The 67,518-nt window shown below is 43.5% G+C and overlaps 11 protein-coding genes and 1 pseudogene across 12 annotated transcripts; 7 read left to right on the top strand and 5 right to left on the bottom strand.

The window, feature by feature from the left end:
* On the bottom strand, positions 2,931-5,207 carry LOC8058433. Its single transcript, XM_002437330.2, has one exon. The coding sequence runs from the start codon at positions 5,124-5,126 to the stop codon at positions 3,138-3,140; it is 1,989 nt and encodes a 662-aa protein (XP_002437375.1). The 5' UTR covers positions 5,127-5,207; the 3' UTR covers positions 2,931-3,137.
* Positions 6,809-17,208, bottom strand: LOC8058432 (DNA-directed RNA polymerase 3B, chloroplastic). The gene is made up of 19 exons (XM_021449561.1): positions 16,295-17,208; positions 14,514-14,711; positions 14,297-14,430; positions 14,077-14,143; positions 13,788-13,846; positions 13,534-13,651; positions 13,123-13,236; positions 12,864-12,995; positions 12,362-12,778; positions 12,053-12,103; positions 11,358-11,428; positions 10,778-10,862; positions 10,514-10,666; positions 10,331-10,405; positions 10,086-10,175; positions 8,786-8,833; positions 8,594-8,708; positions 7,817-7,920; positions 6,809-7,692 (listed from the first exon to the last, which is right to left on the bottom strand). The coding sequence occupies exons 1-19, from the start codon at positions 17,030-17,032 to the stop codon at positions 7,582-7,584; spliced, it is 2,880 nt and encodes a 959-aa protein (XP_021305236.1). The 5' UTR covers positions 17,033-17,208; the 3' UTR covers positions 6,809-7,581.
* On the bottom strand, positions 18,798-20,643 carry LOC8069352 (hydrophobic protein OSR8). The gene is made up of 2 exons (XM_002437328.2): positions 20,273-20,643; positions 18,798-20,142 (listed from the first exon to the last, which is right to left on the bottom strand). Exons 1-2 carry the CDS (start codon positions 20,363-20,365, stop codon positions 20,005-20,007), a joined length of 231 nt encoding a protein of 76 aa, XP_002437373.1. The 5' UTR covers positions 20,366-20,643; the 3' UTR covers positions 18,798-20,004.
* On the top strand, positions 26,326-30,351 carry LOC8069351 (probable protein phosphatase 2C 58). The gene is made up of 12 exons (XM_002438723.2): positions 26,326-26,523; positions 26,846-26,976; positions 27,683-27,746; positions 27,838-27,946; positions 28,048-28,201; positions 28,772-28,897; positions 29,064-29,187; positions 29,276-29,352; positions 29,454-29,506; positions 29,595-29,649; positions 29,757-29,941; positions 30,042-30,351. The coding sequence occupies exons 2-12, from the start codon at positions 26,860-26,862 to the stop codon at positions 30,076-30,078; spliced, it is 1,101 nt and encodes a 366-aa protein (XP_002438768.1). The 5' UTR covers positions 26,326-26,523; positions 26,846-26,859; the 3' UTR covers positions 30,079-30,351.
* Positions 32,250-35,147, top strand: LOC8058431. 2 transcript variants are annotated; one of them, XM_002438722.2, is made up of 3 exons: positions 32,441-32,522; positions 32,608-33,044; positions 33,564-35,147. In XM_002438722.2, the coding sequence occupies exons 1-3, from the start codon at positions 32,441-32,443 to the stop codon at positions 34,848-34,850; spliced, it is 1,806 nt and encodes a 601-aa protein (XP_002438767.1). In that variant the 3' UTR covers positions 34,851-35,147. The 2 variants fall into 2 exon arrangements, with proteins under 2 accessions (XP_021304686.1, XP_002438767.1); XM_021449011.1 differs by having other exon boundaries at positions 32,250-33,044.
* Positions 36,422-41,509, top strand: LOC8069349 (annotated as a pseudogene).
* On the top strand, positions 41,989-43,172 carry LOC8058430 (probable long-chain-alcohol O-fatty-acyltransferase 5). The gene has a single exon (XM_002438720.2). The coding sequence runs from the start codon at positions 42,026-42,028 to the stop codon at positions 43,079-43,081; it is 1,056 nt and encodes a 351-aa protein (XP_002438765.1). The 5' UTR covers positions 41,989-42,025; the 3' UTR covers positions 43,082-43,172.
* On the bottom strand, positions 45,381-47,607 carry LOC8069348 (7-deoxyloganetin glucosyltransferase). Its single transcript, XM_002437326.2, has 2 exons — positions 46,798-47,607; positions 45,381-46,697 (listed from the first exon to the last, which is right to left on the bottom strand). The coding sequence occupies exons 1-2, from the start codon at positions 47,315-47,317 to the stop codon at positions 45,712-45,714; spliced, it is 1,506 nt and encodes a 501-aa protein (XP_002437371.1). The 5' UTR covers positions 47,318-47,607; the 3' UTR covers positions 45,381-45,711.
* LOC8069347 (putative anthocyanidin reductase) lies at positions 49,362-51,241 on the top strand. The gene is made up of 5 exons (XM_021449012.1): positions 49,362-49,542; positions 49,639-49,817; positions 49,939-50,169; positions 50,306-50,685; positions 50,920-51,241. The coding sequence occupies exons 1-5, from the start codon at positions 49,419-49,421 to the stop codon at positions 51,071-51,073; spliced, it is 1,068 nt and encodes a 355-aa protein (XP_021304687.1). The 5' UTR covers positions 49,362-49,418; the 3' UTR covers positions 51,074-51,241.
* LOC8069346 (chaperone protein dnaJ 8, chloroplastic) lies at positions 52,848-54,375 on the top strand. The gene is made up of 3 exons (XM_002438718.2): positions 52,848-53,561; positions 53,721-53,807; positions 53,929-54,375. Exons 1-3 carry the CDS (start codon positions 53,277-53,279, stop codon positions 54,067-54,069), a joined length of 513 nt encoding a protein of 170 aa, XP_002438763.1. The 5' UTR covers positions 52,848-53,276; the 3' UTR covers positions 54,070-54,375.
* Positions 57,701-61,816, top strand: LOC8069345 (magnesium transporter MRS2-B). The gene is made up of 5 exons (XM_002438717.2): positions 57,701-58,419; positions 60,550-60,678; positions 60,767-61,108; positions 61,198-61,245; positions 61,359-61,816. The coding sequence occupies exons 1-5, from the start codon at positions 57,859-57,861 to the stop codon at positions 61,587-61,589; spliced, it is 1,311 nt and encodes a 436-aa protein (XP_002438762.1). The 5' UTR covers positions 57,701-57,858; the 3' UTR covers positions 61,590-61,816.
* Positions 62,764-65,833, bottom strand: LOC8058428 (transmembrane 9 superfamily member 8). Its single transcript, XM_002437325.2, has 7 exons — positions 65,582-65,833; positions 65,286-65,450; positions 65,045-65,154; positions 64,835-64,943; positions 64,635-64,747; positions 64,374-64,527; positions 62,764-64,226 (listed from the first exon to the last, which is right to left on the bottom strand). Exons 1-7 carry the CDS (start codon positions 65,696-65,698, stop codon positions 63,069-63,071), a joined length of 1,926 nt encoding a protein of 641 aa, XP_002437370.1. The 5' UTR covers positions 65,699-65,833; the 3' UTR covers positions 62,764-63,068.

The raw sequence follows: 67,518 nt of genomic DNA, 5'->3' as shown, positions 1-67,518 counted from the left end.
TCGGTTCGGGGTGCTTCTGAGAATGTGAACGCATGCTGTACGCCTGTGCAAGAGTACTCAAGTTCGGCAGCACGAAAAGCTAACTGTGTGTGTTTTGGGGGGTAGAGGAGGATATATAGATGACAAGAGGAACAAAAACAACATCTGAAGTGTCCGTAACGGTCAGAGAGGATGATAAGAATCCACGTATAAGACTGGAAAAATGGAAAGAAAAAAAAACAGACCACAGAAGAAGGCTCTCTGTCACCACAGCAAGCCCACTAAGGCCTTGTCTACATGAAACCACAAGTATTAGAGTGGATTGAAATGAAACTTAATTTAAATCCATTATAATCTACTTCAACACATTTGGATTCAGAGAAATATATGTAGGTTGAAACAACTCGTTTTGGCACAATGTGTATCATGGGCCTAATTTAGCACAACAAAGGAAACAAGGCCCGAACGTGCACGGTGTTCCTTTAATTTGCTGCAGTTCATGGACACAACAGAGATGGGCTATGTCGCTGGCCCATTAATGGTTGAACGAACAAGAAGCCCCAGGTTAAGCCAAATAATGGTTCGCCGGTTGCCACCAGCCCAATACGCAACATAGTAAGCCCAACACATCTTCTTCCTCGTTGCTCAGAGGAAGAAGTCCGTCCTTCAACTTTTGCAAAAGTATATTTTTCGTCCTTGAATTTTAAAACCGGGTAAAATAAATCCCTTAATTTTTGAAACCATACATATTACGTCCCTGATATGGTTATGAGCGGTTTTGAAGGTAGTTTTGTCTTTTTCATTTTTATTTATTTTGGCTGAATATTTGTAAAATTATAGTAAAACACATAAAATTCATAAAATAGTAAATCTGATTTTGTTGGACGGCAGATAAGTAGATCTACATAGTGAATATATAATATAGTATACTTTAGTATAAAATTTTTATTGTAGCTTTAGATTTATTTTTTCTATAATTAATTAAAATAATTCATAGCTATAGTTTGTATGGTCCAATTTGTGGTGAATTTTTTATGTTAGACTAATTATTATATGTTTAAACTATGGTAAAAAATTCATACTCATTAGATCATATATAACTTAGTTATAGATTTATTATAATTTAACAAGCATAAACCTACAAAATCTATAACTAAGTAATACGTGATTCAATGAGTATAAAATTTTTACTATAACTCAAACATAGAATAAGTAGCTCACCATATAAATTTCGTCACAATTGGACCATAGAAAATGTAGCTATAATTAGTCTAATTAATTATAGAAAAACATAGATCTAAAGATGCATCAAAAAAATTTATACTAGAACATACTATATTATATATTCAATGTGTATCTACTGATCTAAAGTCCAACAAAATTGAGTTTTCTATTTTATGATTTTTATGTGATTTACTGTGATTTTTCAAAAAATTCAGCCAAAATAAATAAAAAGAAAAAGGTAAACCGCTTTCAAAACCAGATCAAGGATGTAATGTGCACGGTTTTAAAAGTTGAGGGATGTATTTTGTCCGGTTTTAGAGTTCAAGGATGAAAATCAGACTTTTGCAAAAGTTGAGGTACCTAAAATAGACTTTTTCCTTGCTCCGACCGTTTGGGAGAGCTCCACCAAACCACATATCTTTTGTTTAGGGAATGCAAGCGCGTTTCTCCATTTCGCTAATTTCAAACATTTCACTACCTCAAGTGTTTGGCTTGAAATTAGTGAAAAATGGAGCTGCTAGATTTCTAAAAACCTACAGGATACAACACGTGTTTTTTTTTTTTTTTTTTTGCATCGTCTATGTCAGTCTGGAACTCTGAATAAGCATTGCAGCACTGAACATAGTAAACCTATACCAACTAGGCATCTACCAAGTTCTCCCACAAAAGTCATCAGCTTCTCTATAGTTCAGCCTCCAAAATGTTTCTTTCTTGGAGCATCTCCTGATCTGTATAACCCCAGAAACCTCTCCATGTCAATTTCTTCAGTTTTCTTGAAAAGCACTTTCTCTTTGCCTCTTGCATTCCCCTCTAGTATTGTTTCCTCACCCCTAAGGAATTTCCTCAAAGTATTCCCTCTCTTTGTAAACTGGCAACCCCAGTAACTCTTTCAATGTAAGTAGAGTTCAAACTTTGTAAAAAAAAGTTAAACATCTCTATTGATTTTCATTACAAGCAAGATTAAACCTTTGTGTCAATAGAAAAACAGAGAAAATACAAAAATTAGCAAACATGCCCCTGTCTTGCAACCGAACATACAAGTTGTTACGCTGTTACTTGGACGACTTAGGCCAGTCTCAATGCATAGTTTCATGACACAGTTACCAAGACTATAAACTAGGTAACCGAGCCACAAGAGTTTCATGGAGATGAAACTCCTCTCTCATCTGATGAAACTCCTTCATTTAATGACTCTGCCAAGTCAGCAATTTTGCTTATGTGGCACCCTATTTAATGTGCATGACACTCTCATAAAACATGCATTGAGACTAGCCTTACAACTTAGAGATTTATTATGCAACGGTCCCATTATCTATCCTAATATGTCTTGGAATCACCGTACTACTGTAAATCATATGGGGTATGGGAGGCTTAGAAAATTATCAATGATCACCCTGCTATAACTTATACCAACACATGAGAGAGTTGCAGACCATGAAAACACTTTGTATTTCATTTTTTTTTATATTTATACTTATACTCCTTCCCATGCTTTGAATTCGTCGGATCCCATAAGATGGTTGTGAGGGATAAAGGACCAAGAAACCTAGCTCATAGTGTTTATTACTCCCTTTGGATTATTAATTCATTGTCTATATAGTACTCCGTATATACAGAGTAGTATATATACACTGATACACATGAATGCATAAGCTCTGTTTCTAGCTTTGCAACAGAACAAGCAGGCAGATTAAAGGAATTAGCAAGTCATAGAGAACACAGTACGGTTTCAGCGCGAAATCAACTGCAGAAACATAAGAGTTCATTCAATTTCCACATAGTTCACATTCTGTATACTCAAGAGGAAGACATGACGAGATAGAATTGTTTTCTTTAGGGAGAATTGTTTTCTTTAGGGAGGCAAGTACTACTTACAACGAGAGCAAAAAAAACCAGAAAGCATACTAAAAGTAGCTACACTTGAGACGAGACGATCAATCGAAGACGACGAGCTTCTGGTACTCCGGCCCAGAGATGGCCTTGTCCATGATGCCCCTCGGCGTCACGATTCCGTCGCCATCAAGGAACACCTTCACCATGTTCTTGGAGAAGCCGCTCACCAGCGCCACCCCCTTCTGCAATGCTGTCACAGGCACAGAGTCCGAGTCCCTCAGGTTCCAGAAGACAACCTCCGGCACCACCGCACCGTACCCGGCCTCCGTGAACTTCCTCGTGATCGCCTCGTAGTCGGTCTCCCACGGCCTCGACGACGCGAGGTCGAACTCCATGTCGCTCAACACGAACACCCTCTTCACCATCTGCTCCGGGGTAAGCTTGCCGGCGACCGCAATGTGGAGGAGCTTGTCGAACACGGCCTGCAGGTCTGTGTTCATGTTCCACTCCATGCGACGGATGAAGTTGGTCTTCTCCATCAGGGTCCCGTCAGGGATCTGGTGCAGCTGAGGCCGCGAGCTGAAGGTGATGACGCGGTGGTGCCACGGCTCGCCGCTGAGCTCGGAGACGAGGAGGCCCAGCGAGACGCAGACGTCCATGGGGAGGCCGTCCATGCTGCCCGACACGTCGCACACGGCGATGCAATTGCTGAGCCTGCCCAGCGCCCGCAGGTCGGTGACCATGCGCTCCCACTGCAGGTCGGCGACGCCGTCGCTGTCGATGGACGCCAGGATCTCGTGGGGTAGCAGGGCGCCCGCCGCGATCTTCGCCTTGCCGGACTTGACGTCGGCGAGGTAGCTCTCGAACCGCTCCTTGTCGCGCTTGACGAAGAGGTCCTTGTAGTTCTTCATGGCCACGGACGCCACGCGCTTGTAGACCACGTCACCCCACGCCTTCGCCGAGATGAAGATCTCGGGGAGCTTGAGTGCACGGCGAAGCGGCACGAGCGCCTTGTGGAGGCGTTCGCGCACTCGGTAGGCGTAGTACGCGTCCTCCAAGTCGTCGGGGAGGTCAGGCGCCGAGCCCTTGGGGAAGAGGCGGCGCGCGATGGCCTCGCAGAGGAGCGTGGAGCGGTCGTAGCAGCTGTCGAGCGACGGGCACCACTTGGCGGCAAGCGAGATGTCGCTGAGCTTGCCGTCGGCGAGCTTCTGCAGGTCCTCGGCGAGGAGCTTGGCGAACAGATCCGCCGTGCAGTCGTGCAGGAGGCGGTACTTGGGGTCACGGGCGTACCGGTCGACGGCTCTTGCCGCGGCCTCCGCGCGCCTCTTCCTGCGCTCGACGGCCGCGTCGGCTGAAAGCTTGCGGTCGCGCTCGTTGGCGGCAGCGACGCGCGCCTCCCTCGTCTCGGCGCCGCGTGGCGCGTTCCCCTTGCGCCGAGGCCTGCTCTCTGGGCGGTTGTGGACGAAACGACGATGGCTGCCGTCGCGGGAACGGACGACGAAGCCTCCCAAGGCGGCGAGACGGGCCTTCTTCCCGGGGGTCCTCGTGGAGACACCGCCGTGGATGATGCGGTGCAGGATCTCGGGGAGGTCCTTGAGGTAGCCGAACTCCGCGACGGGGCCGGCGTTGAGGGCGAGCGTCGTGGGGTGGCAGCCGTGCATCCAGAGCGCGGCGGCGTAGAACCCCTCGCGGTCCGACTTGCCGGTGCCGCGCACGCCGCGGAGGTTGCACGCGAGGCGGAGCGCGGTGCTGGGCTCGGCCGCCCACGCGTCGGCGAGGAGGGAGGCGACGGACGCGGCCGGGGTGCCCGGGACGACGTGGAAGAAGAAGTCGAGGCAGGGGTCCCCCGAGGAGACGAACGTCGGCGACGAGTTCTCCGTGCGCGCCTTCTTCGGCGCGGGCGTCGGCTTCGGAGCCGGCTTGTTGAACTCGGCGTCCATCAGGTCCAGGAACGCGTCGCCGGTGGTGGGCATGGCCGCGGCCGCCTTCTCGGCCGCCGCCGCCGCGCGCGCGGACGCCGCGCGGAGGCTCTCTGCTGGTGGGCCGAGGAGGGTGTAGGACACGGCGTTCCGGCTCGCCGGAGTCGCCATTGGTTAGTAGCTACGGTTTGAGCTCTGGGTGTTGGGAGATTTTTTCTTTTGGTCGATGACGATGCTCGTGATGATCTAGTACATCGGAGGGGAAGGGGATGGATTTATTTAAAGGTGAGGGTGAGGGCGTGAGGCGGTGGATTGAGGGCCAAGTCGGTGCTTTGAACCGACTCTATTGTTCCGGCACCGGCTTCCATGTATGCTATTTTTCCTATTTCAATTCATCATCAACCGACTTGGTAGCTTGCAATATTTTTCCTATTTCAATTCATCATCAACCGACTTGGTACCGCCTCTAGTCTAGCTTAAAGTTGCAAATACTCGATTTACACCATATTTTATGACAGGGTGATCCTGCAAAATAGTGTGATATGCGATCAAACATAGTCCACCTCTACTGTACAACAAATACCAACTAATTTTAAAACATCAAATGTTTACATTTTTTGTTGGTACTTTGTGAAATTATAACTATTCCAACAAATATACTCCCTCCATCCCAAATTATAAGTCATTCCAACAATCTTGGAGAATCAAGCTATCCTAAGTTTGACTAAATTTATATAATAAAGTAATAATTATTATGATACCAACTAAGTATTATTAGATTCTTCTTTAATTATATTTTCATAGTATACTCGCTTTATGTTACAAATCTTAGTAATTCTCGTGAGCGTCTTCGCCGGCGGCGCCTTAGTCGGTTTGTTGAAGTTGGCGTCGAGCGGATCCAGGAACATGTCACCGGTCGCGGGCGCTGCCGCCTTCGCCGCGGCGCGGAGGCTCTCAGCTGGTGGGCCGAGGAGGGTGTAGGACACTGCTCGGCGGCAAGCCGCCGCCGCCGCCGCTGTCGCCGCCATGACTAGGTTTAGGCTTGGGTTTCGGGGGGGTTTTGCATTCGTTGATCTGGGGTTTGGGGTGCAAACGGCGTTGATGATGGCGTGAAAGCGGGAGGGCGATGGTAAGGCGCAGTTGCTTGCGTGGGAGCGAAGTCAGCGCACTGAACCGATCTTATGGTTATCGCTCCTGGAATGCTAGGATAATTAATATATTTTCCTTCCAAATTAAATCAACTTTTATAATTGTTCCAGCTATTTAAGTTTTCTAAAAAAATGATCCTTTTGATAGAGCTCGAGCAAAACTGCAAAACAGCTCTGTAGTTGTACCTTCTCTAATGAAACAATTTTTAGCATCTCCACCCTGTTGCTCCCGTCGGCGCGATTCAAGAAGCTCCGGGCAAGCTGTTTCCACACGTTGTGTTTGGCTAGAGAGGCACTAGAGCTGTGCTAAACATAGCCTTATAATACCAAATTATAAAATATTCTTTTATAATATACTTATTTGATTTTATTGGTTTTGTTACTCTATTCTATAAATTTTATCAAAATTGAAATAGTTTACTTACAGAAATTTTAAAAAAATATTTATTTTGTGATAGAGAGGGTACACAGAAAATTGCTGGACTAGTAGTCCTAGACTCCTAGCCTTCTTGGCGTCAGCAATGGCAACTTCTCTGTTTTTTTTTACGACGACGACGTCTGCCGTGGAATGTCTAACGCCTACCGACATCACCTGTGCGCCTTTGCCGACCTTTCAATGCAAATTCAATTTACAGATCCGAGGTATTTCAAACAGCATGCTATTCGCTAAAAACAAATGGCAATTAGAACGTCATCATAAATGGATAATCCAGAACGAATACTTTATAGGATTAGAAAATCTCAACAATTAGCAAGACCAAAATACAGGTACCACAATTATCAGGAAGAGATCAGAACATCAGTGAACCGTCTTGCCTGATTCCATGTGTCTCTCTTTTCAAAACTTGCTGTCAACAGCAACTACAGTTCTCGTATACATTTCTCTGTCTATTATATATTTTACACATTTATTACAGGGCGATGACGCAACATTACGCGATCATCGACTACAAAGTCCTAACTCCTAAAACAACAAAAGATGTCCGAAGACAACAAAAGATGATGGTACAACCTACACATATATACAGCGAACTTAGTGTGCCGCTGTCAGCCTATGATCAATGAGGTCAGCACAGTCACGACTACTAATAATCAGTCAGTATTCAGAAGTTGATCCTGGCCTGTCATAATTTACTTTTGCGCTCCAGGGCAGAGTATACCATGAGTTCTCATGGCAACCAATGGCTGACCTGAAAATCCAAGTAGATTCTGCATCAACCTAAAAATTCAGCAGGAACTACTTTAGGCTTGTTCATTTCAATTCCTTGGAACCACTTGGCTTGGTCTGGAGCACAGATCATTGATTGACTCTTGTTTCTTGCTTATGCTAAAAGCCCTCCGAGAATTAGTTCAGTATCAATTCCTATATATGGCTCAAGCATAGAATGATTTAACGATCTGGCACTCTCTCTGCTCCAAACATCCAAGGGCACTGAGCTTCTCACCATGTTTCATGTGCAGAACTTTCCATGTTAAGCTTAGTTGAAGAAGTATGTCGAAGTCAGAACTTCCCTCACATCAAAGTTACCTTGCGGTGGGCAGGGTGGAAATTCTAGTGTTGGGAATGCCATTTGGAACTCCTCCAGCAGCTGAATCGCCAAATATATGCAAAATGCATATAAATAAAACATTAAGCATAGCCAATTATTGCTGTGAACTTGTACAATGAAATAACTTTAAGAATATGTGGAGACAATAGTTCCAGTCGCATACATTATCAAGAATAGGCATGCTGTAAAGCTCCACAAATTGTTGTCTCAATATCTGATTCATTTGATCAACATCACATGCATGCACCCAAAATGAGTCGTGAACTCCTGCATCCGAAGTACGTTGACAAAACACAACATTAGTAACAAAACTGAACATACATCGAAGATATAAAATGCAAATATGTTTCTACTTCATACAGGAAGACAGATGTAGATACAAACTCTTAAGGAATAGATGGTTGTGGACAGTTCACAGTTGGGCAAACGTCATATGCACACAGAGGAAAAGGCAATGATCTCTCAAGTCAGAATTCAGAATAGATTCAACATGAGACCTTTTCAATTGGTCATTCGGCAATGCAACACTGCCCAGGATTTATTGCACATTAAAGCTACATAAAACGAACAACTAATAGTGAAATTTGCAGCTTCGGAGCCATCAGGTTTTGACAGTAAATTGTTTCAAGATTTGATGTTATGGGGAAATTGAACAAGCATTAAAAAGCCAACTCCATCTGAAATTTAGGGCCTAAAACGGTTTCACCAGTTTATGGCAGTTCTAAGAACCATGCTCCTGCTCTCATCTGCCCCATGCTAAATGCAGCAGCGGAGCTAGCGCCCAACACAGCAGAAGGTGGGACATCAAGAGCACAAGGTAATCTTTGATTGATATCAAGCCAGATAATTAATTGAACCATATAATGAACATCAGATGCAGCATACTGCTCACTATATATGCCTTGCAACAAGAGCTAGTTGATACCACTAAGAAACAAACCTGCAAAATGAAGGCCAGCCTCCTTGCAAGCAATCGCTGTCATCATCATATGTGAACTATCCAGTGAGTGCACAAAATTCGGTGGAAAAGCTGCCTTTTGCCTTTGGATTGCAATCTGAAAATTATGTCAATTAATTAGCTATAAGAATGGGAAAAAAACAAGGAAAAGATTTTTGAAATAGCTCAACTCACTGCATCACCCTCCCGCCGTAAAGCCAGGCATTGCAAAGAAGTTCGTATCTGTATGATAGGTGAAGCAAATAGTGTTCAAAAAATGAAAATGTATTAACTAAAAGATAGTTGTGGTTAGAGTGGAAAGGTTAAATCAAGTGTCCCCGAACCTTGCTAAACTATAATAATATCAAATCATGTACTCCCACCCTCCCAAAAAGAATGCCATTCTCGCTTTACAGTTTACAAGGAGTCAATCCATCTCAACTTTGACCAATCATATACAAAGAAGCATTAATATAGTTTTTTCTCGAACACGCAGGAGAGCTCGTATCATTTTATTAAGAAGGGAAAAGAAGGGGGGGAGGGGGGGGGGGGGGGGGGGGGCGGGGTAAGAACCCTTACAACACCACACATGCCTCAACACACTTAGGTTCCTAAAACATGTGCGACACACAAATACATAGATTCACCACAACCTAACACTGACAAATTAACCTTCAGGAGGCACTGGGCAAGAAGGTGAACTCTACAGCCTCACGCCCTGGCCAAATCCCAAAAGAGTAACTCTACAGCTAGCATCAACCCACAAGCAACACTAGGAGAAAAAGAAGTATTAATATTTATAATGCGTAATAAGTATCATTACATATACACTGAAATAAGTTTTTATAGTAGACTTCTTTGGAGGTGCAAATGTTGATATTACTTTTTATAAACACAGTCGAACTTAAGTTTGACTTAGTCCAAATCTAGAATGACATTCTTTTTCAGGCAGAGGGAGTAATGATCAATCAGGTTGTTCATAAGGTATTAGAAGGAAATGGAACTGATCATAGAATATTTTTCAGTAACTCTCAAACACAGCTAGAGCGTCCTTATGCTGGGTAAAACTTTTTGAAAGGACTATTCCATGATGAAAGTGAAAATAATATGCAAGACATAATATATTTAATTAGCACATAAATAAAAGGATAGTCATCCTGTCGCATATTGGTGCCAGTGCCACCAGCCGTAAGAGGCAGAAACAGAACACAAACTGCATTTTCGCAACCACAGCAAGCCAGTACAAGAGGACTAAGACGGATAGTTTCTATTATGTAAAATAAAAGATGAAGCATTATACCAAAACTACATCTAATCGTATATGTGTTCTATTTCTCTAGATTGGTTTTACATCATAAGTAAAATATTTGTTCATTCATTCAGATTATGAAGTCCAGGGAGGCAAGGATGCATAGCATGATGCGTCATGGTTTTCCAAAAATCCAGGTAATACTGCAAATTTTAAAGAAAAAAAAAAGACTGCTGAGTAACTGACCATATAATTCTTATATTTCTTGTAGGGCTGAACAACTGGGAGACCAACAGGACTTGTCCACTTGACTGGTTGATTTTTTGAAGCAATCATCTGTAAGGAATTGAACACAATTATCAAATGCCTCAACTACCAAAAATTGCTGTGCTACAAGTGTCAGAAACTGGATGTCTATGTCAAGAGCTTTTATATAAGAAAAACAAATGGAATAACTTCATATATGAGAAAAGCTGGGAATGTGAGTGTACCTTCGCACAATCACCAAGCCAGGCCATTATACCACGGGCAGATTGGAACATTTGTCCCAGTGCATCCAAAGTTACCTTCATAAAAAATTCAGAAGTCACATCATGCCTTTGTCTCTCTAAAGGTGTCAATCTGAAATCACATATACACTAGAGTACACTAAATACTGCTAGTAAATCACTTACCCGAGTAGCGTAACAGGATACATCATACAGCAATTTATCATCTGCGATCAGTCCTTTCTCTTGCAGTCTCTTTGTAATCTGCTGACGAGCACCAATGTATGTAACACCATAGACTGATGTCATGACTGTCTGCTTGACAAGCTTCCTATCCACCTGTAAGCTACCAATGCCCATGTCCTCAACTGTTTTGTTTGATGATATAGAGAGCAAGAATATTTCTAACTAGAATTTAGGAACAGAGGAAGGATGGGAGAGAAGGCTAACCTGATCAACTAGAACTCTTGCTAATGAAGCAGTTGGGTTAGTAGCAGGATCCTTCATCGAGTCTTCACGTACAACATTCAGTACCCTTCAGTCGATTTCACCAAGAATTATTATTAATTTATAATTCATACCTGCTGGAATGAACCTAACACTAGGATCTTATATGTATAAAATTGATTATCAATAACTACAGAGTTGGTCATCCAATAAAGAAGGTACACAGATGACAAGTTGGACTTTTTGGACAAATTCCGAACACAAGCCATGCTGTTCCATCAATCAATGCATGAACATCGAGCTACTTATAAATTTTTAAAGAGACAGTAAAATTCAGGTATCTTTCCTTCTACAGAGTTAGCCAGAACGTATGTAAAAAAGAAATTATTTTGATGCCTGCTCTTTAGAAAGGTAACTTTGTGTGAGTTATGAAATGTAAAATTGTTCACTTTCACATGTGATTCATATTTGTGAGCAGTAAATTTTTTTAAACAAATCCAGGTAAGATACAGTAAGTTAAATACATTCAGGACAGCAAGAGATGTGATAGAAGCAACAAGGGAACCGGCAAGAAGAAACCCACCTAGCAGCTATTTCTGAGTAGATATCTGCAGGTTTCTCTCCGGGAACAAGGTTGACAGCAACAGCGCCCATCTATAGCAGAGCATATATTAGTGTAAGAAACAACTTATCCATAGTGTATCTGGGTAATTACAGATTCTGGAATTTTATGACATCACAGAAAATGACAGATTTGTATGATGAGGTTTCAAAGGTGCAATCCAGAAATGTTGAACATAGCAAGAACCAAGATATGATCATACTGGGGAAATGGATTGACACACTACAAGGCTGACCCTAGCATATTGAATATCAATATCATTATATCAACCATGCACATGAGGATTTTAAGGCAGTCGATATGCTTATCAACTAACAGGATGACAAAAGGTCAGCAAACTTAGTGCTCTCACTTGAACAATGCTTCCACAAATCAGACTACTTACTGCTTTCAAGATTCAAGAATTCTTAAAAGATAACAGAAGATTCGACGCATTGCAACTATTTATAACCAAGAAAAATCAAGCCAAAGTAAACTAATAGTGAAACTAAAGTTAAGTCCTTTTTACTCCGATGATTTTCAGGATGCTGTTGGGGTAATCAGACTGTATGACAATAGATAAGCACAAGTGCTAATTCTACTCAAAACACATCATGAGGTGCATACTAATAAAACAATCAAAGGCTGAACTGAATTCTAAAGTTGAATAAACTTACATAGTCTCTTCCAAGAGCAGCATAGTGTTGTAAACCATTGCATGAACCATCCTGACAACAAAAACAATGATAACCAATAAATTAGCAGTGTCATGGAAATGTAGGCTATGCAGAATGCAGAGAGCATAAACAAATGTGCTTTCTAGGCATATGACATTAACTCTAGAATGGACTAGGGTATCCTTCGACTTATCCACACAAGAAGTGATTAATCAATACCAAAATCCTGGATTGCGTGCCTCATTTTCGAAGCCAAGAAAAATAATATTGTGAAAGGCTAGTCCAAGGTCATAAAAAACAAATCAATACCTGATGAATAGGCAGGTGAGAGACAGTACGGTAAGGTGATGGACTATTTAAGGCATCAGAAAGGTCCATGCATGCAGCTAAACACTGAAAAGGATCCTCAGCATTCGTCCACCAGCAGTTCCCATCAACAGGATTTGCTGCTGAATCAAATATATCGAGCAGTTGGTTCTCCACAAAAGCTAGCTTGCCCTCATGAGAAAGCTTTTCAACACCTCCACCATATTTGTTAGCCAAGTGTATCTTCAACCAGCACAACCCGGACTTTCCTAGTGGCCGCCCTTCAGCATACTCTAGAACACCCCGACAAAGATCTGAACCTAGGTGACTCAAATGAGGATGCATAGGGTATGCACGACCACGAAAATCTAAATTGTGAGGGTAATAAAATCCATCCTCCTCTCTCATTTTACGAGCAACCTGTTTACAGAAAGGAATAATTATAGTTCCAGCAATGTCACCACAGTATCTCAGCAAGAATGAACAGATTATTTATACTTCATACCGAGAGTTTGAGCTCAGTGTCACATCTCTCAGCATGCAGTTCACGGTTGGTTTTCTTTGCCTTCTTTAAACTCCACTTCCATTTCTGCATTTCATCTGGGTCCTCTGATTCTGGTCGTTCAGGCAGAGGAATCTATAAACAAAAAAGAACAATAAATACAATATGTTTGAAAGGTAAGCGAGGAGAATGAACAGAATGGGAAAGAAAACGTAGAAATAATTTCAAGATCCAAAAATATTAATCATACGCAGGAACTCACGTTTGCCTTGTCCACCAGCCCTGCAATGCCTCCACCTCGACTCCAGATAGTCTCAACAACATCATGAACTCTTCTATTCACCCTCCATTTAGTACTCCCAAGGATATCTAATGCCTGGCAACATGCTAATACTTAAGCAAGCATGAAAAAATAATGGTCAAAGGAATATAATCATGTTAAACATCATGTGAAGCATGGAGTGCATCTATAGCCCTGACACTTTTTTCGTTTGAACAAAACAAAAAAAGATTTGGTAAAGAGACCTATGGTTATCATGGTTTAAACACCTCACTTATTGTCAGGCTTATATTCAGTAGAGCAACAGACAATCGATGTAAAGTATTTTTTATGCCGAGGACAACAATAAGAAATATAAATGCACGTTGTGACATAGATGGGAGATAAGCAAACCTCAAATACTTTTCGCAGCTGTTTTCTAGGAACACTATTAATCGCATCCTTTTGGTCCTTCACACCATGTGTCCTCATAATGTATGAGGGCAGAAAAAGGTGACCACCTTTATTATAACTGCAGCAAATTATGGTTGGCATATTCAAATCACCCACAACAAGAAGCGGTAAGTTCTATAAATCAATACAATCATAAACAGTCTGAATATATAAGGAACTTGCTGGAAAAGTACAACAATTGAACACCAACATACCCTTTCCATTTCTTCGGAGGTACCAGCATAGGAAGGTAAGGTATATCAACATGCCTAGCCTGCAAGTTCGAATTAAAATAAAATTAAAATAATACTAAAACTCACTTTACGCGAACAAACAAAAAAGTATCTAGCAGAAAAAGAAGCATTTTTTTTCATTCCGACTTTTGTCGTGTGAAACAATGCCCACAGAAAGGAAGGTAGAATTGTTTTCCATTTAATCTTTTGATCAGTAAATCTATTTTGTATCAGAAAAACTGATGTGGTTGGCAGTGCAAAATAAACCTACAGTGCTTTCAAACCCGTCATGCACAAGATGGTCACACTCTATCACCCAATGTTTCTTCTTTAGCCTCCTGCAGGTTGAAGATAAATATCACAAAAAGACTGTTCATACATCTTACATACATGCTTAAACAAGCATATGATGGTGATAAAATAAGGCATGCTAGTGCAACCACACAACATGGAACAGTACAACATGATTGTAAAGAAAAAACACAGCCTACCCATTTTCTATTATTGGCTGTCGTAGCACATGCTTAAATGCAGGTCGAATATCTGGAGAACTATCTGGTATTTGATCAGCTGGTGGCTGCACAAATGCTGAATCCAGTAATAATTCGATCAGGCGACTTCCCAACTGTATACATGAAGTGCGTGTTAGAAATTTAGAATGCGAGTGAAAAAGCTTGTGTTTCTGTTTGCACTGTACAGAAAACGAACCTTCACTTGGGCTTCTGTGCCCCATTCCTCCAATTCCAACTCCTGTTGAACTAGCTTCTGCGCTTCACTCATCTTCCGCCTCTTAACTAAAGTCTTAACACGTTTACGGCATTTAGCTTGCTCCTTCTCCAATGCTGGATCATTTTCACCTTGGTCTTTCTTCTTCCTACTTTTCTGAAAGAATGACTGGACTTTGAACTGTAAAGAAAGGAAGGGGAAACACCAGCTTTCAGTTTACTGCCAAATCAATTTCCAATGGGGAACACACTAATAGGAACTATAATGAGCAGAAAAGTAAGGAACCAAAAATAGCATTAAGTTACTTCCAAATTTGATGTAATCAAACTTCAGAACTCTACAAAAAAAAAGTACGTAAGCTGCACTCTAGTGGACAAGGTGAGTAACTGATTCTACAAGAAGACAAATTTTAAATCACACTTTAATAGTTCCAAACTTTTAACTCTCTGCCGCTTTGTAATGTACAGCCACATATATTGTCAAGTAAGCTAAAATTGCCATCATCATTCAGTGTTCAAATTACAGGCTACAGGCAGTGGCGGAGCCAGGATTTCGCAGCTGGGTATTCCACGTATAAAAAATTTTCAATATATATGTGCAATAGTAATAGGGGACAAAATCAATACAAAATTGATCCTGATGCACAGCTCAAGTAGTACATATAATTTTCTTAAAATATATGCTAGATAAAATATTTGTTTATCCTGGAAATAAGGCATCAGGCAAAGTGAGCCTAGTGTCGCCCCTGGTAATAGTCAAAGTATATATAAATTTTTTTATCTATGTTAGAAGAACATAATACAACATTTCTTTTAAAAAAATCAGAACGCAACAAAAAAAAAAGAAAACGAAACCTTCAATTCTTACTTTGAAGAATAAAAAATAGATGCCGATACTAGTTGTTCTACTAGGCTTAGAGCAATTTCAAGAGTTTAACTATTCTTGTTGTTTATGCTATTTTAGAATTTGTATAGCAAAAAGTAGACTCCAACTAATATGCTATCCAATTTTGTAAAATAGGAAGTTGGCTTTCCCTTGATTTTCGGTGGCTATATATAGCTTACAGACGCTAACTGTAAGACTTAAAATAATAATATTGTTGTAGATCTCTTCTTTTTTTTTTAGAAATTTTCTATTCGACAAAATAGCTAAACAATAGGATTTGACAATTAATTTTAGTCAGACTATTGGAGTTGCTCTTATAGGCTACATATTTGCAACATTCAACAAACTAACATATATATATATTTATGTTTGTTACAAAAATCATGGGTATTCCATGGAATACAGGGGCATACCCCTGGCGCCGCCCATGGCTACAGGGCATGTATGCAGGTTTTTTATAGATAAGTAGGTCAAAATCTCAAATCATTACAGCACAATTCTCAGATTATATCATTACACAGTTTAAATCTAAACTGCAGATCTTGCCTAATGCCCTCATCAGTTCCTAGTTCCTACAACTTCAATTAGCTCTCCAAGCCTGATTAACCCTCTTGTTTGACTTGGCACTTAGCAGAACTGTAAGCTAAACAGATGGAATCATGTCCACTACCACCAAACATTGCAACCCATCTAGTGCTAAATTATTTAAGACTACGAAAAAACATTCATCGACCAAAGATATTGTTTGCAGACAATGAGACAATGGTAAGTCCCACATTGCTGTCCACAAGCAGCTCAGGAGTCCTGATCGGCATCAAAATGGTCTAGTATTGCTTCAAACCTCCTAAAATAGCATCAAACAAACAACTCACACTCACCTCGCGCTCAACAGCCTCACCGATGCAGTGCGCGGCCTGGACAACGCGGACACTGCCAGTGCCGTCCTTGCTGGACATGAGCAGGCCCATCATCTTGTGCATGACGATGACGGCCACCTTGTCGGCGGGGAGCAGAAGCAGGTACTTGGCGTAGACGTGCTTGACCCGCTTCCGGCGCTGCACGTCCTGGTCCCTGGCGATGGCGTCCCGCAGCGGCTCGAACCAACCCACGAAGAGCGACTTGACGTAGGGCAGCGCGGGCGCGAGCCTGCGGTCGAGCATCTCGCGCTCGATCTCGCGGTACTCCTCGGCGGCGCGCGCCCAGGCCTCCGTCTCCGCCTTGACCTGCCGCTGCCGCAGCCGCCGGTGCTGCGCCCTCCGCGCCCGCTCCCGCTGCCTCTCCATCTCGGCGTGCCTCTCCAGCTCCAGCTCCAGCTCCAGCTCCAGCCCCGCCTCCCGCTCCTCCTCGCCCTCATCCTGCGGCGGCTGCGGAGGGATCTGGTGGTGGTAGGTGTCGGCGGGGGAGTTGAGGAACGCGAATAGGTCGAGCCAGTGGAAGTCGTCCGTGGGCGGGGGCGGGAGCGCCGGTAGGTCGGTGAGCGTTCCCACCGAGGTTAGTATGCGGACGGAGGGAGGCGGCGGAGCGACGGCCGCCATGGGCGGCGGCGGCGACAGGCGGCGGAGCAGCGCCCGCGGCGGCGGCACGCACGCGGAGAAGGGGTAGAGGAGGAGCGGCATGCGCGTGCGCGCCTAGTGTCCCGCTGCGAGTTCCAGCTACAATGGCGATGGTCGTCGGATTGGATTGAAGGTGGAGGAGTGGGTAGGAGGAGGGAGAAGCGGGGAGGCGAGAAACCTCGGCAGAACCTTGGAGAGCACACGAGCGAGGCGGAGCCGCGGAGGCGAAGGCGATAAGGGGGAGAAGGGAAATATCGGAGGTAGGAGACCGTTTCCCCAGACCGCGGCCGTTGGATCGCCTTCGCGTGCTCATATCGAACGGCGAGGAATCGTGTCAACGAGCTGGCGCTGGGTCAGGCACTCAGGCCACGAGGTTCAGTTGACAATGACAAGTTGGTATTGGCTATAACGAACTAGGGCCGGCTTGTTTAGTTCCCAGAAAATTTTACAAAATTTTTCACGTTCTCCGTCAAATCAAATCTTTAGATGCATGCATGAAGTATTAAATATAGATGAAAATAAAAACTAATTACATAGTTTAGTTAGAATTGACGAGACGAATCTTTTGAGCCTAGTTAGTTTATAATTGGACAATATTTGTCAAATACAAACGAAAGTGCTACATTGTCGATTTCCTAAAATTTTTCGGAACTAAACAAATAGTTCACCTCGAAATTCAAAAACTTTTCAAGATTTTTCGTCACATCAAATCTTGTGGCACATGCATGAAGCACTAAATCTAGAAGAAAACAAAAACTAATTACACGGTTTGTCTGTAATTTAGGAGACGAATCTTTTTAGCCTAGTTAGTTTATGATTGGATAATATTTGCCACAAACAAACGAAAATGTTACAGTACCAAAATCTGAAATCTTTTCAGAACTAAACAAGGCCTAGGATAAGAAACTCATATATTCCTTCGATTTCCATATTGCATTATCTTTTGTTTCTGTAAAAGATTTATGTATCATTATATTGAAAAGAATAGTTTAAAATATAAACAATGTGTTCCTAATGAGCATTTTAGAAGATCTGACCGTCGTAATAAATAATTTTAAGCTTTGATATTTTCAAATTACCCTGTCCAAGGGCTTGTTTGGTTGGCTTCCAATTCTTGTCCAATTAAAATCATAGCATTGCCAAAGTTTATAGTCATCAATTGGTTCATTTTTAAAGAATTGGCACACCAATATTTATGACCAAAGTTTGGACAAGTGTATATAAAGTTCTTAAGCTACATAAAAGAGAGCCAATTTTGGCTTGCCATGATTTTAGTTGGACAAAAATTGGTAGCCAATCAATCAATCTTTAAGTTTTAGTCCCTAACTTGAGTTTTGAAAAAAATATTAATATTTAGAATGTAGAGTAACCACTAGAGCAGAGTACACAAGGTTGAGTTAAAGCATATACTCCCAGCATTCCAAATTATAAAACATTCAAAGAATCTTAGAGAATCAAAGAATTTCAAGTTTGACCAAAATTATAAAGAAAATTATGAAGATTTATGACATCAAATAAGTATCCTATAAAAATATAATTAATAAAGAATTTAATAATACTTAGTTAATTTTATAAGTAGCATTTTCGTTTGATCAAATTTGATATGTTTTTGACTTTCCAAGATTATTGGAGTGTCTACGATGGAGGAAGTACCGTATTACTGTTTTAGATTTTAGGAACTTCCAAACAAATTGTCTCATCGACTTTCATATATGCACAGAAAGCCCTGTGCCAGTATAGAATCAAATTTTGTCTTTTACTCTAAAATGAAAACAAATTTCGTCGCGCATTTAAGCAGCGTTGAGCAATGAGCACCTTTCTCCGACTCCCGTCTCTCTTCAGCTTCAGACTTTCCGAGCGTTCTTTCCTTGAGGAACCGGGCAAGCGCGTCTAGGTGAGGTGAGGACTCATCCAAACAGCCCCTAAACTACGGATTATTTATGTATGTATAGCGGTAGTTGGTAATTCAGCAGCTACCGACAAAGCACATGAGACTGCGACGTTGTCTGAGCCAAGTGGCATGCTGCTGCTGCTGCTGCTGCTGAATCTGACATTTAACAGATCGAATGCAGTTCCATCCGTCCCATGCCTGTTCTGTGGTATTCTGAACCTGCAGTCTCGTTTCAGAGCAACCGGTGTCCTGATTTCGGATAGCACACGAACGAATTGTTTGCTACAGAACATAAACTGTCCAAGAAGGTAATTGTTAAAGAAAAACACTGTTAAATGGCTGGCGGATTCGGTAGATAAACTCAAGCGAAAAGACCGCTAAAGCTTGATTTGCTTGCTTCTGCAGTTCAGCTCCGTTCTTTTTAGTTATTGTTCCTTTTTTTGCTGTACCCTACCGCAGAACATATAGCTTCAGATACATGTGCTCTTTGATATTCTCTGATGTGTTTCTATCTAGAGTTTTAGCTCCAGTCTCGTGCCATTAGTCTCTTTCAGAAGTAACTTGCTTTTGAACGTAATTCAGAAGTAACTTGTGTTCTGCGACTGCGAGCATTCCTCAGTTCTATTGACCAGGTCCAGTCATAGGCCAGTTTGCTAGCTGTACGTAAGTTCAAAGTGCAGTTTTCAGACAGTGAAATAAACAGACGATTTGTAATCTCATTACAAACAATAGCTTCTTTTTTCTTTGTCCAGAGACGCATCACTGGTCCGGATTTATACATGAGTACACCCATATATCTTACCAGTTGCCAATTAGCAACTGCTGCGTCGGCAAAGAAATCACCAGCACCCTAAGGTGAAGGTGACAAACTGACATCAGATTTCTATGTCGAAAAAAAGAATCAGCAAACCAATGACCAATTACACACGGCAGCATGCCACGCACCAACCCAGAACAATCATCGTCATACTCATACGGCAGACAAAACAATCAGGAAGAATGTCCTGAACCACTACCTGCTACCTACAGGCTACAGCTTATCACAAATGGCGATCGACGGAGAAGTACAGCAAAGCTACAGCGAGGGGGGTGTGTACGTGTTGGGATTGGGTGGAGTTGTACAAGGGGGGGTCAGTCAAGGCCATCAGGCGAGCATGTCGTAGGGCCGCTCCCCGTCGATGCCCGGCGGCTCCGGCGGCGTCCGGAGGATGACGTAGAGGGAGTACACGATGCCGGGGACGTAGCACAGCACCGTCAGAAGGAGGGAGATGAAGAACTCTGACTGCACACACACACACGCGCGCGGGAACAGACAGCACGGAGAGAGATTTAGGCGCTGTTTGGTTCCCTTGCTAAATTTTAGCTAGCTGTAAATGGTGCAAATGGTGCCGGTGGAGGTGAGAAATGCTTACGCTACAGCAGCCGTAGCGGAAGAAGACGCCGAGCGGCGGGAGGACGACGGCGAAGATGACCTCGAGGCACGTCGAGCAGCCGCCGGAGCTCATCCTGCCGGCGGTGCCGGGACTCCGAAGCCGCAGAAGGCCGGAAGCTTAGCTTAGCTTAGGTAGTGCGGCGGCGGCGGGCAGCCGGTGTCTCTGCCGGAGTCGGGGTTTGGCCGGTGTTAATTTGTATACGAGGGGGCAAAGGAATGATGCGGAATCCGACGCTGGCTGGCAGGAGAAGATGCCGATGGTATGGTAGCGTTACATCTCAGGACTCAGGAGCTGCATGCTGGGCCAGTGCCGCCACACAGCACACATGCGGCCAGGTCAGCGTGGCTACTCCAGATCTTGGCAGGCGGGCGCCGTAACGGGTCAGGATCAGATCCGGCAACGGGTCAGCTCGTGTGTGTTTTTTCCATCGACTCTAGGGGTCAGCTCGTTGTGTTTTACTGATTTACTCCTTCTATATTTGAGATTATATATAAGACTTTTTTTTTTCTATATAAATAGTTTTTGCTATACATCTAGATATTCTATGTCTGTTTATATGCATGATAAATATAATATATCTTGAAGAGCTAAATTGTCTTATAATTTAGAACATAGAGAGATTTCTTTTTTTCCTTTTGTCTGCAATTCTAAAAGGATGCGGCACCCGGGCAAAGCTAAATATTTAGAACATGGTGAGTATTTGTTTTTTGTTTTATCTGCAACTCTATACGGATGCGACAACTAGGCAAAGTGAAGCAGGATCGTGGGGAAAAAATAGTGTGGAGTCAACATACCTTCTCATGTACTTGGCCTTAGGTTCTATTTGGCCCAACTCCTTTAGGCTTTGGCTCCAGACTATAGTGTCAAGGAGTCGAAGCCAAAGACACAAGAAATTATGTCAAACATATCTTTATTTTCCTGGACTCTCCGACAAACTAAAATTTAGAGACCCTTAATAAATACCTACAATCAAAACGTGTACTGACTCATAATATTGAGTACTTATACCTGATAAATAGTCTTTAGGCCAATAAACAACAATATGTTAGACAATTCACGAGTATCACAATTTAGATCGACATATACAGCTAGAGCGTCACGACTTACTTCTTGAATTTTAAAACTTTTAGACCATATATATGAAGTGACAGTACTACCAGGGGTTTGTCCGGTAGAGCTTCACTATAGCCAAAATAGCTTGAGTTATTATTTCTCTGATAATGTGGTTCTTTTTGGCTCTAGCTTATCTGTCTAGAAAAACATTTGATATAATTTCTCCTAGTTACTAAAAATGGTGAAATATATAATGTCCTACTTTTTTGTTTCTTATTTTATTTTTTTTTCTTCCTTATTTCTCTTCTCTCCACCTTACCCACCCCAGCTCGTGTTGGCCTCCTGCTTTCTCAACGCCGGCCTATGTCCCTCCTCGTGTTGGCTCTCCTCATCCCTTCTCGCACCAACCTCCTCTCCTTCTCATACCCTCGGGGCAAATTGGGCCATGGATGAGTGTTGGGCCCATAGGAATGAGAGGGACTCGGATGAAGCTTCTTTTTCGACTCATCCTTCTGTATATATGTAGCTTCATTTATTATGGTCGTCAATGCTTCTCTAATAGAGCTATTTTCAATTTGAGCACTTGGTTGGAAAGCTAGTGTCAAAAAACTCTATCAAATATGACCATGTATAGTGTATATGTGAGGGCACGAAGCCTTGGTGGGGTTAGACCGCGGTCGCTCCAGCACCCCACCTAGCTCCGGCTCTGCCTTCTCAAAATCTCAAACCATGGGGACTTTGCATTTGGGCTAAAGGGTTGACGGGGCTCTGCTTTATTAATCGGGCATCTTGGTGTTGACCGAACTGGAGCCACAGCCATGAGTGATGAGCCAATGCCATGCTAGCCTTCCACAGCAATGCGAATTTCCACTTCAGAATATTCGCAGGCCTTTTTCCTGGGTCGAGAAGAGATGCCATCTGGGTTATCCGTTCATCTGTGACTTCCTCCTTCCTCCTCGTCATATGAGCGAGCCAATAGACGAATCCATTTACATTACATTAATTACACAGAGACACAGCTTGACAGCCTGTTGGCGGCGTGCACGGTTAGTTTTTCTTGAGCGTACACGATTAGTTAAACTGCTGGAGAAACAAACGTATTTCTAGTAAAAATCGCCTATGGCGGTGTTTAGTTCCTGAAGCGAAAAATTTCGTTTATATGTGATAATTATTATCTAAACTGTGTATTTAGTTTTTATTTTTGTCTATATTTAATACTCTATGTATGTATCTAAAGATTCGATGTGACGAAAAAATCTTGAAAAATTTTAGGTTTTGGAGTGGAAGTAAACAAGGCCTATATTATGGTCTTGTTTAGATACAAAAAATTTTTAAATTTTGACACTGTAGCACTTTCGTTGAATCTTGAAAAGTTTTTGATTTTTTAGACAAACTAAACAAGGCCTGGCAATGGCCAGTGGCACACAGTAAAGTTTTGCTTGCTGACGACCTCACTCACCGAACTGGTGGGTAGCAAGAGCAGGAGTAACCGACCGACGCCTTGTGACTTCGTGAGTCGTGACAGCATGTGTGGCATCGCAAGTACAACGTGGTTCTGGGATCCGCATGACTGCATAGGGATTCGGGCACCGCGCGCAAAACGCATCGATCTTTGGATCGTGAGGACAAAACATGTTTTAACAATTTAACTACTCCTATAATACTCTAGGTTACATAATCCCTCCATACCTATAAAAAAATATTTTAAACAAAATTTGAATCAAACATTGAAAAGATAAATCATGAATAACTTTTAAATTATTGAGTTTAGAAATATGAAAACGATATGAATAGATTTGTCTTTATTTTTATAAAAACATATATCACTTTTTGATAAATATTTTTATAAAAATAAGGAGTCAATGTCAGACTTTAGAGACCGTGTCGTTGTTTTAAACAACCTTTTTTTATGGATATGAAGGAATATGAAGCGTGGTGATTTATTAAAACCCTCGTTGGAATTCCACCAGCCCTCCAGGTTCAGATCTGGAGTTGCATGCTCGTGGCTCTTGCTGTGGCGACTGCTTTGCCTTTTTTAAGCAAAACATCACCCTTCTTTATTTTTTGGGATAACTAGTACAAACTCTATTAGGAAGAGCAGCAAACCAAACATATCTTCCTACCAAAAAGTTTACACAACTCTTAGCTAAACAATAAGCATCAACATTGAAGCGTCCGTCTTCATGAACAAACTCCACCTTGTGAAGCCGTCCGGTTCTTGATTTCCAGGACGATTGGCCCGTGCCTCTCGAAACCCTCATCATGAATGCTTGCAACTGCATTGACACAATCGCTCGCCACCCAGAGAGTTTGGAAGCCCAACTCACTAAGCTAGACCCTCGTAGCATGCCACCACCTCGATTGTTTCCAAGGCTTTGTTTAGTTCTAAAAAAATTATAAAAAAATTTAGATTTCCATCATATGAGGGACGCATACATAGAACATTAAATATAGATAAAAATAATAACTAATTGTACAGTTTGTCTGTAATTTACGAGATGAATCTTTTGAACCTAATTAGTCCATGATTGGACAATATTTGTTAAATACAAACAAAAGTACTACCATATCCATTTTGTAAAAAAGTTTAGAACTAAACAAGCCCCAAAGTCAGCATAACCCTCAAGGACCAATGCCGAGGCGCTCAGATAATTTTTTGGAGATCGCCGCATCCACACTAACCTTCGCAAAACCCTTTGGTGGCTTGATCCATCAAGATGCTGCATCGTCTACCGCTTGCTAATGCTTGGTGCTCGGCTTGATCATCTCCAATTCGCTAATAAACCAGTCCACAAAACTATTTGAATTTTTTAAACATAATTAACTTATAATTAGACAATAATTATCAAATTAAATAAAAATACTATAGTAATTATTAGACTTTAATATCTAACCAAACACCCCTTTATTAAAACCATCGTTGGAATTCTAGCCTTCCACGATTCAGATCTGGGTTGCAGGTTCGTCAGTAAACTGTGGTAATTGCTTCCGACCTCTTGGCTGGGACTTCAAAGGAGCGGATTCCAAGGTATTTTTTTTTGTCTTTGAAGCACGTAGGCAGTAGGCCCATCATCTGCGGCAAATTGGCAATATGGGCTTCGTCGTATGCCTGTGCGCATAGGCCGTAGCTAAGCCCACGCCCGGGATGTATGGACCAAAGCCGCTGGCTTTGACAAGAAATAATAAAGGGATAGTTCATAGTAGGTCTTTAGGTCCCTCAACTTTTGCAAAAGTCTGTTTTTCATTTCTGAACTTCAAAACCGGATAAAATACATCCCTTAATTTTTGAAATCATGCATATTATGTCCCTGACATGGTTATGAGCGGTTTTGAAGGCAGTTTTGTCTTTTTCATTTTTATTTATTCTGGCTAAATATTTGTAAAATTATAGTAAATCACATAAAATTCATAAAATAGTAATTCTAACTTTGTTGAACTTCAGATAAGTAGATCTACATAGTGAACATATAATATAGTATGCTTTAGTACAAATTTTTTATTGTAGCTTTAGATCTGTGTTTTTCTATAATTAATTAGAATAATTCATAGCTATAGTTTGTATGGTGCAATTGTGGTGAATTTTTTATGTTAGACTAATTATTATATATTTAAACTATGGTAAAAATTTCATACTCATTAGATCATGTATAACTTAGTTATAGATTTATTATAATTTAACAAGCATAAACCTAAATAAATCTATAACTAAGTCATACGTGATTCAATGAGTATAAAATTTTTACTATAACTCAAACATATAATAATTAGCTCACCATATAAATTTCGTCACGATTAGACCATAGAAAATGTAGCTATAATTAATCTAATTAATTAGAGAAAAACATAGATCTAAAGATACATAAAAAAAAATTGTACTAGAACATACTATATTATATATTCAATGTGTAGATCTACTGATCTAAAGTCCAACAAAATTGAGTTTTCTATTTTATGATTTTTATGTGATTTATTGTGATTTTTTAAAAAATTCAGCCAAAATAAATAAAAAGAAAAAGGTAAAACCGCTTTCAAAACCAGGTCAAGGATGTAATGTGCATGGTTTTAAAAGTTGAGGGATGTATTTTGTCCGGTTTTAGAATTCAGGGATGAAAATTAGACTTTCGTGAAAGTTGAGGGACCTAAAGTAGACTTTTTCCTTGTTCCTATACTTCCTATAAAAAGATGTTTTATCTTCCACATGTCTTTTTCAGTTTTAGCTACATTTTGGAACCTCGGCTGCGAAAAAATTCGCTCATCTTCCAGTTTTACGAGGGATGAATCTACCAATAGTTTTCATGAGAGCGTTTTTGGATCTGTCTTTTAGTTTTAGCTACATTTTGGAACCATGCCCTCAAATAACATTTAACATGACATAATTTGTGCCTTTGTGAGAATATTCAGATAATGATATCCTTTCATTTATTTCATTCACATGATGCTTTGCAAGTAAGAACATCTCCAACTGTTTCGCAAAATTCGTTTTCCAAATCTTGTTGTTTGCCAACTTCCAAAATAATATGGGGAGGAAAAAATATCTCGTCTCCAATAGTTTGGCAAATTTCGTTTCCAAAAACCCAAAACCTGCTAACGAAACGAATAGCTCTGCTAAGCGAACGAAGAGCCCCGCTAAGCACGAAGGGAACGACCGATGCCAAGTATGGAGCCTGTGCGCATATTTGCGCGCTAGACAGGGAGACATGTCAAGGTAGAAAAGATGAAGAATTGAGATGATGCTAAACTGCTGGAGGGTTTTTTTTTATTTTGCTAAACAAATTATGGATGAGAAATCATTTGTCAAACTGTTGGAGATGCTCGTGCATGAAGGGTCATACAATTATGTTCTGCTGGGAGAGAAATCATGCACGAACGAGGTGCTAAACAGTTAGGCCTAATCAATGTACTTCTAATAATTGATTTTAAAAAATATATATTTAATAATTGTTAAAAAAAACAAAGGTCCGCTCCTTCCTTCCCCCGTTCAGTCGTTCTCGATCACCTTTCTGGCGTCGGGCGTTCACATCACACCTCTCTGTCTCTTTGGCTTCATTTCCTGCTGACGACTGAGCGGGCGAGCGCCGGCGCCCTTTGCCAGGTCTTCGTCGGCCCGTTCGCCGGCGACTAGCGTCTCCCTTTGCCAGGTCTCGACGCCCCCTTCGCCGTCGACTGGCACCCAGCAGGTATGCTCGCCCCTACTCGTCCTTCCCGCCGTTCGAAACCGAGCACCCAAACCCTAAAGCAAGCTAGCTGTATTCGGATCTGACACAATTACAAGTGTACGCATGTATTATCCCTACTAAGACTTCAATTTTCTATTTTTGGGAATTTTGTTATCCGGTGTTGAATTGATGCGGGAGTCGCTGAAGTTTGCACTTTATAGTCTGATTCTGATGTATACTTGTGGGGGCGATTAAATTGTTTCATGGTTTACTTCTGCAAATAATATCGATAGCTTGTTATTGAGGAGCAGATCTTTTTCTCTCTGTCATATTCTGTGGCCAGGTACATTTGGAAGAATGGGGGTTTACCTTAGCACTCCGAAAACCGAGAAGGTATCGGAAGATGGGGAAAATGATAAACTTAAATTCGGACTTTCTTCTATGCAAGGGTGGCGTGCAACTATGGAAGATGCTGTAAGTTTCTACTCATCATTTACATTTGCTTGTTTTGATTTGCTTGTTCTTAGTCTTATACGTCTTACCTGGATACAGACACACAAGTGATGAAATCCGACTCAGACTCGGGTATCCGACTCAGCATGATTTTACTGGATTTTCCAAATATAACTTGGAATCCAACTTGGGTGTCAAGAGTCTGATTAGCCAAAAATAAATGTGCTCTCGGTGTCAAGGTTGGGTGTAATTATGGAAACTTACAGAATGTCGTAGGAAGTAAAGAAAAAATAAATACCAAATATTGGTGCGAAGTCTTTTCACAAATAGTATTACTGTCTTTGAATATAGTGAAGGGAACTGGTGGACAACCACATATATTATTAAACAAATAGCTTAGGATATACAGTTACTAGTGGCTGCAATGTTTAGCAGAGCTATGCACCTGATAGAAGTAGTGTCTTGTGTTCGTTGAATTTTGAACTAAGATGAATACTTGTGTGTAAAAACAAATTATTTGCTGAACTGAGCCTGGCTAATTCATCAATTGAACGGGGAGTTTTTGTTTCTGTCCACGATACCCTGTCCTGATGTTGAGAATTTTCTTAGTGTAGCACTGATACACTTCTTGATATAATTTATCTGTATCTTTTGAGAGGACGGAATCTTGTCATTTTTATTACTTTATTATGATCGTGTTTGCTCAGTCTATTGTGCAATTTTCCAGCACTCGGCTTTGCTAGATCTTGACAATGACACTGCATTCTTTGGTGTTTTTGATGGACATGGAGGTAACTAACTGAAAAGAACAGTGCCTTTTCAGCATTTATGATTGATTTCACATCATACCAAAATTGCCTTCATATTGCTTTCTTGCCTCAGGAAAAGTAGTTGCCAAATTCTGTGCAAAATATCTACACAGAGAAGTTCTCCATAGTGAGGCCTATGCAGCTGGTGACCTGGGTGCTGCTGTCCACAGAGCTTACTTCAGGTCTAATAGCTTCTTTATTTTTAGCATGTCTACCTTTTCACTACTTCATTGCTAATTTGTAGCAAATGATGTGAACAGAAATTATGATTGCGTTGTTTCAGAATGGATGAAATGATGCGGGGTCAAAGAGGATGGCGGGAACTCCAAGCACTTGGAGATAAGATAAATCAGTTTACTGGCATAATAGAAGGGTTGATTTGGTCCCCTAAAGCAAGTGATTCAAATGATAGACATGATGATTGGGCTTTCGAGGAGGTACATGTGGAACTGGCATGGATCCATAATTCTATACTCGTTTTCCTATGTCTAGGAGAGCTTGCCATCTGCCATTTTTTAATTAATTTGGCAGTCATTGGATTTCTTTCTGAAAGTGTTGTGTTACTGGATTATCATTATTAATAAAGTTTCTTTTTTCTCCTTTATTTTTTTTTGCTAAAATCATTCATGTCAGAAACTTGTGTAAGAGTAGACTTAGTGTTCTTGAGTAGACGTGCAACACTGATGGTTTAAGACTTAAAAGGGTATGCGTAAGAAGGAAATTTGTTCTTTTAACATTTAAAATTGATACCTGTGTTGCCTAACAATGCTAACTCTTGAAAAGGATATCTATGCATAAGAAGGAAGTTTATTCTTGTAACACCTAAAATTGATGGCTGTGTTGTCTAACAATGCTAACTCTTGAAGAATGAGTTCCAATTTCTTGAACTGGAGCCTCTTCTTGTTCTGTTGGAAGGCAATTTTTGGCATTTCTCTTTGTTGTTAGTTCTTTTGTTGGAATGAACTTACGATCCACCCAGGTAGTCTTATAGAAATTTCTTTTATCAGGGACCACACTCTGATTTTACTGGGCCAAATTGTGGGAGTACAGCCTGTGTAGCATTAGTCAGAAATAGGCAACTTGTTGTGGGAAATGCTGGTGACTCCCGCTGTGTCATCTCAAGGAATGGCCAGGTCAGTTGTTGTTACTTCTTTTTTGAGGAAACAGTAAGGGTCACCCCCTACTGGTAATTGCATTAATTAAAAAGAACAAAGCACAAAAATTGTGGTATATTTTGACATCAACTTTATATGCGATCATCTCATTTTTATACTTCTTTTGTTCTTCCACATAACACAGGCATACAATTTGTCTAGAGACCATAAACCAGAGCTGGAGGCAGAGAGAGAAAGGATACAAAGTGCAGGGGGTTACATTCAAATGGGGCGTGTAAATGGAACTTTAAATTTGTCAAGAGCTATTGGTATTCTTTCCTTCTTTTTTTATTTGCTTCTTTTTGTTCATACCTCTCATCTTACCTGATGTCTTGCATATGCAAAATAACTTTCCAGGAGACATGGAGTTTAAACAAAACAAGTTCTTGTCCCCTGATAAGCAAATTTTGACCGCGAACCCCGACATAAACATTGTGAGTAAATTCTGCAGTTGCCTCTCACTCTTGCAATGTAGACTATCAAGTTAGCATTCCCTCCTTGTTGATAGTTACTGTGACTTTATTCTTTTGTACAGATTGAGTTATGTGATGACGACGAATTCATGGTTTTGGCATGTGATGGCATTTGGTAAATTTCTCTGTAGTAACAAGTTTCTGGCTTCAACTTTGATTATTCCTTTTGTCAGAAGTAACAACCATATCCTCTGGGCTATCAGGGACTGCATGTCAAGCCAACAGTTGGTTGATTTCATCCGTGAGCATATAAACACAGTAAGTACCAAGTTATTTAACAGTATCTCCCCTTCCGAAAAACGTAAAACTATTTTGGTATGTCTTGCTCTTTGGCAATACTCATGGAAAGAGGTTACAAAGTGCAGGAGGAAAGCCTTTCTGCAGTATGTGAACGAGTGCTTGATAGATGCCTGGCTCCATCAACCATGGGCGGCGAGGGATGTGATAACATGACCATGATCCTGGTGCAGTTCAAGAAGCTGACTGCTCAGCACAAGGACGCCAGTGGTGCACAACAACCAGCTGGAGACGCGGGATGCTCCGAGACCCAGTAAGTCACCTCTGATTATGTTGACGGCTGTTGTTTTTCTTCACTACCGATCTTTCTTTCTCCCATTCCATGGACGCTAACCAAGTGTTTTTATGATCAGTGGGGCCGAGGAGAACGGATCTGGTAAGCAGGTATAGCAAAGACGTGGCTGTTGGAGTCTTGGTACATGGCCTGACGCTGGACTTGGGTAAAAACAGGAGTATGATGACGATATTGCGATGTACATACAACCGAGTGCTGAATTGGCGTAAAGGATTATTCTTTGTTCCATTGTTGTCTGTAACCCAATCTGCTGGTTTCTTCCGGTTGTGATTTTTTGCCATCTGACAACACCTAATTGTACATTTGGGGTGCAAATGATGTTACAATAGTTCTTGTGATCAAGCGGATCCTGTGCTCTGCCCTTTTGAGTTCTTGCATTCTCCGCAGCGCGCGCGCACACACCCGCGTTTCCCTTTGATGCTTTCATTGAGGCCCTTTAGATCTCCATTTAAAAACTTTGTACCCAGACCATCAAAATCTTTGGATATGCATGGAGCGTTAAAGAAAACTAATTATACAGTTTAGTTGTATGAATCTTTTAAATCTAGTTAGTTTATAATTAGTTATAATTATTATTCATCTTGTAGTTTCAAAATAAGCTATATAAATTTTTTTAATTAGTAACCGAAAATCCCTCCGACATCAATCTGATAGATGCAATGTGTGCTAGTTGGACAATGACAATCTGCAGTGAAGAACACCTAAACATTCTACCAGATGTCCAATAGGACCTTGCTTAGTTTCGTGAGTGAAAAATTATTTTTAGGTACTATAATATTTTTATTTGCATTTAACAATTATTATATCTAATCAAAGGCTCAAATAAAATTATCTTATAAATTACGGCCTTGTTTAGATGTGAAATATTTTTGAATTTCGCTACTGTAGCATTTTCGTTTGTTTGTGGTAAATATTGTTCAATCATAGACTAACTAGGATCAAAAGATTCGTCTCGTGATTTACAGACAAACTGTGTAATTAGTTTTTGTTTTCGTCTATATTTAATGCTGCCGTAAGATTCGATGTGACGGGGAATCTTGAAAACTTTTTGGTTTTTGGTGGAAACTAAACAAGGTCTACGTAAAAAACTATAAACTTAGTTAATTTTTTATCTATATTTAATGCAGGGCTAAACTTGTGGAACTTGCCAAAACGCCAAAAATGTCTTGTGGCATGTACATGCTGGGCATGTACTATCGCCACCGTCCAAAGCTGCCTCGAGATTTGTAACAATCTTCTTTCTCTATTGTATTCTTCTGTGGCTATTTTTATTTTTTAACCGTATTCCTCCTGTATTTCCTTTTTTCAATGCCACAGCTCGGCCCACCCACGTTGTGCTGCAAATTTCTGGACTACAGTATACTAGCATCGCATCGCTCCCCTGTCTGACTGTTTTTTCTTTTTTGTTATTCTTTTTTTTGTTTACATTAGCAAATAGTGGCGACAACATTAAGGAACAGATGGAGTACATTAGTACTTTTCATTTATTTCACTAATTATATATTTTTGTAGTTACTATTCTTTGGAACACTTTTTATTGTACCCGTTTCATGATTTATTTCCCATAAATCTGTTAAACGCTTCTTTTATACCCATTTTTTTGGAACACTTTTTATGTACACTCTCTTTGCACTATTTGCAATACGAAAATACATATTTCAATGTATCTTCTATTTAAATCGAGGAGAAAACAGAGAAGAGATAGAACGGGACCACTTTATATGGTATAGAAGAGGTATAACTAACGTATAGTACACATGTACCCAGGCCTTATTTAGTTCCCAAAAAATTTTGCAAAATTTTTCAGATTCTCCGTCACATCGAATCTTTAGACATATGCATGAAGTACTAAATATAGATAAAAATAAAAACTAATTACACAGTTTGGTCGGAATTGACGAGACAAATCTTTTGAGCCTAGTTAGTCCATAATTGGACAATATTTGTCAAATACAAACGAAAGAGCTACAGTGTTTATTTTGTAAAATATTTTGAAACTAAACAAGGCCCCAATATAGAAATGATGCTGTCATTATCAGTTGCACAGATCTCGAGGTTGGCTAGACGGCTGGGATAACACCTGCCCAAGCCAAAAAACCGCGTTCCCAAAACGCGCCAAACTTCAGGAACTTGCCAGATGCCACAGGTCCTGAGACGTGTGCACTTTTGAAGCGCCGCCGATGATCCTGGGGAATTTGCCAAAACGCGCTAGGGTCACGGGGTCCCGAGCGACGATCAGATCGATGCAATCGTCCTTGGTGCTCTCTTTTGCTCCACGGTTCCACCCTCTCACTCATTGCTCCCAAAGACGAAGCCGCTGCGCCCGCCTCTGCTGCACTAGGCACTAGGGGCTGCCGGCGAGAGCAGGCTGTGCCGGTGCATGCAACGCCGCTCGAAAAAGCCGCACGCCACGCACCGATCCATTCCATCCATCCCAAGGGCAGTCCCTCCGGTACCATGGAGTTCGGCTTCCGCGCCGGCGACCGCAGGCCGCGCTGCCCTTCCCCCGGCCCCGACCGACGCTTCACACCACCGCGAGGTAAGTAAAAGCGCCCTTCCATTCCATCCAGAGATCGATCGAGACCGCAGACTTGCTGCCTCTGAAAGTCCCCGCTCCCGCGCAGCCGGGCCCTTCCATGGCGAGCCGCCGCCGCTCGAGTGGGAGGCCGCGGCGCGGCGCGAGCGGATCATCCGCGAGGAGGTGGAGCGGCGGCTCATCGAGGAGGAGGTCTGCCGCGAGCTCGCCCTTGCGCGCGCCCGCTTCCACGGCGGTTACGGCCCCGTCCCGTTCGTCGGGCCCGACGGCCTCGTCGTGCCGCCGCCACCCTCAGGCCCGTTCTACATGCCCGACGGCCCATTCCCGCCGCCAATGCCGCTGCCCCTGATGCCGGTGGGCATGCATCCGAACCGGCCGCCACCGTCTTTGTTCGGATCGTGGGAGGGGTTCGGCCCTCGCCGGCTCCCGGGATTTGGGCAACCGATGCACCCCAATGAGACGAGAACCGGGGCCCTGCCGCCGCCGAAGCCGAGGCATCAGCTCCAGCTGCGCGAGAGCTCTGAGGTATGGGAGCACAAATGCACAATTGCCGTTTAATAGTGCCCATGCATGATGTGCTTCTTCAGATTCTTTTCCGCATTTGGTATTAAAAGGCGCTACTAGATTACTACTTTTCAAATCATTCTCATCTTCTGTTTCCATTTCTTATTGCACTCGTCGGTGTTAAACTTTAGACATCACTTAAAACTATTTGTTTGGAGCTTCCAGAGCTAAAGTGGTTTCAAATTTATAGTGGCTAAACTTTAGATCATGGGATCCAATCAGGGCTTATATAAATGCTTTGCTCGTCATTTAAAGGCCAACGGTAGCCATTTTTTATAAGTGAGCTGAAGTAAAATCTACAATCTTTTTCTTCCTGCCTCTTCATTGGTTGCTGATGCATCTTTCTGTTGATTGTTTTGTGCCCATGCTGTCTTGCATTCCTTTAGTTGGTGTCACATAATTCAATCAGGCTCCAGTGAGTTCTACATTTAGTTTGCTACATATGCACCTCTATTTCACTAATTCTTCCTAATTTTTTAGGTTCTTTCATCAGAAGCGAATGTTTCTGGTGTGAAGAGGAAGGCAGATGCGAGTTCTGCAACTACTAAACCAACAAAACTACAAAATGCGAGTTCTGCAACTACTGAACCAACAAAACTACAAAATGCTGCCAGGGACTGGAGCTGTGCACTCTGTCAAGTGAGTGCAACCAGTGAGGCTGGTCTGAATCAACATATTCAAGGGAAAAAGCACAAGGCAAAGCTGGTTCAATGTGGAGCGATCAAGGTGAAGGATACTAAGAAAAGTGGTTTGCAAGTAACTACTGGGAACAACAATGGTGCAAGCCCAAGTGATGCACCTAAGAAAATCCACATCCTAGTCGACGGAGAAATGCATCAGGTTGTTCAGAAGAGCAACTGTGTACGTTGTGAGCGCTGCAGGGTCAGTTGTACCAACGCTGCTGCTATGGCTGACCATCTGCGGGGCAAGAAGCACAGTTTCTTGAATAAAGTTTGGACGTCAATAAAAGCTGTGAGAATGAACAAGGAAGATTCAGCTGCTACATCTACATGTGAGAGAAAGGTAAATGAAGACGGACCTGCTGTAATTCCAGAGGAACTTAAGGAGGAAGACACATACATGACCAGTGAATTATGTGGAGATGGTTCTTTCGAGATTCCTATGGAAATGAAGGAAACCACTGACAAGGAAAGTAAGGAAGATTCAGCTGCTACATGTGAGAGAAAGGTAAATGAAGACGGACCTGCTGTAATTCCAGAGGCACTTAAGGAGGAAGACACATACATGACCAGTGAATTATGTGGAGATGGTTCTTTCGAGATTCCTATGGAAATGAAGGAAACCACTGACATGGCCGAAGAAGTAGATGCAAATAGTCACAATGTAATTCCTATGGAAATCAAGAAGGAAGACACTGCTAGCGAGGTTAATGGAAATTGTGCCGTGGAAACCAAGCAGGAAGGCACTGACGTGGATGTGGTCATGGATGTAAATAAGAACTTTCTGTTGAAAGTCCATCAGAAATCAAGAAATAAGGCAAGTAAAATTTTTCTGTCGAAAGTGCATCAGAAATCAAGAAAGAAGGCAAGTAAGAAATTTCTGTTGAAATTGCATCAGAAATCAAGAAAGAAGGCAAACAAGAATTTTCTGTTGAAAGTGCATCAGAAACCAAGACCAACGAAATGGCTCGGGATTCGGGAAGTAAATGAGAACAGCTCTATTGAAATTCCAGCTGAGGAAAAACATATGACGAAACCACAGATGCAGCCAACTGATTCGACAGAACCTGCGCGGAAGGAGGAATAACACGTTGCATCAGTGTTTTTCTTTTGTTAACAATAGCATTATGCGATTACAATGCCCGAGTTTTAGTATCATGTGGATCTAACGATTTTGTCAGGGGCAATGTCTAAGCAGGTTGGCTACTTGTGATAAATTTTAGAATACATCCATATTGTGTATTAATGTTGAGGAGGTTGTGTAGTTTTCAGGTCTGATGCATGTATGGTTTCAGATCCCCTGCTGCGGGTGTGCAGGGTGATGTAAACTTGGGCCTTGTTTAGTCCTCTCGGTCGGTGCAAAGTTTTAGATAGGTTGTTTTTTTATTTATATTTAATAATTATTATCTAACTATGAACTAGTTAAGTTTAAAAAATTTATCTAGTAAATTAAAAACAAAATATATAATTAGTTATTGCTTGTGGTTATTTACATGCATCTGTGGTACAGGCTCTTGGCTTGTGGATACATAATGTGGTACAGGCTCTGGGCTTGTGGATACATAACTGTACCGTAATTAGCTTTGTTTAGATGCCAATAGTTTTTTTAAGTTTTGACACATTATTTATTCATACTAACTGCTCAAAAGATTTCTCTCATAAATTATAATTAATTATAAGTAAATTATATAATTAGTTATTTTTTATCTATATTTAATTCTCAATCCGTCCAAAGAACGAAGAATCTAAACTTTCCGAATCTAAACTTTTAGGATTTTAAGTGCATCTAAACAAGACCTGAATAACAGGTTTTCTGTTACAATCATATAAAAGTGGTACATGGGTCATTCCAAACATACTGCCAGCGAATCCAGAATGTGTGGCGACTACACGAAGACATGCTACACACAGGCGGCACGGTTTGAGTTGAGCTACACCAGGTTACAATACAGCGTCAAGGAAGCAAATTTAGATAGCGAGCTAGTAGTAGTAGTAGTAGTAGTAGTATTTTTTTTTTTTTCACGATAGCGCCATTTGACAGCGAGCTACTAGTAGTTTTCGGGTTGATTCTGCAGCGCCGGTCATGGGTCATCCATCCGCGAGCCGCTTCTTCTTGGCCTCCGCCTCGTCGGTCGCCTCCACCTGCGCCTTGGCCGCGCGCATGTCCGCCTCCGCCGCCTCCTGCTCGCTCCTCGCCGTCACCTTGCCCACCTGAAAACGCACGCACATCCCCGTATGTATTTAGCAGTGGTTCATCACGCAACAGATGAGCGAGCGAGACATCGCATATATATATATATATATATACCAGGCCGAGGAAGGAGGCCTTCACGTGCTGCAGCCACTCGTGCACGGAGACGCCGGCCGCCGCGGCCTCCCGCTGCGCCTTGGACGCCGCCGCCGCCGTCGTCGTCTCCTGCTTCCTCCCGCCGCCGTCCTCCTCCATCCCCGACGAGGTCGAGGCTCGCTCTCTCTCTCTCTCTCTCTCTTCCGACGCGGGAGCGGCGTGCAAAGCAGGTAACAACAGATCACCCGAAGGCGGCTCTGTGCCTTTGGCGTTCTCTCTAGATGTCCTGGAGCTTTCTTGAGAGCGCCACAGGCCCACAGCGCAGCACAGCAGCCTGATGCGGATGCTCCTGGCGCCTGCCACGTGTCGCGATGGAGGCTCTGGCGAAGTCGGAGGCCGGTACACGTCGATCTCGTCGGGATTCGGGCATGACCTGACCTGGTCCCGAACGAAACGCATCTTTCTTGGTCCTCCTCGTTTTTTTTTTCTTTTTTTGTGGAAGGTCCTCTTACATGTTGGGCTTGTATAAGTTTTGGGCCGAGTGGTGATGGGTCGTCAGCCTTGCAGGCTCTGGCACGGAGGACGGAACAGGCTGCATTAGTCTAGGCCCACTCGATACAGGCGGTCAACAGTCCACTCTCATCTGATATATAGGGATGCAAAGGAACGGTATAATCCCGTATTGTCCGCGTCATCATTTTCTACATTTGTCTCACTCGGATTCGTGTTTGGCACAAATTAAAATAGGTACTCTCCTCGTACTTAAAAATGAAGTCGTACAAGATACAGTCTTTAAAGTATGACATTGACTTTCTACTTGTATAAAAATATTTATCAAAAAATGATATAAGTATATTTTTATAAAAATATTTTTTAAGACAAATCTATTCATATGGTTTTCATATTTTCAAACTCAACAACTTGAAAGTTATTTATAATTTACATTCTTAATGTTTGACCAAAATGTTATCTAAAAACAATTTTATTTTTTAGTATGGAGGGAGTATGAAAATAAGGTATGCCAAACTCAAAAGGGGATGAAAACATTTTCAGTATTATCTCGACCAATTTCTACTTTTCTGATTTTTATTTGGTATATCTCATTTTTGGAATACGATATATACTGTTTTTACGAGAAGTCCAACTCAACTACAGCAGGCACAACCTTAAAAAAATGATATCTTTTCTATATGATCTCGGATGAAGATATTTTTTATATAAAAATTGTAGCTCTAGATGAGATCTACAACTTTTTATTTTTTTATTTTTTTTTCATTTGATGTTAATAAGATGCTCAACAAATTAAACAAAGTTTCAAAGTATATTAATTGTGTACACACTGTTGCCACCTTAGAAAAATTATATCTTTCTTATATGATGTCAAATGGAAATACTTTTTGTATGAAAATTTTAGCATCTGTAAATTATTATGCACTTGGCCATGCATTTGTAAATTGTTATGCATTTGGTTCTATAAGTTGGTATTCCGTATATTGATTTTTCATATGTATTTGACATAATTTCTCTTGTATTTGTTCGATTTCGAAATTGCATAAGTTCGTGTTGTTTTCGTTTGCTTTACTGGTTTTGCTTTTTAATTTCGTGTTTAAATATAGAAGTAGAAAATGATTGAGATGTTTTTCGACCCATTTCATCCCTAGCCTCATCATACGTAGAAGTCTCGCCACTTTCAAGTTTGCACACGTTCCAGCGGTTTTCAGTGCAAGAAAACAAAACCCCTATAAAAAAAGTCATAGAATATTCATCTGTTCATCCCTGCTATCATACATAGAAGTCTCGCTACTTTCCAGTTTCCACACGTTCCAGCGGTTTTCAGTGCAAGAAAACAAAACCCCTATAAAAAAAGTCATAGATTATTCATCTGTTCATCCCTAGCCTCATCATACATAGAAGTCTCGCCACTTTCCAGTTTCCACACGTTCCAGCGGTTTGCGTGCAAGAAAACAAAACCCCTATAAAAAAAGTCATAGATTATTCATCTGTGCACTATACTTTAGACTAGTCTCAGTGGGAATTTTATCCGACCACACTAATTCACGAACGTTTATTTGGAATGAATTCAGCGAACGATTTCCGACCAATCAAAATATTCTTTTTAGGAAAGCACTCAATCCCGCATAATACCAATTTTGGACGCATTTAGAGACACGCAACTTCTAGGCTCCTTCCAGGCGGACGTTGCGTGCGCTTTTTTTTCTTTTCGTATGCAGCCACACGAGCGACGGTAGTTTTACTTTCATATTTTTTTAAAACCACACACATAACTTAGAAAACTGAGTTACATAGTATAACTTTTAAGATTAACTTAGTATTTCTAAGTTATACAACATTACCTTTTTCTTTTTGTGCGAAATTTATATTATTAAAACAGTTGCGAGAATAGCATTCTCTTTACGTTTTATCGGTTTTTTTCAAAAATTAATCATTCGGAAACGTAGAAAAAAGTATTTTAAAAAGGGTGGGAGAGTAAAATAAAAATAACTTTTACATCTTATATTACACAACAACTTCTATATAGATAATGCGAAGCTACATAACAAATTACATAATAGATTTGCATAACTTATACAATTATAGTACTCAGCATATATGTGTTTTTAATTGGAAGATATGCAAAATATATAATGTGTAAAATAATAAATTCAAATAACAAAGTTGACTAGAGAAACACTTTAGTTAATAGCAAAATACTAACATGGTTATCTAATATAATGTGATAACACATGAAACTAAATGAAGTAAGTTTATCAAATAAGTTAAGATGGCATACACATGAAAACACAAATTTGATATATAACTATGTACAATAAATTAATGAAATAAGTTATTTAGCATTCTTTTGTGGATGGAGGTAGTAATTTAGAATAGAGGGAGTATATAGGTTACACAATACAACATATGTACATAAGTTATCGAAATAATATATTAGTGTATATACAAAGTTGTGCTTTTATAAAAGTTATTCTACACAAACATAAGTTACACAGTGCAACTTAGCAGAATAGGTTAGCAACATAACTTAGCAGAATAAGTTAATAGCATAATTACATGTTATAAGTTAATATACATAAATTGCTACTAAAAATAAAATTCTTCGAAATATATGGAATTGGGGTCTAGTTTTGTTCATCTTGTCATGTTGAACACACTGATGCAGACGGAATTAAAAATAGACATACCGTTTACAAATTATAACAATTTGAAATAAATGTTTTGTTTTTTTGCATGGTGACGTAAGGAATAAGGAAAAGAGAAGCAGGGGAGGAGGTGGACGGTCAGCCTGTATTAACTGTTGGATCGTTCGCTACATCTGAAATGAATGAACGTCCGTAGAAATGGATTTGGGAATTTTATCTAAGTTTCATTCATATTAAATAGGCTGTCACATAGGCATTTTTAATGTTATAGCAGTGTATTTAAAAAGAGAAAGAAGAAATGAGTTTTATCTAGATGAAACTCTATTGGCACGATTACCAACTCTATACGAGTATTGAAATTAAATGCCTATGAAACCATAGAATACAACTCTACATTGAGAGTGGATGTTTCGTCAAAGTTTTATTTTGTTTCACATGAGATGGTAACCTTGGAAACAACGCTATAACCTTATAGGCATTGTTTAGATACACCTAAAAACCTAAAACTTTACAAGATTCTCCGTCACATCGAATCTTGCGGCGCGTGTATGAAGTATTAAATATAGATAAAAAAATAACTAATTACACAGTTTACCTGTAAACCACAAGATGAATCTTTGAAGCCTAGTTACTCCATAATTAGACAATGTTTGTCAAATAAAAAAATTGCTACAGTACCAAAATCTAAAAACTTTTTGCATCTAAACAAGGCCATAGCGAAAAGTCAAATGCTTCCTGTTCGCTTATCAGCCATATCTGCTAGATATTGAGAAGTATTTTTTTCTTACACCATGACAAGAACAACAGCAGCAATGGAGTGCGGGTGTGCGTCACCGGAGGCGCCGGGTTCATCGGCTCCTGGCTCGTCAAGAAGCTCCTCGAGAAAGGCTACACCGTCCACGCCACGCTGCGGAACATCGGTATGCAAGCGCGCAGATCGATCCATTGATAAATTTTGTGCTAATTGATATATGCTCTGTTTTGGCGTAATGACGCATTTGGGTGACGGATTAGTTTACGATTCCAGGGGACGACGAGGAATCGGGGCTGCTCCGGCGAATGGTCCCCGGCGCAGCGGAGTCCGGGCGTCTGGTGCTGTTCGAGGCCGACCTCTACGACGCCGCCACGTTCGCGCCGGCCATCGCCGGGTGCCAGTTCGTCTTCCTCGTCGCCACGCCGCTGCGGCACGACGCCACGAGCACCAAGGTGAGAACAGCGCACCCGCATTACCCGTTGCTCCTTCGACGAAAAAGAAGACCTCTCTGACTTCTTTTGTTTCGCGCTTGGCCGGCCGCCGGCACACGACATGCGTGCAGTACAAGAGCACGGCGGAGGCAGCTCTGGACGCGGCGCGGGTGATCCTCCGGCAGTGCGAGGAATCCAGGACGGTGAACGCGCGTCATCCACACCGGCAGCATGCATGGTGGCGTGCTCGCCGCTCGAGGAGGACCCCACCGGGTTCAAAGACGCCGTCGACGAGTCCTGCTGGACGCCGCTCGACGTCGATTACCCTCTCCGGAACGCAGATTTCGACGTGTGCAACTGTTTCTTGATCCTGCTCCACCAAATCGACGATTTTCTGGAGTCGTAACCCACGACGATGACAAGGTAGTAGTACCTCATCCTCAATCCTCATCACCTGCAGGAGTACATCGTGTCGAAGCTGGTGTCGGAGAAGGAGCTGCTGGCGTACAACGCCGCTGTCTGGCTCGGTGCCGGTGACGCACGTGGACGACGTCTGCGACGCGCTCGTCCTGTGCATGGAGCGGCCGGCCATGGCCGGCAGGTTCCTGTACGTGCGCTGCCGCGTACCCGACGTTCGGCGACGTCGTCGGTCACTTCGCCGCCAAGTACCCTCACCTCGACATCCGCAAAGAGTGAGCCTTTGTTTGCCCACTGACATCCTGCCAAGAAGGGCCATGGAGAATAACCACCTTTTTTATTAAAAATTTTGACATTTTACATTCCATCATTTCAAAATAATTGATATTTTGTATTTTGCATTTTTTTTAGAACTAAACACCCTCTTAATCTCGCAAGATGATTTGTTGTAAAATTTTCGAGTGAATTGGTGTCAGGACGGAGGTGTGGCCGAGCGTGCAAGCGCCCAGCGACAAGCTGGGCGAGCTGGGGTTCAGATACGAGTACGGGATGGAGGAGATACTGGATGGCAGCATCGACTGCCCAGTGAGATTGGGCATCCTCGATGCATCTAAGCTCATTGTGCAAGAATGACAACAAGAAATGGTGAGTAGTTAATAGTGCAATGTCATTTGTCATTTGTCGTTGTGGAGCATGGAGCTGAACTTGAATAAGTAGAAAATGCATATGATTCGTTTTCTGCATTTTACATGTTAAAACTAGCAACCAGAGCATGAGTGTGCAGTTACATGCAACCTGAATTTCCTTTCTAGGAGAACCTAATTATCCTTTAAACATAATTATCTTTTAAACATAATTTATTTATAATTAAACACGAGTAATTACTAAATAAAATAAAAATATTAGTTAAATTTTAACGCATCTAACTAAACACACCGTGAGTCGTGAGCGTCATCCGAGCTCAGATCTCGGACTCGGAGAGGAGCGGTCTGGTTATTGATGTGCAGCCAAAGGAAGCGAACAGGTACAGCAATTAATTTCTTTTGACCATATTTGGTCTTGGTCGCAATCCCAGTACTTACTGCAACTAAATAGAATTGGTCAGATGTCTCGACTGCGATTAAAAGCAATTAATTTCTTTTGACCATATTTGGTCTGGCATGCCCACAAGCCGGAGAGCTCCAAGCCACAGCCCACAGGTGCACACGCGCCGCCATGCACCACCACTCCGTCACCACCGTCCCCGCGGCGGTCACCGCCGCCATGCTTTACGCGCGCTTCGCCGCCTCCTCCACCCGCCCTGGCCTGCTCCGTCTCTTTGCGCTCACCCCGGTGCTCGCCCTGCTCCTCATCCTCCCCTTCCTCATCCAGCTCTACAGCGTCCGGGGACTCACTGCCTTCTTCCTCGTCTGGCTCGGCGAGTTCAAGCTCCTCCTCCTGGCCTTCGGCCATGGCCCGCTTCACCCTCGCATCCGTCCTCTCCCCTTCGTTTTCACCGCCGCGCTTCCGGTCAAGCTCCGGCAGCAGGTCTCCAACGACGCTGCTGCTGCTGCTGCTGCTGTCACAGTGGCGAAGCCGAAGACGAAGACGAAGACGGTCCTTCTATCTTCTTCTATCAAGTTCGCAATCATGGTGGCCATTTTTCAGCACCTCCACTACTCCAAGGAACGGACACACCCTTACGTCGCTTTCGTGCTCTACGGCGTCATCACCTACTGCATCCTCGACTCCGTGCTGCCGTGCCTCGCCGCGACGGGGACGGCAGCACTGGGCATGGAGCTGGAGCCACAGTTCAACAAGCCATACCTCTCGGCCTCGCTGCAGGACTTCTGGGGCCGGCGGTGGAACCTCATGGCGTCGGCCGTGCTCCGGCCATCCGTCTACGACCCTGTGCGCGCGCGCCTGGGCGCCGCCGCCGGCGTGCTGGCCACCTTCCTCGTGTCGGGCCTCATGCACGAGGTGGTGGTGTGCTACTACCTCACGCTCCGGGCGCCGACGGGAGAGCTCACGGCGTTCTTCCTGCTGCACGGCGCGTGCGTGTGCGCCGAGCGATGGTGCGCGCGCAGGTGCAGCGGCGCAAGGCCACCGCGCCTGGTGGCCACTCCACTCGTCATGGCGTTCCTGGCAGGCACGGCCTGTTGGCTCTTCTTGCCTCCTATCTTCGGCGACGGCATGGACGATCTCTATATCGCCGAGGCTGCTGCACTCGCGTCATCGTTCCGTGATGTCGGCGCAAGGGTTCTTTTAGTGTTTACACAAGTCGTCGTCTAGTCCTCCAGTCACTGCGTAGAGTCCAACTCGTTGGTGTGTGACCCAATTTAATATCAATAGAAAGAATAATATTTTTCATTGCTTATAGATAATATATTAGGACACTCACAATCCAAGATTCTATCATAGAGTCTAAGACAATTAATTATATATTATTTATAATATTTTGCTGATATGGCAGCATATTTATTGAAAAAAGTTAGAAAAAATAAGACTTGAAGTCTTATTTAGACTCTAAGTCCATATTGTTCGAGATAATAAATAATTTTAGACTCTATAATAGAGTCTACATTGTAAATACCCTTAGCATATAAATACTTTTTGGTATTGATTACTCTATTGACGGATTTTACAATATTTCAGCTAGCTATTTTAGTCCTACGGATCAGTTTTGAGTCAGGTTATTGAAGGAGCTGATGGAAGATTCTCGCAGCACATGATTTCACATGATTTTACAATGTGCCTCTGAATTTTGAACGTGATTTCGCTTGTGCTTTTTTTTGGAAACAGTGCATATTTAATGATGCCACAAGTAATCTTGTTGTATCAGTATATTTATTATTTAATGTCTATAAAACTTGAATAAAACTACATTAAAACTGATCTAATTCAATGCAGATCCCCAGAACTCACCTCTCACCTCGAGAGCAAGACGATGTCCAGTGATCCATTGCATAATCCTATCCAAGGCCTTGTAACTTCCTTCCTAAATCTCAAATTTTTTCAAGATTCTCTGTCACATCAAATCTATACATGCATGCATGGAGTATTAAATATAGATGAAATCAAAAACTAATTGTATAGTTTATCTGCAATTTGTGAGACGAATCTTTTGAGCCTAGTTGGTCCATAATTGAACAATATTTATCAAATACAAACAAAAATACTACAGTGTTCCAAGAAAAACTTTGTTGAGGAACTAAACACGACCCAAGGGTCTTCTCCTCACATGATCCAAAAAAAACTTTTACATCTCTGGTATTATGAAGGCTAGAAACAACTATATATTTAATAACATACAAACTATACAGGGACTATATCATGAGATTAATGTTGATATTCTTGTAGCCCCAGCTGATGCTCCTTTTGTATGAAAAGTCATGGTTGAAAGTGTAGATTTTATTGATAAGTTCAAGCGAACAAAGAACTTTGTTTGCAGATCATGAACAGGATATGACGCAGAACTCTTCCCCTGTCATCCCTGCACTAAGATCAATTGAAGAACATGAGCAGCACCATCAAAGGTCATAAGTCATAACTTCATCATAAGGCCAATACTTCGTCAAAAAAAAAAAAAAATCGTAAGGCCAATCGTGCACGACCACCAAAGCTCCTGTTGTTTTGATTGCAGTTTGCAGATATAAAATGGAACTCTGATTGCAGCCCTGATCCCAGACTCCGTAGCTGCCAAACTGGCTGTGTAAAGCAACAGGAAAAACATGAGGCTGAAAGTGACGCGAAATGACGAAAACGAAACTAAAGCACTGCACCGTGATGGTTTCCTCAAAACTAAACAGACTGTTGTGCATGAAAGCGCATTTTTAAAGTCCAAAACGGATTGGCGAACAGGTTGGTGAGTACAGTGACCATGTTTTGATTTGCTTTGCTTTTCTCACAATCCTAGCAAGCACAACGCACAGATGGCCGGTGTACGTACCCATCAAGCTAGGACATGCCCTGTGCTGTGCCCCCGATCGAGAGCTCCAACAACAACTCGTAGTAGCGACAGCCCACACACAGGCCACAGGGTGCACACGCGCGCAAAGGCTTGGCGCCGCCGATTGCACGACGCCATGCACCACTCCGTCACCACCGTCGTCGTCCCCTTCCCGGCGCGCGGTCACCGCCGCCATGCTTTACGCGCGCGCTTCGCCGCTTCCACACGCCCCGGCCGGCCTGTGCCATCTCTTTGCATTGCTTTCACCCCCGGTGCTTGCCCTTCCTCGTCCCGCTCTACGGTACTGCGTGTGCGCTGCCTGCGCCGACCGCCGAGCGGTGGTGCGGTGCGAGCGAGGCCGCCGCGTGTGCTGACGACGCCGCTCGTCGTGGCGGGCACGACGCGCGTGCTGGCTGTTGTTGCCTGATATCTTCGGCGACGAGATGGAGTGGCGTTATCCTTCCATGATGTCGGTTGTCGGGGAACGGGGGAAGGGCTAGTACGGAGTAACGTAGCTCGAATCCGTACAGAGCTTATTAAGACTCTGTTTGGCACAAGTCCAAATGGCTCTGGTCCTAGTTTTTGAAACCGTTGAAGTTTTCGTGTAGTATTTAAAGTAGTTTGGCACCCATATCAGCTGCAGGAGGGATAAATCGAAATGCATTAATAATGTTTTTAAAGTCTTGTTTCTTAACAAATAATGTTTGAGACCCTTTTTTTAGAGAAAAACAAATTAAACTCTTGTTTTAAGGAGCTCTTGGAAATGGTCTAACTACCGTGCAAGGCGACGAAAGGGGAACGCTATCTTTCCAAAGGCATACATCACTCGGTCACAAAAGTCGCGAAATTGGCGCTACCCCCCAAAAAAACACAACCATTTCATTTCCAGACTCTCGCTACAGCCGGTAGATGATCTCATCATCGTTCATCCATCGCTCAGCATCGTCAAAGTTTGATCAGGGCCATCCATCATTCAAGCCATTTTGAGTGAGCCGCCCAATCGTGCCGGAGAGAGCAGCACATCGTTGATGAGCCTGTCGAGGTTCGCGAGCGACCTCGCCGCCGACCCCGCGGCGGCCTCTTTCCACTCCGCCGCCCTGCGCGCCATCTCCTTCCCCTTGTCCCCACCCATCGCCTCCCGTATCCTCGCCTCCACGGCCTCCCGCCGCACGTCGCCGCCGACCTCCATGGCCACGCCCCACTCGACGCACTTGTACCGGCAGTTGGTCTGCTGCTCCGCGAAGAACGGCCAGCACAGCATCGGCACCCCGGCGGCGAGGCTCTCCAGCGTCGAGTTCCACCCGCTGTGCGTCAGGAACAGGCCCACCGCCTCGTGCCGCAGCACGGCCTCCTGGTCGCACCAGCTCGCCAGGAGGCCCCTGCCCTTGGGGGTCGCCTCCAGGAACCCCGGTGGCAGCGCCGCCGCCGAGGAGGAGGTGTCGCCCTTGACGGCGTCCGGCCGGACGATCCACAGGAAGTCGTGGCCGCTGCTCGCCATCCCCGCCGCGAACTCCGCCATCTCCTGCCCGGTCATCACCGTAATGCTCCCGAAGTTCACGTACACCACCGACCGCGGCCGGTGCTTCCTGGCGTCCAGCCACGCGAGGCAGGACTGGTCCTCCCGCCACAGGCTGCAGCTCACCGCGTCGAGGCGGGGATCCCTGCGGACGACGACGACCTGCTCCGTGACGGAGACGAGCGGGCCGATGGTGTATACCGCCGGGATGACGGCGCGCATGGCGTCGAGCGCCGGCTGCTCCAGCTCGTCGAAGGTGTTGACGACGACGGCGGACGCGTACTCGGAGCGCTCCACCTCCTGTAGCTGGAAGTTCAGCAGCACGTCGTTGGGGTCCGTGGTGCGGAGGAAGGTCGGCAAGTCCTTGAGCCGCGTGTGCTTGCTCATGCCTGGCGCCCAGTCCACCGGCATGTCCATGAACCCGTTCGTCAGCTGCTCTTCGTCTGCGCCAGCCGCCAGCCACCGGAAAAAAAAATTCACATCGCTTTCGACGGATTGGATAGGGATGCAGAGGACCAGAGGTAGCTAGAGAATATATACTACCTTGGAAGGGGATGATGCCCATGTCGATGAGGAGGCGGAAGTTGCGGTAGCCCATGTAGCCGCAGGCGCTGGCGGTCCAGAAGAGCGCGCACGGCACGCCCATGTCCCTGGCGGCGTCGACGGCGAAGCTCATGAGGTTGTCGGCGACGACGCACGTCACGCCGTCCAGCCCGGCGAGCAGGCTTCGGAGGTGAGGCGGGCAGTTGTGCTTGGTGGCGTAGCTGATGGTCGCCGGGTCCTGCGTGGCGTCGGCGTCGGACTCCGGCAGGCCGTCCGGGATGGTGGCGAAGCGGAACGACGACGACGACGCCGTGAGGCCCGCGACGGCGGCGCCGCGGGAGCGGACGAGGCGGCGGTGGTTGTACTCGGTGTTGACGAAGGTGACGCGGAAGCCCCTGGCGTGGAGGATCTTGGCCAGCTTCAGCATCGGCGTGATGTGGCCCTGCGTCGGGAACGGCACGCACACTGCGTGCGGCTGCGGCTCCGGCTCCTGGCCGGTCGGGAGAGAAGCCGCGCTCATGTTTGCCTTGACTCCTGGGACTGGGAGAGTCTCTGGAAGGGATCGAATTGTTTCTTGTTTGTACAGTGCTAGGATACTCCGCCGTGCAATGGCCTGTTTCGTGGCAGCGGATGCGCAGCGCAGCAGCCACGCGTCACATGGCCATTGGTAGGTAGCAGCAGAGGCGCTCAGTAGCGGCAATACTCCAACAGATATAGATTTTTATTTATGTATGTTTATTAACCGCTGTTTAATTTGGCTTTGCCCTCAATTTTTGTTCTGTCGAGTACAAGACTTGAGACTCTTCTGAAATTTTGATTTGGGACGTGGGAATCCCATAGAGTGCAGCTAGGGAAGTGTGGCATGGGACTATTCAGTGGATAATCATTAGCTTAAGTTCTCGTAATTTACTAACTCTTTTGATTTGAATGTTGAATCTGGTAATGTGTATTTTGGTAAATTACTTGCCAATTATTTTCTAACATTTTAGTGTCCTCAGGTTGCCCAAGAAGCACGAATATGGCATTGAGAAGAAATTATTAGATAAGGGCACTCACAATGCAAGACTCTACTACAGAGTCCAAGACACTTAATTATACATTATTTATGGTATTTTGCTGATGTGGCAGCATATTTATTGAAGAAAGAGGTAGAAAAAATAAGACTCCAAGTCTTATTTAGACTCCAAGTCCACATTGTTCGAGGTAATAAATAACTTTAGACTCTATAATAGAGTTTGCATTGTGAGTGCCCTAAGATTAATAATGATGCTATCATCAATGCCTTTCGTATCTGCAAATGTTAGAAGAAATTTTTAAAGTAATACTTATAGTTTGTTTGATGACAATGTTTTTTGGATGCATTCAATTAAGTTTATTAAAAATATCACCATCATTATTGTTATATTAAGGCTTTACGTGGCGTGGCTCCAAATGGCTCTAGTCCTTGTTACAATGTGCAGAGTACTTAGAGCTAGTAAAATCAAGAGTAGTGGTTTCACATATTTCCTAGTTCATTTTTAGTGGAGAGAGAAAAACATCTTCTCATTACAACTCAGGGAAGAGTTAAACCCGGAGCCGCCAGGAGCTCTATCATATAGAGCTTGTTATTAGTTACTTCCTTTATATACGATTTAGATGTCGTTTAGAACAGCGATACGGTCTCCAAAACACAACTTTGACCTTTTATTTTTATAAAAGTATTTAGAAAAATGATCTATTATACTTTTATGAAAGTATTTTTAAGACAAATCGATTCATATAATTTTCACATTTGCAAAATCTAACTTAAAAGTTATTGATGATTTTATTCCTAATGTTTGATCCAAACCTTGTCCATAACGACATCTAAATACTATACGCAGAGAGTACATGTTATTGACTTTTCATACACACTTTATGTAAAACACTAATAATATGCATTTATAGCCTAATTGGTTGATAGCCAAATTTTGATTACCAAAACTTAGGTGAGCCAATATTTTAGCAGTCTGGTTTGCTACCAAGATTTGTCAATATCTCACAATTAAATTTCTTGTTTTGGCAACCTTTTCTTATCAAATCTTTGTCATGACAACTTTTGGTAGACAACGTAGGTCCATATATACTGTACGGTCAGCCTGTGACTCACCTCTTCCTCTTGCAACAGTTATTGGTGTGAGTGTGAGCTCCAGCTCACTGTAGATCTAAAGTCTTCTCTCACGTCTTCACTTTGCTCTAACCGAGCATAAATATGATGATGCAATTTACATCGTGTTATCATTGTACTTAGACGCTGTTTGGTTTGCTTTGTTAAAGTTTACCGCCCGTCATATCAAATATTTGGACACATACAAGAAATACTGAATATAAACCATTTACAAAACTGAAAACACAGCTAAAGAATAATTTGCGAGACAAATTTTTTGAGCCTAATTATTCCATGATTTAACACTAATTGTCAAATAAAACAAAAATGCAACCAAACACCCTCTTAATTATATATGGTTTGACTATCCGTGGAAAGGTCAATGGATGTGCCAGCTCTCGATGTCGGTATGTCCTAGCTTATATTCTCAGCAAGGTCCCGCACATCCCCTACTCCATCGAGCAGGGAACAAAGCTTGACAGCAACGGGAAAGAACATGAAGAACAGCAGCAGTGAAGTGCGGGTTTGCGTCACCGGAGGCGCCGGGTTCATCGGCTCCTGGCTCGTCAAGAAGCTCCTCGAGAGAGGCTACACCGTCCACGCCACGCTGCGGAACATCGGTGCGCGAGCTCCTTCTCCCTTTAATTTCCTAGCTCCTAGTTTTGGTCGTCGTCGCTCACTCTGCTCCGATTCATTTCGGTGACCGCGCGCCGCAGAGGACGAGGAGAAGGCCGGGCTGCTGCGGCGGTTGGTCCCCGCGGGCGCGGCGGAGCGGCTGCGGCTGTTCCAGGCCGACCTCTTCGACGCCGCCACCTTCGCGCCGGCGATCGCTGGGTGCCGGTTCGTCTTCCTCGTCGCCACGCCATACGGGCTCGAAGCCGCCGCCGGCTCCAAGGTGAAGTATGCCACATCGCACTTCCGTTAGATCCATCCCCCCTTCGTCCCAAACAGAAATTCCGACTTGGATCTGCAAAGGAATCAAAGGATCTTGATTTATCGTGCGTGCTGTGCGGCAGTACAAGAGCACGGCGGAAGCTGCAGTGGCCGCGGTGCGCGTGATCCTCCGGCAGTGCGAGGAGTCCAAGACGGTGAAGCGCGTCATCCACACCGCCTCCATATCGGCCGCTTCGCCGCTCAAGGACAAGGACGAGGCGGGCGCCGGCGGCGCTGGGTACAAAGATTTCATCAGCGAATCTTGCTGGACGCCGCTCGACGTTGACTACCATCTTCGCAGCGCACACTTCGATGTGAGCAACTACTGACAGAGAGTCTGATACTGATGATTTCTTAAACTTTTAGTTAATTTTTTAGCTAAATCTTCAAACTACGCAAACTCTAATCTGCAAACGGGCAAATTAAACATTTGTCCATTTGCATTTGCAGAAGTACATTCTGGCGAAGCTGCAGTCAGAGCAGGAGCTCCTGCGCTACAACGACGGCGAGAGCCCGGCGTTCGAGGTGGTGACGCTGCCGCTGGGCCTGGTGGCGGGCGACACGGTGCTCGGCCACGCGCCGGAGACGCTGGAGCACGCCGTGTCGCCGGTGTCCCGGAAGGAGTTCTCCTTCGTGTTCCTCCGGCTGCTGCAGGGGCTGCTCGGCTCCGAGCCGCTGGTGCACGTCGACGACGCCTGCGACGCGCTCCTCTTCTGCATGGAGCGCGCCTCCATCGCCGGCCGCTTCCTCTGCGCCGCCGCGTACCCGAGCATCCACGACGTCACTGACCACTACGCCAACAAGTTCCCTCACCTCGACGTCCTCAGAGCGTAAATCTTTTTGCGCCATTACATATGCACGCACGAGAACAGCACGATTAAATCTCAACTAAGAATGCTTCAAGAAATGAATGAACAAGATGCACCCATACAGTTTCACTCTCTCTCTCTCTCTTTTTTCCTGGTATCTCTATTATCTTTACCTGAGATATGATCTCTGGCGAGATCAGATTATTTGGTCTGATACTGATGTGTGCGATGGATTATTGAATCTATCTGTGTCAGGACGGAGGCGGTGGTGGCAAGGGTGCAACCTGAGGGGGACAAATTGGGAGAGCTGGGATTCAGGTACAAGTATGGGATGGAGGAGATCCTTGATAGCAGCGTTGCCTGCGCAGCAAGATTGGGTTGTCTTGACGCAGCCAAGCTCAGCGTGTAGAAAGGATGGATGTAGACGAAGGGTGAACGTAGGAGCACGGCACTGTTGTCTTGTTCGTTGGGGTGTTACACGTTCCAAAATGACAGTGAATGTACTAGTAGCAAATAAACTTTGAATGTAATATGTCCTTTCATGTGGTCTGTGGACGTTAAGTTCGGTTCTAATTTCCGCTGCTGTGAGCACAAGTTCAATCTACGTAGGGCATGGGATGTGAAAATGCGTCCCGGCTCTAAAAAAAACAGAGAGATTTGCTATTTTTCAGGTGTCTAAAAAATAGCATCAACGGCTGTGAAACATCAGATGGAGATCTAAATTCACACAAAAAAATTAACAACAGACAATTCTTTGTAAGACAATCAGAAAATTATGATCTAAATTGATAGAAAGAGAATTATCAATAAATAATTCTTTGTAAAATTATGATCTGAACTGACAAAAAAAAAGTGCGAATCTTGAAGCAAGATCAAAGCATCGCCTCATCGCCTGAAGCAAAGATAGATTTTGGACGCGTGCTTTTTTAGAAAAAGCGTACAAAAAATCTACCTATATTTCTAATTGCAAGAAAAGTATGCGCGCGGTGCCTTTGCACAAATTTCGCGGTGCTTGCGCCGAACTTTCGAAAAGGAAAAATCTCAAGCAAAAGAATTCCTCGGCGGATAGGGCATCTTCGTTCCCCACATCGAGGATGCCGAAAGGGTTTGGGTGAGTCCCCATCGACGCTGACTAGGAGCATTGGACCGAGCTCCTGTAGTCCTATCCGTAATAAAAGTCTGCAAGAGATACTAATTTGTTTTTTGTTTTTTAATAAAAGAAGAGATACTGCTACTATATATATATATATATATATATATATATATATATATATATATATATATATATATATATATATATATATATATGTCAAGTGGTTGTGCCGTAACGGACGGAAGGCGGGAACGGGAAGGGAACGTGCTGCGTCCGTGCAGTGTCGAAGGGTCACCGTCTAACCGATGAGGCGGTCACAGCCACACGCGGCAGTGGGTCTGGCCTTGTCGAAGGCCTTGTTTAGTTCCCAATCCAAAAAATTTTCAACCATAACATCAAATGTTTAAATATACATAGAATATTAAATATAGAAAAAAATAAAATAATTACATAATTTAGTTGGAAATCATAAGATGAATCTTTTAAGTCTAGTTAGTCTACGATTAGCCTTAAGTGCTATAGTAACCTACATGTGCTAATGATAGATTAATTAGCTTAATAAATTCGTATCGCAGTTTCCAGCCGAGTTATGTAATTAGTTTTTTTATTAGTATCCAAATATCCTTCCGACATTCTATGAAATATTTGATGTGACACCCAAAAAAAAAATTTCTCACTCCAATTAAACAAGGCCTTACTTCTAAATTTTTTTTTACAAAATAGAAATAATAGCCCTTTCGTTTGTATTTGACAAATATTATCTAATTATGGACTAACTAGGCTTAAAAATTTGTTTTGTAAATTACAGATAAACTGTGCAATTAATTAATATTTTTATTTATATTTAATGCTCTATACATATGTCGTAAGATTTTAGCGATGAGGACTAAAACTTTTTGTAAAATTTTTTTTGAACTATTATCCGTCCACCGCAAGTTACCGCCGCGCGTCCTCTGCATACCATCCCACCGTCCCCGTCCCGTGACAATTCCGCCGACCACGACGCACGCATTGGCCGGATCTGCCGAGGCCTGGCCGCCTCTCTCCTCTCTTCTCTTCTCTTCTCCGCCCGGGCAAAAAAAGCACGCGGCGGCGACAGAAGCTTCCCCCGTTTCCCACGCCCTCGGAAAACCCGCGAAGATGAGATAGGAGGACCACGCGTGCGGCCGCGCTGTCGATCCCAGTCCCAGCCGCTAGCGGGGAACCGCGGCCACGCCTGCGGAGACCGATCCAAAAACGTGCGCCAAGGGCCGGCGTGAGAAACCACGGTGGTTCCTCCGTGATCCAAACGTGCCGAAAGGTTGCCCCCCTATCCGGGGGCTCCTCTATCCATCTTTATAACCCTACCCCACGCGCGGCTCCCACGCAGCATCCAAATCCAGAAGCACCCCTCCTCCGGCAGCTCATTTGCTCCGTCGTGTGCGTCAATCAAAGACGCCATTTCCTTCGTGCTCCTTCCTGTTCATTCCTTTCCTTGAAACCCTTTTCCCCGTAAAGCTCTCCGCTGCGCGTACTTCGAATGGCCGTCGGAGGAGGCGTGTGCGTGGCGTCGCCCTCGTCCTCGCCGTCGTCGTCGGTTGAGGCGCCGTGGGGGACGAGGAGGACGAGGACGACGACGACGACGAGCGGGGCGCGACGCGGCGCCGCGGCGGCGGCGACCAGCGTCAGGTGCAGCATCGTGGGCGAGGCCGGCGGGCCGGGCGCCTCCGGCAGACTGGCGGAGGACCCTTACCGGACGCTGCGGCTGCGCCCGGGCGCCACCCGCGGCGAGGTCAAGAAGGCCTTCCGCCGCCTCGCGCTCATGGTGCGTGCCGCGTGCGTGCGCAACTCCTCATCCAGCAACCATTTTTCTTCCCCCCGTCCATTTCACACATTATCAGCGCTGACATTTACAGTTTACCGCGAGAGTAATTAACCAGTAATTCTGATTACCCTTTTCATCTTGTCCTGCGCGTTCGTGCAGTACCATCCGGACGTTCGCAAGGAGAAGGGAAGGGAAAGCGACGGCGTCAGCGACGTCCAATTCCAGAGGATTAACGTGGCGTATCAGGTGAATTTACCGCCTTTGTAACCAAAAAAAAAAAAAAAACTTCCGTTTATGTTTCAGTTTCACCTCTTCTGTTGCTGATTGATCTGACGCAATCGAATCCACTGGATGCATGCTGCTGCAGATGGTGATGAGCAGCATGAGGGAGGCCGACGAGCGGCTGGAGTACTGGCGGCTCAAGTACGGCCTCACCGACGAGGATCTCGACAGGTACAGGCACCACCTCAACCAAGAACACGGTGACGACGACTGGTTCGACATGTGAAGCAGCCAATCGGTAGACAAGGATTTTATGTACATAATAACCCTGTTTATCCGCATTGACCCGATTAAATTCTTGTTGCCATTGCGGAGGCACCAACGGTAATTTGGTCGGCGTTGTGTATATTGAATACCTCTCCCCATGTTTTATAGCGGGTGAAGGGATACAGTTAGACTAAAAGTGTAGTGTCATTTGTGTTTCAGAAACATGGGAGAAACCCCACTTCTTGTTTATATACTGTACAAAGATTTAGTTGATCTTAATCATGTCTGCAAGTGCTATGTTCATGCTTGGCGATTTTTATGAACCTGTATGGCTGTATTGTTTTGTGTTCCTGTTTATGTGAGGCCTGACTGACAGTACCTTGTCCTCCCCTAACCTTTTTTTCTGAAGAAAATGAGACTATCTCAGACGATGATGCATCGTTTTAAGTTTAGAATTCAGATGGTTTCCTTCTCTGAACCTTTAATCCGCACTCAATATTCAGTGGACACGCATCGTTCATCACATCTGTTTGTTTAGCTTCAGCGTACTAGTAACATACTACCTCACCGATGATCCTGCACGCCTTGAATCGAAGACGGCCATCAGTCATGCTTTCTAGCTGAAGATTGGCTGAATTATTACGCTATAACATACATCTTTTTTTTTCTTTTCTGTTTCCCTCTAGATCGCTCATTCGCGCTCTAATTATCAGAAGTGATTTTTTGCTTTATGTAGTAATTATTATCTTTTTCATTTTGCGATGTATGATATTCTTTGGATTAGCAACACATCAAGCACTAGCCGAAACGAGGATCCATGCAGTTGAGTAACAGAAGTTGCCTTCTAAAAGCGAAGAGAAGTTTGGGCCGGACTATCACATCTGGACAATATGCCTTTATGTAGTGTTTATAACCGTACTTTTTATGTCCCTTTTTATCTATCGCTATGATATTTATACTGATTAATTTTTTTAAAAAATTTAACTAGATTTATAAAAAATATTAGTAATATTTATATATTTAAATAAGTTTATTATAAACTAAACTGAACAATCTATCTAATGACAATAATTATATATTATAAATATTAATCTTTTATTATATATTTAGTTGAAGTTAAGAGTATGTTTATAACTTATAAAAGGGAAGGGAGGGAATATGCTTTTATTTTTGCCGTGTAGAAGCAAATGTGGCGGATGGCTACTCAGCTTGATTTAGACAGCGAAAAGGAAATGTTATCTAAGATTTTGTTAACCTTTGCCATACACTACTACCTCGTCGTCCCGATACGGTACGAGTGGGGTCCACGTTTCACTATATTCCCGTAAATCACTCCACTAAAGTACCGCAAAATAGCAAAGGGTTTCTTATCAGTGTCCTTGAAAATTGACAGCAAACTGTAAGGCACGTGCGAAGGTTTTTCATCAAGGTTATCAGCACGTCTCTTAAAGTCACTTGTGCCTTTCTTCTATTTTGGCACGAATAAATCAAAGTCGTGTTCCTCGTCGATGATCTGTGGCAGTGGGAGAAATAGACCTGTCCCACTCGACATGGCAGGCCAAACCTAAACCCGATGAATTTATGGTGTGTTGGGTAGGAATTCAGATTCTTGTAAGACGTTTTAAATCTAGATTCTCTCATGAAAAGTTTCAGGATATGAATTAGAATCGTTTTGTGAGATCATTTGGCAGGTAGGTATCTCATAACACATACGTGAGGCAAGAGAAACGAAAGAGAATCAATGCAAAACCACTCTTCGGTTGATTCAGGACTCAATATATAGAGCAGGCGAAAAGTTTTGCTGTTCACATGTTTGGCATCGTTCCAAGCGATTCTCGAAAAAAATAAAACCAATTCGATCAACCAAACAGCCCCTTAGCTTAGCCTCTAAATCTTATTGACAAAGATATTGTTGTCGTGAAAGCAAAAACATCGGCTTGACCTAAGGTTAACTCGAACACTTCATTGAATTTTATACTAGAACTAGCAGGTGGTACGATTTGAGCCCAACTTTTACACTAAGAACTAGCAGGTGGTACGATTTGAGCCCAGCTCAAAATAACAGGCAAACTGTTCCTCATTAACCTCAAGATGGGTCTAGGCACAAGATGTAGCCTCGAGTTAAATTGGTGTTTATTTTCCTTACTCGACACTTTTGCTCGGGTCTGGATAGAATGGGCATAAAACCAATGGGGATTAGAAGAAGCAAGACTCAAGAAGAAAGTGGGCAATGTTCAAACTCTCTCCCTACCACATTCATCCTAGAAAAATGTAATTCTTTGTCCTTAATCAAATTGTTTATAGTTTAATAAAGTTTATAGAAAATATCAAACTCAATCAAACAAAAAAATATAATTATATCATTTTTAGAACGGAAGGATTATGTGCTTACGTTACACAACACCTTAGTTGGCCATATACATGGTGCATCACCAGCCAACTGTATTTGTTCAAGCTCTCTTTAAAATTGATATAATTTTATTTATTATGATCTTCTGATTTTTTTGAGAACCAACCTCATATTGAGCATAATGAGCCGAGACAAAGTCAAAAGTCACCCAAAATCGCTAAAGGACTCTAGCTCAATCGGCTAGAGCTTTCTAGCGGCACTCCTCAGGTCCTGAGTTTGTATCCCTGTAGGAGCGAATTTCAGGCTGAGGGTAAAATAAAAATCCCCTTGCTAGCGTGGCTAGGGTTGGGGGATTTTTTCGCGATCGGGAAGAATCACTTTCTTCTTAATGAAATACGGTGGGGGACCTCTCCCCTACCGATCGCGTTTTGAAAGTCACTCAAAACCAACTTATTTTTATTTTAAAAGAAAACGAGCCCAATTTAAATATTTTTAGAACAAGCCACCGAGTCAGTTTAACGAGTATTTTGTCACCATATATGGCGCCAGGTCCACTCAATCAGAAAATAAGAGAATTCGTCAATGGTGTCAGAACTAGGGTCCATCTAAATTTTAGAATGAGGTAACTTCACCATCGCCTCTAATTGTTTTCTCACTCATCAATCATACACGATGACAAAATGTTCAATTCAATTCAATACGCCGACGCTGACAACCCTGCTCAGATTCCATGCGGTAATCTAATATTTTTTTCTGGGTGATAAATCTGAAAATCACAGTTTGATTCTGTATGACCATATATATACAACTGTAAAATTCATAATTTCTATATTCCCATGTTCAAGCTGCTCGCATCTCATAAAAAAAAATGAAGAAGTGCATATGGCTTACGCTAGAGTGGTATCAGATATTTTTTTTTATTAGATTCCACTATCGCTTGGCCAAGGCCTTGTTTAGTTCCAAAAAATTTTACAAAATTTTTTAGATTTCCCGTCACATCAAATCTTTAGACACATACATGAAGTATTAAATATAGACGAAAATAAAAACTAATCGCACAGTTTAGTCGAAATTGACGAGACGAATCTTTTAAGCCTAGTTAGTTCATGATTGGACAATATTTGTCAAATACAAACGAAAGTGCTACTATTCCTATTTTGCAAAATTTTTTGAAACTAAACAAGGCCCAAGATACAAATCGAGGTTCCTCGAAAACAATTAAAAAAAAGATGCAGATGTGAGGTTGCAAAATTTAAAAATGCAAAAAGATGGCCGGCCGTCTCGTGAGGCCTGAGCCGCACGTTTCCACCAACAATCAAACAGGCCAACAGCACCAGACTCCCCTCTCCCCTCGACTACGACTACGCGACACGCGAGCGCCGGCCGCCGGGGCCCATCCGGAGAAAAGACCCCACCGCCCACTCCACCGGCCAATCACCCGCCGCCCGCCGGCGCGCCATGGCCGCCGCCGGCGCCGCTGCCGGGGACTCCATCAAGCAGCCGCTCCTCCACCGCGCGTACCCGTCGCACGTCGCGTCGGCGTCGTCGCCCGCGCTCCCGTCCGCGGCCCCGGGGTCCGCGTCCGCGTCCGCGGGGGGCCGCCGCTTCCCGGGGGGTCTCGACGTCCCCAACCTGAAGAAGCGCGGCGGCGGCACGCGCAGCTGGATCCGCGTCGAGGCCGCCACGGCGTCCGTGCAGACGCTGGAGATCGACAAGGCCACCATGATGCGGCGCTGCGAGCTCCCGGCCCGGGACCTCCGCCTGCTCGACCCGCTCTTCGTGTACCCGTCCACGGTCCTGGGCCGCGAGCGCGCCATCGTCGTCAACCTCGAGCAGATCCGCTGCGTCATCACCGCCGACGAGGTGCTCCTGCTCAACTCCCTCGACAGCTACGTCCTCCAGTACGCCGCCGAGCTCCAGCGCCGCCTCCTCCAGCGCGCTGAGGGCGACGAGCTGCCCTTCGAATTCCGCGCGCTCGAGCTCGCCCTCGAGGCCGCATGCTCCTTCCTCGATGCACAGGTGATCATCAAAACTCCTCAATCTCATGTCTGAACTGTATTTGATATTGTGCTTTAGTTTGGTTATTTATTCCAATCAGAGTAGGTTCAGTTCCCATGATTGGGCTATGGCGAGATAATGATGATATCCTAACATGGTTTGTAACTGTGCAATTGGCTGTCTTAATGGTCCAATATTGTTGTGTTTTGGCTTGCCAGTTTTTTACAAGGGTCATAATGAGAGGTTGAGGTTTTTTTGTGAGTTTCATGTTGTGCGCGATAGAATCAAAATTTTTGAAACCACTCTGCTGGTTCTAGTTCTTGCCAGATGAATGGGATACCAAAGCTTCCCAATTGTTGCTGAACATCAAGTGAAAATGTTGCAGCTAGTTTTCTGATGGTGAGTTGAACACATGTTGTCAGTGAGAGAATTTCTTTTGCATCCGTTGTTTCTTCCAATTGTACACAGATTAGCAGCTCCAACTCCTTTTCCTTTTAAAGATTGGTGTCTACTTAGATTATAGGATATGCTTCTGCGGTTTTAGGTAGTATAGTTACAAACTTAGAATGAGCCCATCAAGTTTAAAAGATGGAAGTTTGAATAGATGCTTGAACGCTATAAGTTTCCTTATTATTCAAGTGGCATTTTGCTAATTTAGAATTCATCTGTGCTAAGAGTTGGGGAAGTTGGTGTGACAGTTTCAAAGTTGGATGTTGCTTAAGAGAAAATGTCAAATTTGGTGCATGTTAAGCAACATTTTTTTTTCCGAAGCGGAGGTCTCCCCCATTTCCATTACGCAAATAACGAAAATACAAAGCATCATAGAGATGTTTCAGAGCAAACAAGACAGTTAAGGGAAAGCTCTTACAACCCAGCATGACCTTCAGGCCTACTCACAGACTGTTTTCATCATCTAACAAACCAACCGCTTACGAAAGCACAGCACAATTTCAGAACCATCTCCATAAAGCGATATAGAGATAACCAGAAAGAGAACAGAACCACCAAGGTGAATGAAAGCGTCTAGACGAGCGCCACCAGAAAAGGAGGATATCACGAAGGATATCTCAGAGAACATATATAATACAAACAAGAAATATAAATTGTTTCTTCCTTAAACTGTAACAGCCTGTTCATGTGCAGATTCTTTCCTTCCTCAGGCAGTTTCTTTGATGCCCTCCTTGGTACCCAAGAAATCAATGCTTTTTCCAACAAATCTTGATGGCTTTACTTTATCAATATTCACCTGTTTAATGATCCTAACCACAATAAATAGAAAATTTTTCTTTCAAAAAAAACAATAAATAGACAAATTCCTGTTCAGAACATGAAGCAATCTGAGATTCAGGTGATTGAAAACAAATAGTTTTCTTAATACTTATTTTCCTCGAGTTACTTTACTTGTAATTTAGGAATTGTTTTGAGTTTACCAATTGAGGTGGAAGAGGCTTTCAAAAGTGACCAAAAACGATGGATAATTGAATTGTTCGACACAGGAATATGTCTGAACATATGATTTTTATTGTATTAATTAATGCATTGCTAGCATATCATTCGGTTTTATACGAGTGGTGATTTTTCAAAATGACCTGATTCTACCAGCCCAACATATTAATGGGACAGTAACTGTCTGTGTTTAGCTGTTATCTGGATGAGTTATGTGTGGTTTAGTGTTTTCCATATTTAGTAACTTTCGGTGTTTAGCTGTTATCTGTATGAGTTATGTGTGGTTTAGTGTTTTCCATATTTGATAAAAAGGTTGATACTGAGTGATTGCATCCATGGATGCTAAAATTCTGAAAAGTAACTATACAGGCGGCGAACTTTGTTAGGTTTTACTATTGGCAATATTGTGTTTGTAAAAGCTGGATACAATTACAAGAAATGTACCTAGAGATAACTCTGTCAAACACCCAACAGGAACTTCTAAAAGACGAAGACCACATGTTTTTCAGTCCATGCTGTCCAAGAACTTATGGCTTTTTGGCTTGAGTTTTAGCTACAAAATTTCTCTGTTGAGTGTTGACTGTTGATATGGTTTCTAGTCCCAAGCAAGTTAGGGTAGGCATGCCTTGTGTAGAATGATGAGCCTTTTGACATTAATAAAATCATTGCATATGTAATAATGTGTGTTTTTCTGTTTCTCTTCAGGCAGCAGAATTGGAAATTGAAGCATATCCATTATTGGATGAGCTGACATCCAAAATCAGTACGCTCAATTTGGAACGCGTCCGGCGATTAAAAAGTAGACTAGTTGCATTGACCAGAAGAGTTCAAAAGGTAAAATATAGCCTAATCTCGATTTTCCTTCTTGTTGAAGACCATTTGTGTAGACTGGTTTTCTAATTGTTATTTTGTCTTCCAATAGGTCAGAGATGAAATAGAACAACTAATGGATGATGATGGTGATATGGCTGAGATGTATCTCACCGAAAAGAAGATGAGGATGGAATCATCTGTCTTTGGTGACCAGTCTTTGTTGGGCTACAATTCAGCAGGCGCTGCTGGGACTTCAGTTTCAGCTCCTGTATCTCCAGTCTCATCACCCACAGAATCACGAAAGCTAGAGAAAGCTTTCAGTTTGTGTAGAAGTAGGCATGACAGTACGAAGAGCTCAGATAACACAACGACAGAGCATATCCAGGAGCTGGAAATGTTGCTGGAAGCTTATTTCGTTGTCATCGACAGCACTCTAAACAAGCTGACATCGGTACCAAGCCTTATCTTCAGAATATCTTAAATCCAGTTATGTGCATTAGTACAAGTCAAAGGGGTCTGATCTGTTTCTCCTTCTTTCAGCTTAAAGAGTACATTGATGACACTGAAGACTTCATCAACATTCAGCTGGTACGTCAACATATTGTATACTATCCTTTTTTCGGATATGTATATCAGATGTATGCATTTCTCATACTGCTGCTCTGTGTAGTTTATTTGACTTGAGTTTCATATGTTCCTAGGACAATGTGCGGAACCAGCTGATCCAGTTTGAGTTGCTTCTAACGACTGCAACATTTGTTGTGGCCATTTTCGGAGTGGTTGCTGGGATATTTGGGATGAACTTTGAGACATCAGTTTTCAAAATAGAGAATGCATTCCAGTGGGTTCTTGTAATTACTTCAGTGGTGGGCGTTTTCATCTTCTGCTCCTTCCTTTGGTTCTTCAAGTACAAGAGACTGATGCCTTTGTAGAGTGTATATGCCATAGGACCGATGAATCAATTCACCATGTAAGGTACTTGATCTGAACCCTGAATTTCTGCCGATGTAAATTACCATTCTTTTAGAGATTTAGGGCATGCCTACCGAGAATTCGGGTGAAATTGTAACTTTCCTGACATGATCCCTGTCCTGTATAAGGGAAAATAATATTGCAGTTTATAGAAATAATACTTTCCAATTCCACATCCAAGTGGCTATACTGCTGTGCTTTTTGCCATCATCAGTTAAGATAAGATGGTTAAACGTGATGTTCCTGATCCTTCTGGCTCTAAACAAGAACAAAAAAAGGTTTCTCTTTCCATCTGGCAATTTACTCATGATGCACTGCTACAGATATTCTAGTAGGCTGCTACTAGTTCATTCCTGAGGCAGACCAGACCAGTGCGTGGATATTGCCTTGATGTTGTGTAGGGCCACGTGGCCGTGCCACGATGTCACGCATGCACGTGTTACTCCCTGCGTGTCCTCTTGCCGCTTAACCTGCTACCACCATAAAGCTGCTTCTAGCACCCCGTAACACGTTTCAGCACGGAGCAGGAAACACAGAGAGCTTCCTAGTCCGTGTAGTGGAGGTAGCCATCACCATCATCAGAGTTCAGAAAGGAGCATCATCGTGGGTGCGTCATGTGGCCGGAGAAGATGAACGCGTGGGCGTCCATGGCAGAAGACCCGCTCAAGCGCGCTGGGTCGGCATCGGCGCATCCGTCGAACCCTCTACGGCGCTACAGCCCAACGACGCTGGCGGTCGGCGGCCTCATCGTCGTTGGCGGCCTCGGCTACCTCATGTTCGGGGGCAAGAAGAACGGGCGCGACCAGCAGGCTAGCCGCCGGGCTTAGAGATGGCAGTGGAGATCGTCCATTAGCTAGCTTACCGAGATGTTCCAATAATGTGTATGTGTTCCATATGTGCAGAATCTCAAGTGCTTTGCTCGTGTGCTACTACTATCTTACTATCCGTGTAGAACATGCCAATTTTATTTACTGCGTAAAGAAGTCTCACTTGTGACTTATCTTTTATTGTTTGAACCAGACTTCGGTCTCCATACGATTTCTGTTTCCAGTTTAAAACCAACAGAAATCGAAGCTTGTCTGACGATTTCTGCATAACCAGTAGTCACACAACGGAAAAAAAAAAGATGCTGGGTTCCTTCAGAATGTCACCAACACAAGATATGGTTAAAATGTTAAACCGTTTGATTGTAACATCACAAACCTTCTCTATAAGGGTACACACTGAATTAGTGGCTTCGAAGTAAACTAATGTAGTGTTCCAGAATCAACTGTAAATACCCTATCTGAATACACAACCTGCGTTTAAAGTTTCACCTTGTATAATGCACGCTACTAGCTACATTCTCAACTTCTCATGTTCGTTACCAATTATTTCTCTTTTGGTCTTCTGCTTTCGCAAACCCACAAAACAGTGTTACAACTGTAGTCCCTAGATTTCTAGTCGATCTTGACTGAAGAGTAGATGAGCCTGGTGAACCAGAAGCAGGCATAGAAGCCGATGGTGCCGGTGAGCACAAAGAAGGCATAGGAGGCAATGAGCATGTAGCCAAAGTAGAGTACACCTGAGACTGTCTTCGTTATCTCCAGTTTGGTGAAGAAGTAGAACGTGGCGTACAGGAACAGGTACAGCGCTGACGAGCCAGACGTCAGGTAGGATCTCCACCACCACTGGTAGTCCTCACCGCAGAGCTGGAAGTAGCAAAGCACGATGGTGATCTCCGCACAGGTTAGGATCAGGATGACAAAGACCAGGAACAGAAACCCAAAGATGTAGTAGAACTGGTGCAGCCAGATTGATGTCAGGATGAAGAAGAGCTCGATGAACACTGCGCCAAAGGGCAGGATGCCTCCGATCAACACTGAGACGACCGGGTTCATGTACCATGGCTGCTCTGGTATCGACCGTGGTATCTTGTTTGTCCTCACTGGGTCCTCCATGGCAGGCTTTTTGAAGCCGAGGTAGCTGCCGACAAAGACCAATGGCACGGAGATGCCGAACCAAAGGAGTACCAGAGCAAACATGGTGGTGAATGGCACGGCACCTGAGGATTTTTCGCCCCAGATGAGTGTATTCAGGACGAAGAAAATTGCGAACACGATGCCAGGGAACATCAGCGCTGTCTTGATGGTGACATTCTTCCACTCTGAGCCCTTGAACATCCTGTAAAGGCGCGAGGAGGTGTACCCTGCAAACAGCCCCATGAAGACCCAGAGGAGGAGCATTGCTGTCATGAGCCCTCCACGGTTCGAAGGTGAAAGGAGGCCCAGGATAGCAAACAGCAAGGTGACAAGCAGCATTCCAAAGAACTGCACGCCTGTACCGACATATACGCACAGCAGGTCAGCATTGGCAGGAGGCCTGAACACATCTCCATGGACAAGCTTCCATCCTGTCTCCTCCTGGGCGTCCTCCTGGTCCTCTAACTGGTTGTACTTGTTGATGTCACGGTAAAGAGTCCGGAGCATGATCATGGCAACCATCCCAGAGAGGAAGAGGACTATCATCAGTGAATTAACGATAGAAAACCAATGGATTTGGTCGTCTGCCATCAGAAGGTAGGTGTCCCAGCGTGATGCCCACTTGATAGGACTTTCCTGCATGACACATATGAACAAGAAAATGTCAGAAGATTTGAAATTCTCAAGGAAAATAAAACATACCGTCTATCTGTAGGTTTAAAGGGGAGACTTCTGTCATGATCATAGACAAAAAGTTCAAGATGAAAAATAGTTGAAACTAACCTCAAAGTTAACATCATAGGTGAAAATGATATCTTTGTTGGCATCTACTTCTTGAGGTGAATCAGAATCTACGACAAGGCGTCTTGAGTGTGGATCACATGTTTTAAGGGGTGTAGCATTCCCCCTCCAATCGCCATCAGGTTCATGCTTAATACTGCAGCAGTCAGCAGATATGATAACTTTTTGTTATAACAATCATACAAATGGAAAATGATGGCAAGCACGGTGCTAAAGTTGAGAAAAGAGGATAGAATATTACACCTGTATGGTTTAACCTCAAAGGCAACAATCCTGGCAAGATCTGTGTTTGCATCCTTGTGATACTTCACCAGAAATGTGAAGTGATTGTGAATAAAATGCTTCTCCTCCTTGCTCTGCATCAACAACAGTCAAATCAGAACAAATTTGACATAAGCTGCACGCATCGACATTCCTGACTAGGTAGCAGATTATCAACCCACCCCTGAGTACTGTCCCTTGATGCCGATATGCACACCTTGTTGATACACAGTAGGTGCCTCTTGATCCAACCTCTTAATTGGGACCACCAAAGGAAGGTTGTCAAGGATCCTGCAAAGCCACAAAAACCAAGGTTCACTTCCTCGTTCCATTCACCTGAAATACATGGGCTATTGATCTAAATCTATGAAAAGCAGCATATGCCCTCTCACATGTTTATGCGGTACTCATCCTCAATTTTCTCCTTCAGATCTTTCGCTTCATCTTGGCTCGGAGTAATCTTGCACACGATCTGGCACAGCCTAGGCTCCATCATCTCGAACTGCATTTCAAGGACGAATGAAATTTCACAAGAGCGCCGAGCTAATTATAGCAAAAATACACGAGTGAACTTTGCTCAGACTCTCAGAACAGCCCGCTAAGTACTGACAAACACGTGTGGCACAGGTTTACCACGTAGAGTGAATTCTCGATACGGTCGCCGCGGAGCACCTCGCCGAGGTTCTCGGCACTGTCGACGATGGTGCCCGGCCTGCAGAAGGGGAGGGAGTAGTAGGAGTAGGGCAGCTGCGTCTTGATGGAGCTCAGCTGGTTCACCTTCACGGCGAGCGGGTCCTTCTGCAATAATCCACACAGCCTCAGAGCGTGAGTGGAGGACTCACCGAGATCAACAAACCAACGCACCTAGCAAACACACAAAATCGAAGCACAGAGGAAGAAGAACAAAAAAAAAGGAGGGAGAGAGAGACCTTGCGGAAATCGGCGGGAGCGACGCCGGGGAGGTAGAACCCGCGCGCGCCGCCCGCGCAGGCGAGTACGGCTGCAGCGACGAGGATGAGCACCGTCACCGTGCTGTTCGTCGCCATGGATGAATGGCGCGCGGGGAGAGGGAGGGAAGGAGGGGCGGAGGAGGAGGGTGTTGGAAGGGGGAAGTCGTCGCCGGCCGGCCTCGAAGGGTGGCCTTTGCTTGGATTTGACGGGTCTCCTCCAGCCGCCCGGCCTGGGGCGGCGCGGCGACGGGGTTTAGGCGGGAGGCTGGCAGGTGGGCCCGGAACCCCTCGCGGTACGCCGGGTGCGTGTTTCGCCTCGTGGCCCACCGAACCCGAATCGCGGATTCCGGAGGGTCGGGTCAGGGGGGCTGTGGGGCCCACCGTGGTGCGCGAATCACGACGCGGATGAGGCCCCTGTTAATTACGGTGGTTTAGGGTACACGGTATACTACAGCCGTAGCATTACACCGTGCAGCCTGCGTGTTAGTGAGAGTTTAGAGCGTCACATTCTTAAATGAGAATAATAGAGGAAATCCAGAGTGGTGATACTAAAATTAGTGTACTACTATATAAAACTATACTGCAAGACAAATCTAGTGATACTTATTTAATAATATGAATATTAATACTCACTATAAATTTAGTCAAATTTTAGATTGTGTGACTTAGGATAAAATTAAATTAAAATTTTTTAAGACAGCAGAAGACCTACTAACAATGAATCCGGTACACTCGGAGCTTACTAGCATAGCTTGCGCATGAGGGCATGTAGACATATTTGTGAAAAGAACCCTATCAATGCTAAGAGACGGAGCCGTCGTCGTCTCACGAGACGACGAGGAGAGCTCATGGCCCGAGGTCGAGTCGCCAGCTCCAGCACCGTTGTACGGTCACCTCGCCGACCCTTTGGTCTCGCCGACTTTGGCTCGGGCTCGAGAAGATTTGTTTCTTGGTATGAGTGTCATTACTTCACAAAGTAATAAATAATAATAGAATAATGAAACAATCTTATAAATAAATTGTTATAAAATAAAGTATCTTTTACATGCATCAATTGTATTAGTCAATTTATAACATACTAACAAAAACATTTATTATATATTTTTCTTTTTGAAAAAAGAATTGCCCGGCTTGACTACACTTATTTCTAAGTTGTGGCTACTTCAGTGCTATTTATACACTGGTCTATGGTATTTTGTAGCAGTAGTAGAGCTACTAAGAGCACGCCCGAGTAGCCTGATAAGAGATACATAGAATCAAAATGACCTTTAACGAGCGACTTTTGAGCTCGGATTGTCAGGGCTTGAGAGCCTAGGAATTAGGCTCTAGCTCAGCTCGTACCGAGCTTCAATCGTGCTTTTCGTGAGCTAAGCTCACTTCGTTTCTCGTTCGCTAAAGAGAGGTCACATGCCCTTGAAAGGACTAAATACAATATTCTCATATGTTAGCTGGTATGAAAAGTTAAGCCTGAAATCACTGTTGGGTGATTTATTATGAGAGAAAAACACTGCTGACTGGCTGAAAAAGTACGGCTGAAAAAAAAAAGAACAGGCTAGATGCTCTTTAATTCTAGCTGCACCCATAATTAACTGATTCATATGACTACTAATCTTTTCTATAGAAGGTACTTACTCGATAAATAGGAATACCAAGGTCATTTGACTTTGAGGCTAATCTGTCTGAGAAATTTTTCTCGTTGCGTCTGTACCGGCCCCGGCCTGATTTTTGTTGACGACGTTTGTGTGGAGTGCGAACAAACATGGTCAGTACGTGCGGCATTATTGGAGCCTGAGTGGCCTCAGTGGAGATGCGAACGTGTCGCGGGTTCGATCGGCGTCCTCGCCAACCCCCCAAGAACAGGTGTGCACAGCACACACCGCTACGGACGAGCCGCGCGCAGCATGCAGCGGTCCATG

The sequence above is a fragment of the Sorghum bicolor genome, chromosome 10, assembly GCF_000003195.3.
Source record: "Sorghum bicolor cultivar BTx623 chromosome 10, Sorghum_bicolor_NCBIv3, whole genome shotgun sequence".
NCBI lineage: Eukaryota > Viridiplantae > Streptophyta > Magnoliopsida > Poales > Poaceae > Sorghum > Sorghum bicolor.
This window is presented reverse-complemented; position numbering and strand designations above follow the sequence as displayed.

What these genes read in the sequence shown, in the direction of transcription:
- LOC8058431 (XM_021449011.1), top strand. Translation starts at nt 32,364, where the DNA reads ATGCAACGCCGCTCGAAAAAGCCGCACGCCACGCACCGATCCATTCCA. An exon ending in AGCTGCGCGAGAGCTCTGAG is followed by an intron (nt 33,045 to 33,563) that starts GTATGGGAGCAC and finishes CTAATTTTTTAG; the next exon opens with GTTCTTTCATCAGAAGCGAA.
- LOC8069352 (XM_002437328.2), bottom strand. Translation starts at nt 20,365, where the DNA reads ATGAGCTCCGGCGGCTGCTCGACGTGCCTCGAGGTCATCTTCGCCGTC. An exon ending in TCCGCTACGGCTGCTGTAGC is followed by an intron (nt 20,143 to 20,272) that starts GTAAGCATTTCT and finishes GTGTGTGTGCAG; the next exon opens with TCAGAGTTCTTCATCTCCCT.
- LOC8058430 (XM_002438720.2), top strand. Translation starts at nt 42,026, where the DNA reads ATGCACCACCACTCCGTCACCACCGTCCCCGCGGCGGTCACCGCCGCC.
- LOC8069345 (XM_002438717.2), top strand. Translation starts at nt 57,859, where the DNA reads ATGGCCGCCGCCGGCGCCGCTGCCGGGGACTCCATCAAGCAGCCGCTC. An exon ending in GCTCCTTCCTCGATGCACAG is followed by an intron (nt 58,420 to 60,549) that starts GTGATCATCAAA and finishes GTTTCTCTTCAG; the next exon opens with GCAGCAGAATTGGAAATTGA. An exon ending in CTCTAAACAAGCTGACATCG is followed by an intron (nt 61,109 to 61,197) that starts GTACCAAGCCTT and finishes TCCTTCTTTCAG; the next exon opens with CTTAAAGAGTACATTGATGA.
- LOC8069348 (XM_002437326.2), bottom strand. Translation starts at nt 47,317, where the DNA reads ATGAGCGCGGCTTCTCTCCCGACCGGCCAGGAGCCGGAGCCGCAGCCG. An exon ending in GGGCATCATCCCCTTCCAAG is followed by an intron (nt 46,698 to 46,797) that starts GTAGTATATATT and finishes CGGCTGGCGCAG; the next exon opens with ACGAAGAGCAGCTGACGAAC.
- LOC8069351 (XM_002438723.2), top strand. Translation starts at nt 26,860, where the DNA reads ATGGGGGTTTACCTTAGCACTCCGAAAACCGAGAAGGTATCGGAAGAT. An exon ending in GTCCACAGAGCTTACTTCAG is followed by an intron (nt 27,947 to 28,047) that starts GTCTAATAGCTT and finishes GCGTTGTTTCAG; the next exon opens with AATGGATGAAATGATGCGGG. An exon ending in CGAACCCCGACATAAACATT is followed by an intron (nt 29,353 to 29,453) that starts GTGAGTAAATTC and finishes TCTTTTGTACAG; the next exon opens with ATTGAGTTATGTGATGACGA.
- LOC8058433 (XM_002437330.2), bottom strand. Translation starts at nt 5,126, where the DNA reads ATGGCGACTCCGGCGAGCCGGAACGCCGTGTCCTACACCCTCCTCGGC.
- LOC8069346 (XM_002438718.2), top strand. Translation starts at nt 53,277, where the DNA reads ATGGCCGTCGGAGGAGGCGTGTGCGTGGCGTCGCCCTCGTCCTCGCCG. An exon ending in TCCGCCGCCTCGCGCTCATG is followed by an intron (nt 53,562 to 53,720) that starts GTGCGTGCCGCG and finishes GCGTTCGTGCAG; the next exon opens with TACCATCCGGACGTTCGCAA. An exon ending in GGATTAACGTGGCGTATCAG is followed by an intron (nt 53,808 to 53,928) that starts GTGAATTTACCG and finishes ATGCTGCTGCAG; the next exon opens with ATGGTGATGAGCAGCATGAG.
- LOC8058428 (XM_002437325.2), bottom strand. Translation starts at nt 65,698, where the DNA reads ATGGCGACGAACAGCACGGTGACGGTGCTCATCCTCGTCGCTGCAGCC. An exon ending in CTCCCGCCGATTTCCGCAAG is followed by an intron (nt 65,451 to 65,581) that starts GTCTCTCTCTCC and finishes GGATTATTGCAG; the next exon opens with AAGGACCCGCTCGCCGTGAA. An exon ending in TTTGAGGTTAAACCATACAG is followed by an intron (nt 64,528 to 64,634) that starts GTGTAATATTCT and finishes TGACTGCTGCAG; the next exon opens with TATTAAGCATGAACCTGATG.
- LOC8058432 (XM_021449561.1), bottom strand. Translation starts at nt 17,032, where the DNA reads ATGCCGCTCCTCCTCTACCCCTTCTCCGCGTGCGTGCCGCCGCCGCGG. An exon ending in TACTCAGAAATAGCTGCTAG is followed by an intron (nt 10,863 to 11,357) that starts GTGGGTTTCTTC and finishes AATCGACTGAAG; the next exon opens with GGTACTGAATGTTGTACGTG. An exon ending in AGAAATATAAGAATTATATG is followed by an intron (nt 8,834 to 10,085) that starts GTCAGTTACTCA and finishes CCTATCATACAG; the next exon opens with ATACGAACTTCTTTGCAATG.
- LOC8069347 (XM_021449012.1), top strand. Translation starts at nt 49,419, where the DNA reads ATGAAGAACAGCAGCAGTGAAGTGCGGGTTTGCGTCACCGGAGGCGCC. An exon ending in AAGCCGCCGCCGGCTCCAAG is followed by an intron (nt 49,818 to 49,938) that starts GTGAAGTATGCC and finishes GCTGTGCGGCAG; the next exon opens with TACAAGAGCACGGCGGAAGC. An exon ending in TTCGCAGCGCACACTTCGAT is followed by an intron (nt 50,170 to 50,305) that starts GTGAGCAACTAC and finishes TTGCATTTGCAG; the next exon opens with AAGTACATTCTGGCGAAGCT.